At 40.8% G+C, this 63,063-nt stretch overlaps 1 pseudogene; it reads right to left on the reverse strand.

Moving 5' to 3' along the window:
• Positions 1–356: 356 nt before the first annotated feature.
• LOC123927612 lies at positions 357–44,110 on the reverse strand (annotated as a pseudogene).
• Between the last annotated feature and the right edge of the window lie 18,953 nt (positions 44,111–63,063).

Here is a 63,063-nt window from a genome sequence, read left to right on the forward strand (position 1 = left end):
CTGCTCGGGGCGGCGAGGCCGCTCGTGGCGGGGCCGCGGCTTGGGGCAGCGCTGCTCCCGATGACCCCGACGCTATCACTCCTATGACTACCCTAACGGCTCCCAAAGGCTACTTTAACAGCTACTCTAATGGCTCCCAAAGGCTACTTTAACAGCTACTCTAATGGCTATTCTAACTGCTATTCTAACTTCTCCTACTTCTCCTCCCTCCCAGCCTCACAGACTAACCTTTACAGTGGTGGTTGAGCCCGGCCCACACACGGGTGGCCAATGAGATTTCAACTCACCACAGTTAATATATGCGCGCCCCACTGATTGGATCCGGCTATCTGGCCTGGCCCGCCCCTATATCCGGGGTTTACAAGTAAGTTCCTCTGGCTAACCAGGCCCCTACAATTCGGTGCATTTTACCCCACAGAGAGACATTGTCCCGAGGAACCACCACGTAACCTAAAAAGAGGAGATCGTTACAGGTTCCACCTTATAAAAGACCACAGGCCCATTTCAATTGTGTCCACCTGCCTGACTCTGAAATGTCTTTTACCATTTTCCAGGCTGCTTCTTCTGGTTAGGTGAAGGTTAGGCATTAGAGATTAGGCATTACAGTTACTGTTTAGGATTTAGGATTGGGGTTAGTTTAGGGATAAGGTGAGGGTCAGGTTCAGAGTCTGTATTCAGGGGGTTGATGAAAGTGAGGGATTGCTGGGATGGGTCCAGGTTTGCCTTCAGATTTCTCCTGCCCTGAAACCTTCCCAGTGTTCCAAATGGCAGCGTTTTCTTCTGTGTTGGAGCCTTAGTCCTCAGGTATTGCTCAGCTGTCCGCACTCCCTGGGGCATTAGAGGCAGACCCTTGGGGATGGACCTCTCAGAACACAACCTAGTGTAAGTGTTAGGGCCTAGGGCACGGCAGGACCAAACTGAAGGTGCATCAGGGAGCTTCTGGGAGCTGAGATGAGGGCGTGGGTCAGGATGAGTGTCAGGATCTGGATCTGTGTTTAGGCATGAACTAAATGTGAGCATGGCACCAGGTGGACATGCAGATTTCTCCTACTCTGAATCCTTATCAGATTTCCAATTGGCATGGGTTCCTTCTGTGTGACAGGCACAGTTCTCTGGTATTGTTCATGTCTCCCCAACATGTGGGGAGCATGTCCCCAGCACTCTGGGGACAGAACCCTGAAAACCCAGCCTACGGTTAAGGTTAGGGCCTAGGGGCATGTTAGGCATGAACTTTTCAGGCTGTTTCTCTCTCTTCTGGGAGATGAGCTGACACAGAATGTCAGGGTGTCAGACTCCAGCTTTGTGTCCAGAGGGCCGCTGAACATGGGGTGATGGCCTCAGATGGCCATGCAGATTTCTCCAGCACTGAATCTTTTCCAGAGTTCCAACAGCCAAAATTTCCTTCAAAGAGGCAAGCTGAGTCCTCTGCTATTTCCCAGGAGTCCTGAACTCCTGCCCTTTGGGGCACAGCCACTGGGGATGGACTACTCAGAACCCAACCAAGGGTTAGGGTTAGGGCTTAGAGGTATGGAAGGGCTGATCTAAATGTGCTTTGGGGAGTGTTCTGAGGGATGAGTTAAGGGCATGGGTCAGGGTGACTGCTGGCTCTGGGTTTGTATCCAGAGGTCCACTAAATATGGGCATGGCCTGAGGTAGGCATGCAGATTCCTCTTGCTCTGAATCCTTTCCGGCATTCCAATGGCAGTTCCTTCTGGGTGGCAGGAAGAGTCCTCTTGTATTGCTCAGGTGTATTGCAAACCTTCCAGGTGGCTGAATTAGGCATGGGTCAGGGGAGTGTCAGCCTCCCTGTTGTGTTCAGGGACCCCTGAATGTGGGATGGATTCAAGTGGGAATGCACTATTTGTCCTGTTCTGAATCCTTTCCAGAGATCCAAATGGCAGGGTTTCCTTCTGGGTGACAGAGTCCTATGGCATTTTTTTAGGTAGCCCCAATGTGTAGCGCTTGGCTGCCAGGCCTCTGGGGACAGAAGCCTCAAATCCAACCGAGGGTAGGGTGAGAGCCTAGGGACACGGCAGACCAAATCAGCCCGAGCTGAGGCAAACAACTTCCTGGGGGCTGAGTTGAGGGCTTGGGTCAGGGTGAGTGGCTGGCTTCTGGATCAAGTGCAGGGGGCCAATAAACTTGGGGGTGGCCTCATGTGGGCACACAGATTTCTCCTGCTCTGAATCTTTTCCGCAGTTCCAAATGCCAAGATTTCTTTCTGGGTGCCGGGCGAGTCCTCTGGCATTTTTCAGATATCCTCAATGTGTAGAGCTTGGCTATCAGGCCTCTGGGGACAGAATCCTCAAAGTCCAACCTAGGGCTGGGGTTAGGGCCTAGGGGCATGGCAGGCCTGATTTTCTGGTGCTGAGGTGAACTCCTTTCCATAGTAAGTTTCCTTCCTATAAACATCAATCGGTACATGGAATTAGAATTTGTCAAAGAAATGTGTCACTTATAAAATGTCTTATGGTTTTATAATAAACCTAGACCTTTATTTATTTTGAAGTATAAGCTCTAATAAGGCAGGGATGTCTGGGTGGCTCAGTCAGTTAAGCTTCTGCCTTCAGCTCTGGTCATGATCCTGGGGTCTTGGGATTGAGCCCCACATCAGGCTCCCTCTCCCTCTGTCCCTCCTCCCTGTTCGTGCTCTCTCAAATAAATAAAATCTTGGGAAAAAATGTCTTTTCAACAAGGCAATGTTAAATGTGTGCTACCACATATGTTTATTTACCTTTACCTCAGGGTAACAGTTATGCAAAATATTTTAATTTAAATTTAAATTTAATTTAAATTTAAAAATTTAAAAAGCTTTTTCAATTTTTTAACCAAGCTAATTTTATAGACTTTCTTTATTGTGGGGGGAGGATACAAACAGGGGGAGAGGCAGAGGGAAAGAGAATCTCAAGCCAACTTCCTGCTGAGCCCAGAGAATGAGTGAAGGCTTGTTCCCAGGACGCTGAGGTCACTATCCAAGCCAAAGATCACGACCTAAAACCTAGAGTCAGAAACCCAACTGCCTGCGCCACCCAGGCACCCTAAAAATGTATTTTTAAAGAAATCAAAATAAATATCTTACCTGTTGAATTCTTTATCCTTTCTGAATTCTGTCCATGTGTTGCTGGGTTATTAAACATATCAATCAAAGGACTAGTGTATTCTCTGGCTGAAGGAGCTGGGGGAACCTTTGGCGAATATTTAGGAGTGTCATAATCTTTCCCAATCTGTGAAAAATTCCTCATTAGTTTAATATTAGTGTAGCACAGTGAGGGAATTACAGAGATTCCCAGGGCTATTTTAACATGCTTTAAATTCCACTTTCTTCCCAAAGTTCTCTCGGTTGGATGGCAATGCCCCATTCTGAATTATTTCACGAATGTCACATTCTTTTTATTTTTGTCATTTTTTTAAAAGACATTTACTCCCTCATTTTCTACCACCTCCTGGCAACCACTAATTTACTTCTGTCTCTCTGGATTTTAGGGTCCCTCCTAGGTACTGCTTCGCTATAGGATTCTATATTTATTTATTTTTAAAGAAGATTTTATTTATTTGAGAGATTGAGAGAACGAGTGGGAGGAGGAGCAGAGGGAGAAGCAGACTCCCTGCAAAGCAGGACCCTGGACCCTGGGATCATGACCTGAGCTGATGGCCAATACTTAACCCACTGAGCCACCCAGGTGCCCTAGGATTCTACGTCTAAAATAAATTTCAAAGATTTTGCGTGCATTGCACCATTGGTTTCTAACGTCTTTTTTTGATAACAAGAAACCTGGCACCAGTGGAGTTCTCTTTTCTTTGTAAGTTACCTATTTCCCCCCTCTCTGTAGGTATTTAGAATTTTCTCTCTATCCCCTTCTCCAACTTGACCACGGTCTATCAAGGTTTTCTTTTTTTCCCCATTTGTCCAGGCTCACTGTTGCTGCTGTGTTAAAGACGAGGCAGAGTCAACTAGAGTAATCTCTCCAAGGAATACTGTCAGGGCACTGAAGTGGCTGGACTTGGATATGCTTTCAAGGTGGAAAGACAGGGCAGCCCAGGGGTTGGCTGGGACGGGCGGGGAGGAGGGAAGGAGTGGGGAGAGAGAGGGAGAGAAGCTCACACTTGTGCCCAAGCTACTGGAAGAATGGAGCTGCCATCTTCTGGATGGGGAAGACTAGAGAAGACCATTTAGAGTGAGAAAATCCGTCATCTGGTTTTAGACGAGTTGAGTCGGAGATCCCCATTAGATATCTGGTGATGATTTTTAGAAGGCAATTGGGTATCTCCAACCTAACACTGTTTACATCCTCTCTCCATTTTCCTTCTGTGTTTTGGGAGAGTTCTTTGGATGAATTTCCCAAGCAGTTCCATTATGTTAACGAGCCCATCCACTGGTGTGGGGGTTTTCTTGTTTATGTTCTTTGTGGAAGAGGGGAGGGGAAGGGAAAAATTTAAACAGCTCTTTTAGAAAAATTTCAAGCATATACAGGAGAAAAGCAGCACAGTAAATCTCCCTGTGTCCAGCGCCCAGCTTCAACAATTAAGAATTCATGTCAGTATTGTTTCATACATGCTACACCCATCTTGCCCTGTGCCTGGAATATGCTGAAGCAAATCTCAGACATTTCAATTGTGAATAATAATCCATTTTTAATTTCTAAAATCTTAATTGAGTTTCCCCTGGGGACGTAGTATATTTTCATTTCTTTCTAAAGATTTCTCCTCTGCCCTACGGCCGCTGTTGCCTCCAATATTGGTTACTCTTGTTTTTTTCTTTCAGTGTGTCTTTGCATGACACTGGTTTTTCTCACTTGTTCAGGAATTCCTGGTTTTCTGTCCATCTCTGTATTGTACAGCATTCCCTACTCTTCTGCCTATTTATCCTAGTCTGTATTTTGCCTTTCCTCGTTGCCACAGACTACCCACAGTGGGGTGGGGACAGGGAAGACACAGCCGGGAGGGTGTCTGGCCTCTTCTGTGGAAACACACATTTTCGGCCAGTGGACAAAAGCCCCTGTTGCCTACTGGTTAGCACAAGTGGGACACGGGTTAGGAACCAACCAGCTTAGAGGATGCAAATCGTCTAGAACTGACCACATACAGGAACACCACATGCCATTCTCCACCTCCTCTTATACCCTCTGGCTTTGAGCTCACTGCTCTTACCTCTGCTGCAGTCTTGCCCCACACACGCTCAAGGCCAAGATTTCCTTCTCTCTTGATTCTCCACACACAGATCTTGCCTTTCTCTCTCTCAGACTCCTTCAGTGGTTCTGGCCCGCTGACAGCACCTTCTCTTACTCCCCATGCAGTCTCGGATCTATTCTGTAGGTTGTTGACTGGCCTTTAGCATCTTTGCTTTCATTTCAGAGGTTAGGGTGGACCCATGTGTATAAACTATCCACAGAATCCAAATTTCCATGTTTGTGAAAAGTAATAAAGCTGAGGCTCAAGGAGTGGCAAACTGCAATGCCTGATTTCATTACCTCAAATACTTCAGTGACTATTTTTTTCTGAAATGCCTTATGTTGTGATGAATGCCACCAGAGTTTTGCTAATTATTCCCTAAGGCACCTATGCCTCCTTCACTGGGAATAAACTTACAAGTTGAATATTTACAATTAAAAACAGCAACAATAACACTTCTGAAGCAAAGATAATAGACTGAATGAATACAGCACTACACAGTGCTGAGCACTGCACAGCTAATGTCAAATCTGAAGGTAAGGGGGTCAGAGTGAGACAAGGGAGGACCTTGAAGAGGGGAGGACCTGTAACAGCCACCACCAAAGGCCTTCATCCTTCATGCAAATTTGGCCCAAGTCCTATCAGTAAATACACAACTGAAATCTCACAGAGAACCCATCCCTACCATGCTGCTTCTCTCAATCATCAGTGAGGGCTGGGGCGTCCTGGACATGAGGTTAGAACTTGGGGTCCTTATTTCCTCAATCATATTTATGATCTTCTTGGGCACTTTGGTAGCATCACCACATGTTTCCTGCCACCAGGGCAGCTTGGAATTGAGTAATTCTGCAGACTGTGAATCAGAGAGAAACACAACAAAATACAAACGTGTACTGTTCAAAGAGCTGAGAAAAGTCACGTCAAATATTAGTGATGATGTTTTACTGGCTTACCACCAGAAATGTGAGAGCTCTGTGTCAAATTCAATGAGCACTTAGCCATCTATGAGCTGTGTTGTTTGTGTTGTGTTGAGCTGTTTATTTGCTGCAAGCGCTGTGGGCCCCTGTTCTACATGAGCTTGCCCTCTCCCTCAGTGTGAAGGCAGAGTTGAAGACTCAGAACAAGTTCAAACATGAAAAGGGAAGGGTTGAGCAATCTTATTAAGACCTGTTTTCCCAAGTGGTCCCAGAAATGCCGATCAGTGCTTTCTTCCTCCCACTCCTAACAGAGGGCAAAACCCTCGCCCAAAACAACCTATGGCCTCAGACTATAGCCCTGACATGCCGACTGCTTGGGCCTACTTTGTCCAAGAAGCCACTGAAAGGACTGGGATGCTGGAGTCAGAAAAAGGGAAGGCACAGAAGCGGTTTTCAGAGAGGTGAAGAGACTTCCAGTGGAGAAAAGAAGTGGACTTTCTTCATGCTGAAAAGCATAACTGGGATCCAAGGTTAAGCGTAAGAGTCTGCCGCCAACTAGAGCTCTCTGCAGATAGGCCAGATTGCCTTGTGACATAGTGAGTACCCCATCACTGGCAGGGCTAGGCCACAGGAAGAGCTTCAGGGTCACCTGACTTATGACCCTGCCCCAGCAGGACACCCTCACCATGGAAACAGACACTGCTGAACTAAGTACAAAGTGATCATCTAATACTGCAATTCTTCCCTTTCCTCTAACAATGTTAGATCTTAGGGCTTTAGATTTAGTAGATGAATGGTCCTTCAAGTTGCAAAAACTTTAGGAATGTGTAACATATGACCTATGCATGCATACAAGGCCAAGTTGTTCCCCTGAAAAAGAGGAAGTTGCCTTATTTTCAAGCTCTTACAAAGTTTCTACCATGGAGCACTCTCTAAATTATTATAAATAACAATGAATATTTGACTTCACTCAATGCTCCTTTTAGATGCTTATACATGCCCAATAAAATTTATGATTTTTTAAAAAAGGAAAGGAAAGTAACATATATTTTGTAATGATTCCTAGAGGTAAAACCTCACAACTATGTGTGCTGGAAGGAGGGCAGTAAAGCCAGCTCCATAGGTGATGAGAGCACGAGGAAACACCTTGAAGAATGAAAAAGGAACCACAACTGCCCTGATACTATGAATGAGTCTGTGGCTGGGACAGAACTTCCAGGGACACCTCTCTGCATGGACTCCCAAGGCAAACACTCAAACTAGCTAGGTGGGGTGGGCCTGGGACCCACTGGGACTCATCCCAGGGCTCTGGTGAAGGCACTGAGCTGAGGATGCATCAGAAAGAGGCTGAGAAAAGCGGACTCAGAGGTGAGAAAAGAAAAAAAGTACTAATTCTTGATCATTAAACATTATTTAATGAAAGATTTTAAATTTGGATATACTACTAAATTAATTTTATAAGCAATATTTAACCATTTCATCCACATTACTGAAAGTTTACTTAACCAAGTGGGCCATGAGGTATTTCTCTGGCATCTCTTCTCATCTGCAAACTAGGCCCACCGCTTTACATTGAGGCACGTGTGGAAGGTGAGGCATTCCAAGGGCATTTGAATATGAAATTGAATTATTAATAAAAACAAAACACTATCACAAACCCACCTGTAAATGATGATAATGTAAGTGATTTGCAAAGCTACAGTGTTTGTCGACCAGAAAGCAGAAGTGCCTTTTCTCTTCAAGTAGAGCTTCTTTGCAACCATCTGCAATAAATTTCTGGATTTCGCTCTGGCGAGATGTAATGGTTTCTGCATACTAGGAAAATAAATAATAATTATACAAGTATGTCATGAGGAATGAAGGCTGAAGAGCCAAACATTTATCTTGTGCCGTCTTTACACTGAACAAAGTTGTAAACTGACCTGAGCAGGTATCATCATTCTCATTAAGATCCCTGACTCACGTGTGGAAGGATGTTGCCAAAGGGCCTTACATTCTGCGCAGGGCAACCTGCACAAAATATTACTTCATACTTCAGGGATAAGATTGTGTTCTACTGGAAAATCAAGGGCTTTGAAACCAGAAAGTTCAAATTTAAACCCTAGTTCTAATGAACAACTACGTGACTTGGCCTAAGCCCCATTTTCTTCATCTGTAACATGGGGAGAGTAATGCTAATCACGGAACATCTCTTACAACACCCCCCGCCGCCCCTGAATCAGGAGAAAATGCCAGTGTTTTTAGGAGGCTACTAATTATTTTTAGCTCTGGAAAACTCTGTAGCCTTCTGCTCACACCAAGTCAAACATGCTCCTTTTTAACCTCAACAGCAGCACAGCAGTGAGTGGATGTATAGTATAGTGTAGTGTAGGCTGACTGAGCTAAGTAAGCAGCCCTGTAAATTGTACAAATTGTCAGAACACAATAAAATAGTGATGAAAAGTTCACCTCAATTTCTCTGTGTTTGTATCCGAGTGCCTTTCATCCTCCTTGACTTTTCCTTCTGATCTTCTTCAACTCAGCTTGAGATTTACGTTTGGCATCTTTTGAGAGTTGCCTGTAAGTTAAACGTTGTGCTGATGTGAGTGCAGCACCATCCCAGCTGTTGGGCAGTTACACTGGCTAACATTTCCACTGGGCGTCGCCCTGCACACCCTCACCTCACACTGCTCCCTCCCTTCAACACGTAGCTTTGTCTGACCTAAACTCCCCTGTTCATGCAAGGGGCTACTGACCCCAAGGGCAGCTCTTAGAAGACAAGAATGTCTTTTCTTTTATTCCTTATTTTCTCAAAATTTTTAGGACACTGAGTGTTAAGCACTTTGGTGAATAAATAAACAATATTAACTCACATGTTCCTGTTTTATGACTTGTAATTTTTTAAAAAAGAATGAACAAGTACAAGCACTTCAGATTATTTTGGGTGCTGTGTAGCAGTGTTTTGGGAGCTTCACAGTCCTGAGTTAGAATTCTGGTGAAATCCTTCACTTCCTGTGTGATCTCAGCAACTACTTAATTTCTCTAAAATTCATGTTTTCCCTTTAATCTGTACAGTGAGGATAAGAGTAGCTACATTATGGAGTTTCTGTAGGGATAAAGATCTCATAATATATGGAAAATGCTTGCCATTACATCCTCCTCAGCTAGTGTCCATGGTCCTGCCGCCTTCCTCCAGAGTACAGAGCACACGCACACAGAAGCAGTGGGGTGATTTCAGGGTAACTACACTGCTTACTACCATGTGGGGTCTTGGAGAGAAGGGGACTTTGAATGCCAAGGAAAATAGCTATTCCACAGCATATAAGGGAGATGGCAAGAGCCATGTGAACAGGGCTGGAGGAGAAAACTGCTGGAGTCATCAATACCAGGTGACAGGCAAGGGACACCATACAGGAGCAGTCTCTGATGAATAGACCTGCGGGCCCCAGGGAGCCCTAGGTGATGTTCTCCCACCCATGGCTCACATCCTGAAGTGCTGGTGTGTGAAACCAACGGCTGCACTCATACAGATGCAGATATTGTCCCCATTCACATGTTCTCTGAAAACAATGCTTTGGAGAAGCAGGAGGATTCCTTGCAATATTTTCCTCTCTGCTTTTCAATAAAGATCTCAGGTGTTAAAGCAAACAGGGCACCCAGCTCCAAGAGACCTTGTCAGTTTCATGCACTTGTGTATATACTCAACACTAAGCTCTGTCCCTGTTCTCTGCTGCTGCATAAACAGTGAGAGAAAGTTCTCCGCTGGCTCAGAGATCAGGCAAGTGCAGCCTCCCGGAACACCAGGGCCCTGTGCCCATACCCACCTCCAACCATGGAGGAAGAGAGAATAGTGTACTCACATTCATGTATTTTCCATCAAGTTCCATCTTCTTCTCCAGCTCATGTATAATCTCTTTATGGAATTTTTTAAACTGTTAACAAAAGGGATTAAAAAGTCATACCAGATTTGAGACATTAAGCAACATAAAGTTTAGAAATAAAATACATTTTATTTTTACAAGTACATGAATAGTTTACATACATTTTCATCAAGACTCTCATTGAGTTTCTTGTGGGTACTTAAAATCTCTATGAGAACATGGCCTGTGAATAAAACCAGATGTTAAGGGGAAAAGTCACTGTGTGGATTTTGTAAAGCTATTAAATAAAGTAAAATAATGGAATGAAGCACAATCTACCACTGCCCTCTGGTGCCTGGAAGCATCAGGCCCTGTGGCATGTTGGAAACACGGACTGTGTGCCCGTGGCAGGGTTGGTGCCAGAAGGTACAGGCCCTAGTAAAGTTACTCTGCAACACTGTTCATCCAAAGAATGCCAACCTTGTCTTCAAATTCACATCATGCTTTCTATATTTTCTCATTCCCTAAGCTGAATCTTATTTGTCTGATTTAATTTTTAAATTATGCAAGATTATCATGGTCATATAGTAACTATATGAACAAACAGTTACTATTTGTAGTTACTATCATGGTCATATAGTAACTATATGAACAAATAGAACAAATAGTTCTTATAGTAACTATAAGAACAAATGACTTATTTTTATCTAATCCCCAGAATAATCTGATTATCTGTCAGGTATAAAAGGTAAAGGTTACTTTTTCTCATATTAGTTCTTGTATCATTTAGGAAAATATTAATACCATGGGAAAAAGCAAGGACATTGCTCTGCCTCATATCTCCAGGGACTACATCCATTCTTTGAAACAAGTACAGTCACATGGAAAATGTTCCAGAACTGAGCTTTACTCCAAAAGCAGTGAGACAACCATTTGATTTGCAAAGTACCCCTCTTGCAGTTTAAGGCAGTGTGATGCATCTCTGCTACTAAATTCTAATAAAATGAACAAAAGCCTCTTCCTGTTCACTTACTGGTAGGAACAAAACAGGTCTGATATCTAAGAACTGGAAAAAAACAGAATCATTTTGAACAACCATCAGACCATAATAAACAATAACAAAATATGTTGGGTAGATCTTCCCACAGTTGGTAGGAATTCCTTGAGAAAACTGAAAGGCTGCAGATGAAGGAGAACTGAAATTAAGACTGTGGTTGATACAGAGAAAGAGAAAGAATACCAACTAGACTATGACTTCAGCTATCACCTTTACACAAATGATACTACGGTGCCCTGTTTTAAAAAGAATTAGGACGTGATTCTCGGGGCGCCCGGGTGGCTCAGTTGTTAAGCGTCTGCCTTCGGTTCAGGTCATGATCCCAGGGTCCTAGGATCGAACCCTGTATCGGTCTCCCTGCTCGTCGGGAAACCTACTTCTTCTCCCTCTCCCACTCCCCCTGCTTGCATTCCTCCTCTCTCTCACTGTCAAATAAATATAAATCTAAAAAAAAAAAGAGTCATGTGACTCTTAAATGGCCAGTCTAGTCCCCCTCCTCCATCTTCAGACTGAAAAATTCAGTCCCTTCCTCAACATGTCCAACTGGATGTCTCATTAGGTAACTCACATTCAACATGTCTAAAAGTGAATAAACCCCATGGTCTCCAATCCCAGCTCTTGGCTGCTAGCTCACAGCCAGTCACATGGGGTTGACACTTCACCCATGTGTCACACTCAATGACAAAGACTCATTCCCTTGTGCATATGTGTCATCACTTAGGCCAGCCTATAGGGTGAAATCAACCCCTTACTCACCTTGGTTCCTTGGGCAACAAATGTGCCAGCCCTTCCTTCCCTGGGAGAGAATGTATGTGGGGAATGACTTGTGACGTCTCTGTGGACCCAATCATCTGTTCCATGAGGGGTGGGGGAAGAGAATCCCTAGTCTGCCCCCACCAATACATTCAAACCTACCACTTGGACCTCTTAGGTCTTGCCCCTCAAGCTCTTATCATTTCTCTTGACCCCCAGCTTGTACTCTTCCAAACCCCCTTCCTCAGGGGTGCTGGGATCCCTGAAAATTAACTGTACCAGATCATTCTCCCAGCCTCCACAGTGTCCGAGAGAAACCTAACTCCTCAGCATAAATCCCACTGTGAACAATGCTGCTTAAAATAACCACGGCATGGTGGGGACAGAGACTATCCTCATAAGGTTATAGGTACATAATTATAGGTACAGTATTGGAGATAAAGAGTTGGGAATTCAAGTCCCACCAAGTAAGCAAGGCTTGGTAAATACCACAGGGATTCCCACTGACATCCAGTAGGGAGATGCATTGGGAATAAGACTAAATCATAGGACTAAGGGCAATACCGAAATAGAAACACCAGAAAAAATCTACAATTAAGCCTCTACAAATCAGAGTTATCCACTAGTAATTTAACTGCCTACCAGAATAAAACTTCACAATTTTAAGAGGAAGATAACAAGTCTCTACACATTTTATTACAATATTCAGCATAGGAAAAAAAATCAAGAGAGAGGGTGAATGGCAAACCTACAAACTCTGAACTTTTAGTGGGGCTCTTTTCTTCCAAAATATATTATTTTATAATTCTAATAATAGAAATAAAATTTAATAAATAAAAATTTATTTAATATAATTTGTAATATAGTATAAATTGTGTAGTATAAATTGATACAATTTTTTTCCTTTTGTAACTGGTTCACTTAGTACCACGTCCTCAAGTTTCATCCATTTTACAGTATGTGTCAGAATTTCCTTTCTTTTTAAAGATTTTATTTATTTAACACAGAGAGAGATCACAGGTAGGCAGAGAAGCAGGCAGAGAGAGAAGGGGAAGCAGACTTCTCGCTGAGCAGAGAGCCCGATGCTGGGCTCGATCCCAGGACCCCGAGACCATGACCTGAAGCGAAGGCAGAGGCTTAAACCACTGAGCCACCCAGGCGCCCCTCCTTTCTTTTTAAAACTGAATAATATTCCCATGTACGGATATTCCACATTTTATTTATCCATTCATCACTTGGGGAAAAAATGTTGATGGACACCTGAGTTCTTTCCACCTCTTGGCTATTGTGAGTAATGCTGCTGTAAAAATATGGGTGTGCAGATATCACTTCAGGACTTTCTTTTTATTTTTTATTTATTTATTTATTTATTGTTAGAGATTTTATTTACTTATTTGACACAGAGGGAGAGATAGAGAGAGCAAGAGCACAAGCAGGGAGTAGGGGCAGAGGGAGAGGGAGAAGCAGACTCCTTACTGAGCAGGGAGCCCCATGACGGACTAAATCCCAGGACCCTGGGATCACGACCTGAGCTAAAGGCAGATGCTTAAACCACTGAGCCACCGAGGCACCCAAGACTTTCTTTTTATTTTTTTGAATTCAAGTATAATTACTATACAATGTTATATTAAAATTGATAAAAATTTTAAATAATTCCAGAACTATTTTAGATCATAGATTGAGAAAATATATAAATATGTTAAGGTTATTGGGAGCCAATGTTCACACACATATCCAAAATATGTAAGTGCATATGCTTATTTTTATATGTCCAAGTGTATATATGCATATATATGTATATACATAGGTCTGTTTTTGTGTATATTTATGTTTATAATATACACTATATATATGTATATATTTCCTAGCTCTGTTTGCTGAAAAGACCAAGATGATACCTCGATAGCAATGAGCACACCTAATATTAAAATTTTACCTTCTAATATCATTTCCCACTATAAAAGAAGTATCACTCCTCAGAAAAAAATGGCCATTGATTCCACAACTGAGAAGAGACAAGATGATCCTGGAACATACCATTATGCAAGAAAGTGAGGAAGTATACAAGAATAAATGAATGAATGAATGAATGAACAAATGGATGAGAGTCAGCCTGAAGGAGCTCCTACTGGCCAAATACAGGAAAGTTTGAGCACCAAAGTAATTAAGACAGTAATAAGTTATAAAACATTGAAAAAATCTTGGAATCCCACAGGTCCACAACAATAAATAGATAAAAAAGGCAAGAAAGCAGGGTTCCCACTAAAAGTAAAATGCCAATTACCAACTGGTAAACATGGAGGGAGTGTTAAGAGTTAGAAAATCATCGCTCAGCAACAAGGAAACACTGGCCCCAGGCAAAATTCATTAATAGATACTAAATCTAAGGAACAAATATTGAGGAATAAGATATTTGCATAGTCTGAAAGTGTTCCCCCCTAGATAGCTTATTAGTAGCAGTAGTAGGAAAAAAAATATTAACTTTACAGTGGAGAAATCAGACAAACCCCTCACTGGGCAATCCAAAGTAGTGTCACAAATGAGAGGCAGATGAACACTTTATGCCCAGATTTGATACTACAGGACACAAAATGACTTAGCAGTCTAGCCAAGAATGTACCACCTAGATCTAATCACAAAGACTTGGCATTTCAGAGGTAAGATCTTGTGTTCTTGATCATTTATCCCCTTTTAGGGTTTCTGATACAGGTTCTTTTCCTACCAGTTCTTCAGCCAGTATTAAATTTATTTATTTATTTATTTTTGAAGAAGAAAATGATTTCATCTTCCTCTGGTGGTCAATCCCATGCTGGTTGATGAAGAAGTATGTTGAGTTCTCTGAGCCAAACGGAAGTTGTAGCTACAAACCTAAACATTTCTTCCCTCTTGGAGAGAAGTGGAGTCCCTTTAGATACAGAACAAATGAACTTTTGTATATTGGTCTAGAGTAGGTTGCGCAAAGGACATTGTTCTTTTGTAATAAAAGGCCAGGAGCTACCGCTGATCTCTCAGCAACAAACACAAGATGTTTAGGAAGAAGAACTCATGAAGATGAAAGGCTGGTCAAGGAGGCTGGAAAAGAATGGGGTGCTGTGAAAGCAAAAAGATTGGAAGCATTTTCAGATAGTGGGGTGCTCTGGACTGTAATCACCCACAGACAACTCAAGGGGCACAAAGATTTGGGCAAAAGTCAGAGCATCTGCAGAAGATGCAATGGTGCCAGACAAGCCTCTGGTAAGCTCCTTCACCTCATCCAGGTGACCTCAAGGAGCATCTGTACTCTCAGCCGTATGGTGATAACTAGAATATCTACTTCACAGGGTTGGTGAGTATAGTGCCTTCCTGTGCTCTGAAGAGAAATACTGGCTGGTAAGGTGTGTGAATCCAGACATGAGTAGCAAATCTGTTCAATAAAGCATGATACCCAACAACAGACCCATATGGCTTTCTTTTTCGGTGAGTACTTGTTTTCTGGAAAGTCCACATACAAGGCATCAACCTAGAACTAGTTACCACATTTGTTTCTATGTGTGTGTGTATGTATATATATACACACACACACACACACACACACACACACCCCTATGTATTCTTTCAAATACTTTAATATGCTTAAAATGTTTCAGACTTAAACATCTCAAACTTAACTCAAAACTTACAAAAAAAGACAAATGGACACCTACCTCTCCTAAACTGAGCTCAGTGCTCCTCTTATGTTTCTTCCCCATTCCTAGGGTCCCCAAAAGAGAAACTGTCCATCTGCTATTATCAAAAAAGAACACACACAGTATACTCTACTTTCCTCCACCTCATAGCCTTGGCACCTCAGTTTTAAGTACTGACAGTCTATAGCTAAACTGTAACAGGAATGACCCATTAGAGAATAGACACATCTGACCGACCACTGTTGGTTAGAAATGAACCGCTGAGGGTACTTCTGGTTTCTGCTCCGAATATGTAAAAAGTTTGGAAATCATCAGTCTCTTACACACATTAAGAAACAAGCTAAACAAATCGAAAACAACAGTGCTTCTTAGATTCATTAGAGAATTAAGTTCACAGGTAAAGATCTGCCCCGAAAACCAGAAATAGGCAAATATGGAGAATCATAGTTTACTGGCAGCAGAAACCAATGCAGGGCCAGTACCGCTGGAAGCTTTTCAGCGGTAACTAATGGTTGCTGGAGGCCTGGAGAAGCTTGAGTTAAAAACTCCAGGGTGCTCAGTCTTACAGGGGAGTCTCACACTTTTATGATTATTACTGCTAGAAGCCCCCATGAGTTCTTACTATGAAGGCTGGAGAAAATCCCCCTGGGGCTTCTGGCAGGGGAGGGGGAAATAACCAATTTGAAATCTGCCCAGTGTTGCTCTGTTCTTGTTTTGTCCTGTACAGGGATGGCTAGCCCTGAAGAGAAACTGTTTTACTAAAGCCTTACCTGACCTGAGGAAGGACAATTAGCTAAATCCAGCCCTCTAGCCTTCCTGTCTCAAGTAAGTAAGGGGGTGGGGGAGGGAATGAAGGCTAAGAAACTCTTCTGAAGGTCACATCCCAGGCACTGTGACTCACTAAAAACTAAGAACACCCCACAGAACAAAAAATTGAGATTTAAATATATCCCCCTCCTCAATTACTTTACTATTTATATCACCCATCAACAGGGTTTACATCTAACTTCATTTGGAAGGATTTTTAAAAGAAACCTAAAGACAAAAGGTGGTGGAGGGAAATAAAAACAAGGACATCAGAGGAAAACTGAAGTCTGAGTTTCCTCCAGAGAAAATCATATCGTCCAGAAACTTGGATCACCATATAGAAATGAAAAAGAACAAAAGAAGCCTCATTTCAAAGGGAGTCAGTAAGCCCTGAAGGGGGAGTTCTGCACTCCAGCACCTGTACCACCTAAAGATCTCAGCAGGAAAAAAGCAGTATATTTGCATTTCCCAACAGGAAGCAGCTTACCACCCCAGGAGGAGGGAAAATGTCCTCCAGCCCAGCAAGAGCTCAGCCATGAGAAGTTCCCACAACCCTGAACTCTCCCCCTCCTCCAGTAGGCTTTCATTCCACACAGCCCCTAACTTCCTCCTTTCCTCTATAAAAGCAAGCTCCCCTCCTTTGTTTTCTGCACTTCCCTATAGTTTGTTACAGTCTGTACACCCCAAATTGCAATTCTCAAATGAGCTAATTTTGCTGGTCCACTAGCTGGCTATTTTACTTTTAAGGTTGACAAAAATGAAGAGCATTAAAGAATAAATGAAGATAATTCAATCTTGTATTTCTTATTCTTAATTAATATAACAGATAACTCTTTATTCAAAGTAATAATAACATCAACGTATGGAGTGGGTCAAGCTTGTGGATTAAGTCCAATGAATGACAACAGTGCTACAGAGGGCAGGAGGGAGAAACAGTAATGCTCTGCCCCAAGGAACCTGTGCCCCCTCTCCTCCATGAAGTGTATGGTGGAATCTGAAAGTGGACCTAGAATGGTTGTAAATATATGCTACCAAACCTGAGGGCAACCACTAGAAAAACTATTTTTTTTTAAGTATAATCAATATGCTAAGAGAGGAAAGACAATGGAACATAAAATGCTCAATTAAAACAAGAAAGGGCAGAAAATGGAGACGATTTTTTAAAAAGAAAATGAACAAGTGCAAAGAATACAAAACAATTACAAGTATGGTGATATTAATCCAATCAGGTCACTAATCATTTTAAATATAAATGGCTTAAATGTACCAATTAAAAGACCAGCAAGGGGCACCTGGGTGGCTCAGTGGGTTAAAGCCTCTGCCTTCGGCTCAGGTCATGATCCCAGGGTCCTGGGATTGAGCCCCGCATCAGGCTCTCTGCTCAGCAGGGAGCCTGTTTCCTCCTCTCTCTCTGCCTGCTTCTCTGCCTACTTGTGATCTCCATCTGTCAAATAAATAAAATCTTAAAAAAAAAAAAAAAAAGACCAGCAAAAGAGACAACAAGACCCAAATATATTCTGTTTACAAAAAAGCCACTTTTAAATATAAAGAAACATATAATATCAACATAAAGGGATGGAGAAGATATGCCAAGCTAACACTAACCCCAAAAGAAAGCTAAAATAGCTACAGTAATTTCATTAAGAGCAGACTTCAAGACAAAAAATTATCCAGGATAAAGAGGGGCATGACACTGGAATAAAGGAATCAATTCTCCCAGAAGCCATAGCAATCGTTCATGTGAACGTGCCCCTGAGAGAGAGCGGAAATGCCTGAGGAAACAGATGAGCCAACCATACTGGCTAGAGACTTCAGTACTCTCTCTCAGCAACTGACAGATCCAGCCAGCAGAAAAACAGCAGGATAACAGAACTGAACAGCACCATCAATCAACTGATTCTAAACGACAGAATATTTCATCTAACAGCAGAATGTACATTTTTTTTTAAATGGCCAGTCAGCCAACATATAGTACATCCTTTTTTTTTTTTTTAAGATTTTATTTATTTATTTGACAGGCAGAGATCACAAATAGGCAGAGAGGCAGGCAGAGAGAGGAGGAAGCAGGCTCCCTGCTGAGCAGAGAGCCTGATGCGGGGCTCGATCCCAGGACCCTGGGATCATGACCTGAGCCGAAGGCAGAGGCTTTAATCCACTGAGCCACCTAGGCGCCCCACATCCTTAGTTTCTGATGTAGTGTTCATTAGTTCATTGTTGCGTATCACACCCAGTGCTCATCACACGTGCATTCTCTTTAAGTGCGCATAAAACATTCGCTAGGACATACCATATTCTGGGTCATAAAACATACCTGAGCAAATTTAAAAGAATGGAAATCATACAAAGAATGCCCCCAGACCACAATGAGATTAAACTAGAAATCAGTAATACAAAGCTGGTTGGAAAAAATCCCAAAATATTTGGAGATGAAACAACAACTTCTAAATAACACTGGGGTCAAAGAAGAAATTAAGAGAAATGTAAAACTATTTGAATGAAAATACAACACACCAAAATTTGTGCAATGCAGCAAAAGCAGTACTTAGAGGGAAATTTATAGCATTCAATATGTATATTAGAAGAGAAACATGTAAAGTCAATAATCTGAGCTTCCAATTTAGGAAACCAGAGAAAGAACAATTTAAACTAAAGCAAGCAGAAGAAAACTAATAAAAGTTAAAGCATAAACAAATGAAAACAGGAAAACAATAAAGAAAAGTCAATGAAATCAAAAGCTAGTTCTTTAAAATACTCCTGGTAAACCTCCACCTGGGATAACCTAGAGAAAAAGAGAGAAGACACAAATCATAGGAATAACTTGTTTTGTTATGCTCCGCCTTATTACACTTCCCAGATATTGCATTTTTTATAAACTAGAAGGTCTGTGACAACCCCATGTGAAGTAAGTCTATCAGTGCCATTTTCCAACATCTGCTCACTTTGTGACTCACATTTGTGACTCTCAAAATTACTCGAACTTTCTCATTAGTATTATATTTGTTATGGTAATCTGTGACCAATGATCCTTGGTTACTATTATAATTGTTCTGGGGCACCATGAACCTCACCCATATAAGACTGCAAACTTAATAAATGTTGTGCTCTCACAAGTCCACAAACCAACAGCTTCCCTGCCTCACTTCCTCTGCTCAGGCTTCTCTATACCCCGAGATACACAATATTGAAGTTAGGCTAATCAATAACCCTATAATCGGGGCGCCTGGGTGGCTCAGTGGGTTAAAGCCTCTGCCTTCGGCTCAGGTCATGATCCCAGAGTCCTGGGATCGAGCCCCGCATCGGGCTCTCTGCTCATCAGGGAGCCTGCTTCCTCCTCTCTCTCTGCCTGCCTCTCTGCCTACTTGTGATCTCTAGTCTGTCAGATAAATAAATAAAATCTTAAAAAAAAAAAATAACCCTATAATGGCCTTAAAGTGTTCAAGTGAAAAGAAAATAAATAAATAAATAATCTCTCACTCTAAATAAAAAAACTAGATGTGATTAAGTTTAGTGAGGAAGGCATGTCAAAAAGCCATGATAGGCTTAAAGTGAGGCCCTCTTGCACCAAAACAGTTATCTGAGTGGTGAATGCAAAGGAAAGGTTCTTGAAGGAAATTAAAAGTGCCACTGAAAAAATAAAATTAAAAAAATAAAATAAAATAAAAGTGCCACTCCAGTGAACAAATGATAAGAAAGCAAAACAATCTGACTGATGATATGGAGACAGTTTTAGAGGTCTAGACAGAAGAGCAAACTAGTCACAACATTTCCCTAAGCAAAAGCCCAATCCAGAGCAAGGCCCTAACTCTCCCCAAGCCCATGAAGTCTGAGAGATGAGGAAGCTGCAGAAGAAAAGTCTGAAGCTAGCATGGGCTGGTTCATGAAGTTTAAGCAAAGAAACTCTTTCCATAATATAAAAGTACATAGCAATATCGAAATACAAGTGCTGATACAGAAGCTGAGCAACTTATCCAGAAGATCAGGCAGATCATTCATGAAGGTGACTATGCTAAACAACAGATTTTCAGTGTAGATGAAACAGCCTAATATTAGAAGATGCCATTTAGGACTTTCAGGATCTTCATAGCTAAAGAGATGTCAATCCCTGGCTTCAAAACTTCAAAGTGACAGGCTGATTCTCTTGTCAGGGGATAATGCAGCTGGTAACTACATTGAAGCCAATGCTCATTTACCATTCCCCAAATCTTAAGGCCCTTAAGAATTATGCTAAGTAAACTCTGTTTGTGTTCTGTAAATGCAACAACAAAGCCTGGATGACACCACATCTATTTACACTATGGTTTACTAAATATTTTAAGCCTACTGTTGAGATCTACTGCTCAGAGAAAAAGGTTCCTTTCAAAATATTACTTTTCATTGACAAGGCATCTTGTTTCCCAGCTCTGATAGAGAGGTACCATGACATTAATGCTGTTTTCCTGCTTGCTAGCCCAACATCCATTCTGCAGCCCATGGATCAAGGAGTCATTTCAACTTTTAAGTCTTATCATTTAAAAAATATATTTCATAAGGTTATTGCTGCCATAAACAGTGATTCCTTTAATGAATCTGGGCAAAGTAAATCGAAGCCTTCTGGAAAGGATTCCCCTCTTAGATACCATCAAGAACATTTGTGATTCATGGGAAAAGGTCAAAATATCATTAACAGGAGCTTGGAAGAAGTCACTGAAGATGTGGTGAAGACAGCAGGAGACGTAGAATCAAGAGTGGAACAGGAAGGTGGGAGTGAATTGCTATAATCTTGTGATAAAATTTGAATGGGTGAGGATCTACTTCTTGTGAATGAGCAAAGAGTAGTTTCTTGAGATGGAATTTACTCTTGGGGAAGATGCTGTGAAGACTGTTGAAATGACAACAAAGGATTTAGAATATCACATAAACTAAGCTAACAAAGGAGAAGCAGGGATTGAAGGACTGACTTCAATTTTGAAAGAAGTTCTACTGTGGGCAAAATGCTATCAAACAGCACTACATGCCACAGAGAAATCATTTGTGAAAGAGTTAATTGATGTGGTAAGCTTCACTGTTGCCTTATTTTAAGAACCCACCACAACCACCCTAACCTTCAGTAGTCCCCTGATCAGTCAGCGGCCATCAACATTGAGGCAAAACCCTCCTCCAGCAAAAAGATTACAACTCACTGAAAATTCACATGATGGTTAGCATTTTTTAAAACAATACTTTTAAATTAGGTATGCATTATGTTTTTCTAGACATTATGCTATTATACACTTAACAGACCAAAGTATAGTGTAAACATAATTTTTATATGCACTGGGAAACCAAAAAATTTATTTGACTGGCTTCATTGTGGTGGTGTAGAACCAAACCGACAATATCTAGAACCAAACCTGTACTAATATCAGAAATGAAAGAGCAGCCATCACTTCTGATCTCCTAGACATTAGTGGGTTAAGCCGCTGCCTTTGGCTCGGGTCATGATCTCAGGGTCCTGGGATCGAGTCCCGCGTCGGGCTCTCTGCTCAGCAGGGAGCCTGCTTCCTCCTCTCTCTGCCTGCCTCTCTGCCTGCTTGTGATCTTTCTCTGCCAAATAAATAAATAAAATCTTAAAAAAAAAAAAAAAAGAATATAAATGCTATGCCACAAATTTGGTAACTTAGATAAAACAGACCAAGTTCTTGAAAGACACAATCTATCAAAACATGCACAAGAAATAGATAATCTGAATAGGCCTAGGTCTAATAAAGGAATCAAATCAACAATTAACAATCATCCATGGGACGCCTCGGTGGCTCAGTCGGTTAAGCAGCTGCCTTTGGCTCAGCTCATGATTCCAGGGTCCTGGGATCAAGTCCCATATTGGGGGGGGGGGTCCCAGCTCAGCGGGGAGCCTGCTTCTCCCTCTGCCTGCTGCTCTGCCTGCTTGTGCTCACTCGCTCTTTCTGACAAATAAATAAAATCTTTTTATTATTATTATTATTTTTTAAAAGATTTTATTTATTTATTTATTTGACAGAGAGAGAGCTCACAAGTAGGCAGAGAGGCAGGCAGAGAGAGAGGGAAGCAGGGTCCCCCCTGAGCAGAGAGCCCGATGCAGGGCTCGATCCCAGGACCCTGAGATCATGACCTGAGCCGAAGGCAGAGGCTTAACCCCACTGAGCAACCCAGGCGCCCAAATAAAATCTTTTTAAAAAAATAATTAAAACAAACAAACAAACAAACAAACACAATCATCCAAACACAGAAAGTAATAGGCCCAGATGGTTTCACTGGTGCATTCTACCAAATATTTATATATTTGGAGAAATGATACCAGTTCTCTACAATCTGTTTCAGGAAATAGAAGCAAAGAGAACACTTTCTAATTTATTCTATGAGGCCACCATTAACCTAATACCAAAACCAGATAAGGGTATAGCAAGGAAGGGGTGCCTGGGTAGCTCAGTTGATTAAGCATCTGACTTCAGTTCAAGTCACCATCTCGGGGTCCTGGGATCGAGCCCCATGCAGAGCTTCACACTCAGTGGGGAGTCTGCTTGTCTCTCTCCCTCCCTGTCCCCCAGCTCATGCTCCCTCTCTCTCAAATGAATAAATAAAATCTTTTAAAAAAAGATACAGTACGAAAGAAAAACTATGAACCAGTATCTCTCATAAAGAGAGATGCAAAAATCCTCAACAAGGTATTAGCAAACCATTTCCAGTAATGTATGAAAAGAATTATACACTGTGACCAATAGAACTTATTCTTTGTATGCAACACTGGTTCAACATTCAAAAGTCAATCTAGGCAATTCATCACATCAACAGGCTAAAGTAGAGAAGAAAAATCATGTGATCCTATCACTGACCTTCCACCTTCACAAAGATTACATTCAAAATCTATCATAGACTTAAATGCAAAATGAAAAACTATAAACATCAGAGAAAATTTATATGACCTTGGCTTAGCAGTAAGTTTTTAGAGACAACATCAAAAGCATGATTCATGAAAGAAAAAACACTGGTAAGTTGGACTTCATTAAAATTAAAAACCACGGGGCGCCTGGGTGGCTCAGTGGGTTAAAGCCTCTGCCTTCGGCTCAGGTCGTGATCCCAGGATCTTGGGATCAAGCCCCGAATCGTGCTCTCTGCTCGGCGAGGAGCCTGCTTCCTCCTCTCTCTCTGCTTGCCTCTCTGCCTACTTGTGATCTCTGTCTGTCAAATAAATAAATAAAATCTAAAAAAAAAAAAAGTTAAAAAAAATTAAAAACCAGTCTGTGGGGCACCTGGGTGGCTCAGTTAGTTAAGGATCTAACTCTTGATTCCAGCTCAGGACATAATCTCAGGGTTGTGAGATTGAGCCCCATGTGGGACTTGCGCTGGGCCTGGAGCCTGCTTAAAATTCTATCTTCCTCTGTCCCTCCTCCCCCTTCTCTAAAATTAAAAACTTGTCTGTTATGGACACTTAAAATAATGCAAAGACAAGCCAGACTGGGAGAAAACATTTACAACACACGTATCTAATAAAGAACTTGTATTCAAAATATACATAACTATTAAAACAAAAAGAAAACAAACTCAATTAAAATATGAACAAAGATCTAAACAGACCTTATCAAAAAAGATATACAATGGTAAATAAGCATGTGAAAAGGCACTTCACATCATATACCATTGCAAATTACAATGAGAAACCACCACACACCTATCAGAATGGCTAAAATCCAGCAAACTGACAACACCAAATGCTGAGAATGTGGAGTAACAGGAACTCTCATTCATTATGGTAGGAAGCAGAATGGCACAGCCACTTTGCAAGACAGTGTGACCATTAAATCCAGTAATTATGCTTTTAGGTATTTACCCAAATGATTTGAAATCTTTTGTCCACAGAAGAAAAACAGTATACGAATGTTAATAGCAGCTTTTTCATAGTGCCAAAACTTGGAAGCAACCAAGATGAATGGATAAACTGTAGTGCACGTGTTCAACTGAGTATTATAGGTGATAAAAAAGAAACAAGCTATTAAGCCACAAAAAGACATGGAGCAAGCTTAAATGCATACTGCTTAGTGAAAGAAGCCAGTTTGAAAAGATTTTGTACTATTAAATCCCAACTAAATGACATTCTGGAAAAGGAAAAACTACACAGACAGTAAGACAATCAGTGGTTGCCAAAGAGGGTGTGTGTGGGGTGGATACCGTAATGGTAGACATATGCCATTAAACATTTGTCAAAACTCATGTAAACACAAACAGTAAACGTTCTATGGACTTAAGCTGATAACAATGTATTGATACTGGTTCATCACTGAGTGGGGGAGAGAGGAGTCTGTAGGAAGTCCAGGTAAGATATGCTCAATTTTCTATAAACTTAAAACTCTAAAAAAAGAAATCTATCAAAAACAAAATAACACAAAACAATAGAACAGCCATCTGGAACTAGCAGTAATTGGGAACTAGTACCCTGTTCGGAGAAAAACACAGGCAGTGTCTGAATATTTCTGGAAGTTACTCGTGGACAAGAACTTCATCCTCTGATCCTAGTCACCTTTGTGATGCCCGTGCCTGCCTGGCACATAATAGTCCTTAAAAATCTGATCAATAAACAAATACACTGAACAAATGAATGAACGGTAATTGCAGTGAAAGAGAATATAAAGAAGTACAGTGGGGGCAGGGAAAGAAACTCTGGCAAGTTTGACCCATCATGAGGTGGTATCTGTAGCATTTGAATTTATTGCTGTACACAAAGGTGTTACAGAAATTCCCACAGGAAGAATGATTTTTGTTGAAACTTTATGCCTGGTCCCCAACTTGCCCTCTCCTTCCCCTCTGTCTCTCCCCACCCCCACTCAACAACTGGTTTTAGATGAAGAGGCTTCTGTTGTGGCAGTAAAGACCCCGGCTGTATCTGGAGTGTGAGCACCCAGCATTCATCTCCATGACCCTAAGCCCTGGAAGAACAAGCTCTCTCGGGCAGGGCTGGCACCCACACAGACGGGTTTCCATCCTTAGAGTCTCCAGGAGCAAATTTCTGGCAGCTTCTGTTTTCTATCACCAAGGTTTAGTAACACCAAGATCTGGTCTCAGAGAATCCTGAGTCATAAATAACCCATTAAGGAAACCCCCGAAAAAACCCAAAACACAAGGGACATTTTTATTTATAAAATTTTCATCTGCCAAACAAGAAACTACAATACCAGACTATGTGGGTTCAGTGCTGGATACCTGGCAACCCAGGCTGTGAGGATTAAGTGTCCTAACCAGGGAAAAGTGCCAAGAGCAAGACGCAGGCTATAACCACTCAGTGTCAGCTTCCTTCCAGCTTCCTGATCTCTAGTAAAAAGTGAGAAAGGAAAGATAATGCAGAAAAGGAGGAAGTTGGTACAAACCACTTACTTTGGAAGTTTAGAATAAAAGAAAAGTGTACTATGAAGGTAGTTAGAGACAGCCACACTAAATAATTTTTTTCTTTTTTAAGAAAGGGGATAACTAATAATAAGGCTTGAAAAATAAATGGAAACTAATAAACCCTGTATGACATATGAATTCTTAATTCATATACAAAAATGCTTTTAAAAGAAAATATTACTGTTATCCTTGCACAAGGACTAAAAATCTCAATGGAATTATCATTAGAAAACATTCTAGAAGGGTCCCTGGGTGGCTCAGTTGGTTAAGCGTCTGCCTTCAGCTCAGATCATGATGCCAGGGTCCTGGGATTGAGCCTGCATCAGGCTCCCTGCTCAGTGGGGAGTCTGCTTCCCCCTCTTTCTGTACCCCTTCCCCATCTCGTGCTCTCTTTGTCCCTCTCAAGTAAATAAAAATCTTTAAAATAAAAAAATTTTCAAAAAGAAAACATTCTAGATATTTTAAACTCAAGTCTTTTCAGTGAGGCAGAGAACAAATGCACGCCTAGTATCACAATCCAGTCTGTCAACACCTAAAGTAGGGCCTAGCAGAGATGTCCTCTCTGAAAATTATAACCAAATATTATGTAAAGGTATGGGAAGATTCAGAGCTTAGGTGCTAATTCTGTCATTAGGATTGATAAACTGATTCAGGGAGCAAATTAAATGTTTACCCACTTCATTTTTGATTAGCAGTTAAACTAATTTAGCCCACCTGCTGTACACAAGCACCATCAAGGTAAGGCACAGGATTTGCAATGAAGGAAAAATATTTCCCAAGGTGGATTTTTAAAAATTAATTATTTTTTAAATTAACATATAATGTATTATTTGCCCTAGGGGTACAAGTCTGTGCATTATCAAGCTTACACACTTCACAGCACTCACCATAGCACATACCCTTCCCAATGTCCATAACCCAACCACCCTCTCCATACCCCTCTCCCCACTGCAACCCTCAGTTTGTTTTGTGAGATTAAGAGTCTCTTACGGTTTGTCTCCCTCTCGATCCCATCTTGTTTCATTTTTTTCCTTCCCTTCCCCCTAAACCCCCCACTTTGCCTCTCAAAATCCTCATATCAGGGAGATCATATGATAGTTGTCTTTCTCTGATTGACTTATTTTGCTCAGCATAATACCCTCTAGTTCCATCCACGTCATTGCAAATGCAAGATTTCATTTCCTTTGATGGCTGCATAGTATTCCATTGTGTATATATACACCACATCTTCTTTATCCATTCATCTGTTGATGGACATCTAGATTCTTTCCATAGTTTGGCTATTGTGGACATTGCTGCTATAAACATTTGGGTGCACGTGCCCCTTTGGATCACTATGTTTGTATCTTTAGGGTAAATACGCAGTAGAACAATTGCTGGGTCGTAGGGCAACTCTATTTTCATCTTTTTGAGGAACCTCCATGCTGTTTTCCAGAGTGGCTGCACCAGCTTGCATGCCCACCACAGTGTAGGAGGGTTCCCCTTTCTCTGCATCCTCGGCAGCCTCTGTGTCGTTTCCTGACTTGTTAATTTTAGTCATTCTGATAGGTGTGAGGTGATATCTCATTGTGGTTTTGATTTGTATTTCCCTGATGCCGAGTGATGCGGAGCACTTTTTCATGTGTCCAAGGTGGGTTTTAATGTACCAGTCTTATTTTAGCTGAAAGGTTGGCATTAATTTATTCAAGCTTATCAATTATATAACACAAAGAAATAATTTATCAATTTTGCGTCCATATACAGATTACAAGCAATTGTTTTCTTTACATGTGAATGTAAAAAACAGCATCGGCATCAGAAGAAGAAAAGTTTTCTATAAGCTATTATACTGAGATGAGTTAACATTAACTATTCATCTTCCTTTTTCATCGATTAGTAGATTAAGGCTAAAATATAACCATTTTGATGTTAACAAAAATGAAGTGTATTATCAATAATGAATAAAGCTGACAACTAGTTATTCCATATAGGATCACTAATTAACTATCGACATTTTCATGCAAGCCTAAAATATGCCACATCTGAAATTTTTTAAAGTTCTTAAAAATACTGAAACAGGTGGACATGTGAAGTGTCCAACTTGATTTCAGCTTAGGTCATGATCTCAGGGTTTTGAGATCAAACCCCTGCTTAAGATTCTCTCTTTCCAGCTGAGATGCCCTTCAACAGACGAATAGATAAAGAAGATATGGTCCATATATGCAATGGAATATTATGCCTCCATCAGAAATGATGAATACCCAACTTTTGTATCAACATGGACGGGACTGGAGGAGATTATGCTGAGTGAAATAAGTCAAGCAGAGAGAGTCAATTATGGTATGGTTTCCCTTACTTGTGGAGTTTAAGGAATAACATGGAGCATATTTGAGCATTAGGAGAAGGAAAGGAAAAGTGAATTGGGGGAAATCGGAAGGGGAGATGAAGCATGAGAGACTGTGCACTCTGAGAAATGAACTGAGGGTTTTGGAGGGGAAAGGGGTGGAGGGATGGGTGAACCTGGTGGTGGGTATTGAGGAGGGCACAAATTGCATGGAGCACTGGGTGTGGTGCATAAACAATGAATCTTGGAACATGGAAAAAATAAAATTAAAAAATAATAATTTAAAAAATAAAAATGGGGAAAAAATAAAGGTTATGGGACAATCCTAATTTTCTCCATTGATATTAAGAAGGCTTCCAGTGGTTTTAACTTGCATGGTCATTTTTATGGTCCTGCACTGTGGTCTAAAAGAAGGTCTGTGGGGTGCCTGGGTAGCTCAGTCAGTTAAGTGTCTGCCTTGAGCTCAAGTCATGACCTCAGAGTCCCTGGATTGAGCCCAGGATCAGACTTTCTGCTCAGTGGCGAGTCAGCTTCTCCCTCCCTGATCTGCCTCAAATAAATAAAATCTTAAAAGAAAAAAATAAAAATAAAAAAATGAGGTCTGTATGTAAAATTAATGAATTAAATGTATCATTTCAGAATTCAGGAAAATAACAACAGAGTAAACCCAAGATAGTAGAAAGAAGAAATTAAAGGTAAGAGGACAGATTCATGAAATTGAAAACAAAGATACAATGGAGAGAACTGAAAAACTGGTTCATGACTAATCAGGAATAATCAAGGAAAACGTATGTGCTTACACACTTCCATCACCCACTCTACAGAGGAGAATAATGTCAATGAAAAAAGTGTACTGTTTTTGAGTTCTCAAATATTTGAGCATAATAAGTGGCAACAGAGAGGCATCTTTCTGGTCTTCAAAACTTTAGAGTCCACAAGACACGTTACCTCCCTGCATCGTCAAACAGTTCAGAAGGTGTTGTCATCATCCTCTTTAGCATGCCACTGGCTCACAGACATGAAATGTTGCCCAAAGTCAAACAAGTTGACAGCAGCACACTGAGGTGCTGGGCAGCCTGCTATCTGCCAGGGTCTCAAGGGAAAATAAAATTTAGCCTGACCTCCTTGTCCTAGGTCATAGGATCTTTCCTGTGCTTCAGCTGGGGAGGGAGGAAGCTCTAGGATCCATGCTGACATTGACGCCACCTACCATACTCTCTAGGGGTCACCAACTCTTATAACCCTTGTTCTCTCTCACTTGCCTACAGAGCACATAGTCAAGGACCCAATGTGGTTGTCTACCAAGTGGAAGAAGGTGATCACCAAGTTACCCTTAGGGCTTATTAGCCACATCAAGGAAACCCTGGGTTATTGCCCACCCTGCAAATCATGAAGGGAAAATTCATCCATGAGGCTCCTCAGGATGAGATGAGGCAATGTATGAAGTACATGACACACAGCAGGCAGGCACTTAAAGACATTTGAGTTTCTGTATGAAGCACAGCAATACAAGTGCAAAAGTCAAGCAGTACCTGTAAGAGCCATATATGCTATATTATCTAACACACACTTTACATACATATAAAACTTCTCTGTAATTTCCATCCTTCCTGACCCTGTAACATAACACCTGGCATTTATGGTCAGCACCCTAGTGAAATCACCACCCTTTCCCAGGGGACCAGTGAGCTCTCATCACCACAGCTGCCAGCCTTTCTTTGGCCTCTTTGGCCACTGACACTCTGACACTCTGCTTCCTGATCATCTCCCTCTCGAAAAGGTCCCCATCATGGGGTTCCCATGTTCTTCCTCTTTAATGGCCCCTTCTAGGCTGGCTGGCTCTTTTTCCCTTTGCTTCAGTGAAGTATGGTAGAGTACAAAGAGAGAACTCAGTCCTAAAGTTGAACCACCTATTATCAACTCTGTGATCTAAGGCACACCCTTCCCTTCCAGGTCTCATCTATGAAGTCAGAGATAGTGAAAGTGCCTACGCCCAACTCAGGGCGGTTGGGCGGATGAGGTGAAATGACACACATTGGGTGCTGCGCCCTATGCCTGGCAGAGTCAGCACCCGACATCTGCTGTGAGACATGCTGTATATGAGCATCCTCAAGGGAAGAAAAGACCAGAAAAGAATATAGTGGTGACAAAGTACTTGTGTTAAAGTGGTAAAATTACAGGTGACTTTTTTCCTCTGGTCCCCTAGGTTTTTTTGTTTGTTTTTGTTTTTTTTGTTTTTTAAAGATTTTATTTATTATTTTGACAGAGAGAGAGACATCACAAGTAGGCAGAGAGGCAGGCAGAGAGAGAGGAGGAAACAGGCTCCCTGCAGAGCAGAGAGCCCCGACGCGGGGCTCAATCCCAGGACCCTGAGATCATGACCTGAGCCGTGGTGTTGTGCCGAGTTTTCGCATCCGAGAGACCACCAAGGAGCCAAGCACTGATGCAATCACACGAGGGTTTATTTGACAAGCTTAAGCTTGGGCCCAAGTATACCCGACACAGCGGAGTAGGGACTTGGACCCCGAACCGGATTACAGTCAGAGTTTTTAAAGGCAGAGTGGGGGTGGACTTGGCAGTAGATAATTGGGCCATGACTGCTGGCTCAGCAGTAAGTGAGGACAAAGGGGATGTTCAGAAGGGCTATCAGGATAGAAAAGACTGTCAGGATATTGGAGGCCCGTTTATTATCAAATCAAGGCCGTTTCTCCCTCTGATGAGGCACTAACGACAACTGGGAGTCTCCTGGTGGAATGTCACATTCCTGCTATCAAGTGTTCTTGTTAGTGAGATTTAGGTTTAGAAGAAATGTAACTTTATTTAGGGCTTGAGGAACTGAGTTATGTGTGCCTCTGGAAATTGGGCTATTGATAAGGTAACTTCTTTGTTGTAAATCTCAAGGACATTTGTAAACCAAGGGAGACTCCTGCCTTGCTGGACTGTGATCTCTGCAAGTTAACTATTTGTTTTTCTTTTAGGGCAGTCAGGGATGCCTGAGGAATGTCACACATACTGCCAAGGGGAGGGGAGCGGGTGGAGAGGGGGTGCAAGGTGCCAGCTTTTGCTTTGCCAAGATGGCTGTACTTATGCTAAACCAAACCTGAGGTGGGATGGCCTTAATTTTCTCAGCTTCCACAGTAGGCAGAGGCTTTAACCCACTGAGCCACCCAGGCACCCCCGGTCCCCCAGTTTTTAAAAATGAAACGAGGCTGTGAGGTCACACAGACACATGGACAGAGAGTAAGAAGAGAGGAGGAAAGAAAGTAAAGTAGCAGAGGCAGAGAAAATGCACCTAAGAGTTCATGATTACAAGTCAACCAAAGGCTGAAAAGAAAAACAAAAGGGCAGAAAAACAGAAACTACCCCCCAGATCCCTAACTCTTCCTCTGCTTGGAGTCCCACTTCCCAAATAGGAACAGACTGCAAAAGATGGCTATGGTTTTCAGGAGAAAAACCAAGTGTCCAGGAAAAGCAACAATCATAATGTCTGAAGTATATACATGCTAGTGAAACCACACTCCATGTGGGAGAAAAACATAATCCCACTCAGAGACACAGAATGCCGGAAGCACTATGCAGTCTGAGGCACAGCTGAAGTGAGGACATTTGTTTAAGTCCTTTCCTTTCACTGAAAATTGCTGAAACAAGACCTTTGATATCTTTCTACAAGCTATGTCCTCTCCCCCTCAGATGTATTCCTTGGCTAACAATGCTGAAGAAAGCTCTCTGGCTGCAGGGTCATGAGACATGAGAGGATATATATGCTGGGGCTGCCAGAGAAAGGTTTCCTCCTGGGGCGCCTGGGTGGCTCAGTGGATTAAGCCTCTGCCTTCGGCTCAGGTCATGATCTCAGGGTCCTGGGATCGAGCCCCGCATCGGGCTCTCTGCTCCATGGGGAGCCTGCTTCCTCCTCTCTCTCTGCCTGCTTCTCTGCCTACTTGTGATCTCTCTCTGTCAAATAAATAAATAAAATCTTAAAAAAAAAAAAAAAAAAAAAAAAAAGAAAGGTTTCCTCCTTTGTAAAGGGCACAACTGAGAAGAAATTCCCCTTCCTGCTTTTGGATACAATGGGAAGAGAGAGGATGTGATGCTTAAGACTAGCAATGGCAGCCATCTTGGCCCCATGAGTTAGACTTGAGCATGAGAAGGAAGAGAGAAGGGACCTAAGCTCTTAGTAATCATTACCTAACTAGGAATTTGTTACCCCTGGCCTTCTCATGTGGGTTAATGAACATCCTTTATGCCTAAGCCACGACTAATTGGGTACTTGTTACTTTTAGGCAAAAGCATCTTAAAATTATTCACAAAGGTGAGCTGTTGTGTTAAGAGGGATATCTAAACGAAAACACCCATAGCCAGGAATCAGAAATGGCATGGCTACAGCTCTGTCTTAACAGATGCCAATCCAAATGACAAGTATAAAATAAGCAAAGGTGAATAACCTTTTTCCTCCAGCTTTACCTCCCCCCTCCCCCACAAAGTGGAAGAGACTAAAATGCTCAGTTCCTAATTATACTCATAATACACTTGGTCAGGTTTTCCAAGTAGAATCCTCACACCAAATTTCTATGAATTAGGTCAATATTTTACCTAGAGGATATTTTCTTCCACCTCCCAAAGTACAGAACTATCAGAATATAACAGAAATTTCATGTGGGGGCACCTGGGTGGCTCAGTGGGTTAAGCCTCTGCCTTTGGCTCAGGTGATCTCAGGGTCCTGGGATCGAGCCCCACATTAGACTCTCTGCTCAGCGGGGAGCCAGCTTCTCCCTCTCTCTCTGCCTGCTGCTCTACCTGCTTGTGATCTCTGTCAAATAAATAAATAAAATCTTAAAAAAAAAAGTTCATGTAAAAAACTATATAAAATCAGAAAGGCTGTCTTACAGCAACATTAAAAAATATTTGAATTCAATATTAAAATGAAAACTATTCCTATAATCTCAGTTTTAGAAAGGATAAGAATTCTTCAGCATCCCTTTCAGATCCTTCCTAAGCAAAATTTTTAACTGAAAGTTTTAAAACTAGGATTTGTTGGAGAGGGTGGGGGCAGACACAAAGGTTTTTCAGAGACAATACGCTTCAGGAATGAAAATTCTGAATTGATCTGTGATCTTCACATATGAAATGCCCCTTCAGTCTTATCAGATGGGATTTACAATGTTTCATAATAAAGTTATGAATATCAACACCAAAAGCCAGTAATTAGACAATAAAACCTTCTTGAAAAATGAGAGAAACAGAATCTACCTTAGGTCTCTTTCATCTATGAAATCTGATTAGTCTTTCATACACGGAATTTAAAGAGATATACGGTAGTATTTTAGCCTACAGTTTAAACAAAATAAAAAACGAGGCACGGGAAAACAAATTAAACACTGGGCCTCCAGAAGCAAAGCTTGCTAGGGCGGCACTTTATTGTAAAATTGCTGCAGGTGAGCAGAAAATTACTAACTAGACTACATGGTGACTATAAGCAAAAAGACAACTTGAAACAAAAATAAAACACGGAAGTTATTTCCACTCCCTCCAAATAGAATGCATATCCACATGAAAGAAATTTTGTCACTGCAACATAGTTTCCTCGTTGAAACTGAAGTTTTCAGCCTGTGTTTGCAACAACATGGTTGCTGTGGAAATAGCTGATTCAACATTTTGAATTCACAGCTGAAAAAAGGTGTGGAACAGAAATCTTAAACAGTGGCAAGAACCATAAAGCATTAAAAAGGCACACTGAGGGGCACCTGGGTGGCTCAGTGGGTTAAAGCCTCTGCCTTCAGCTCAGGTCATGATCCCAGGGTCCTGGGATCGAGCCCCACATCGGGCTCTCTGCTCCGCGGGGAGCCTGCTTCCTCCTCTCTCTCTGCCTGCCTCTCTGCCTGCCTCTCTGCCTAGTTGTGATTTCTCTGTCAAATAAATAAAATATAAAAAAAAAAAAGGCACACTGAATGACGGTGAATCAGAGCACCACATGGTTTAATGTAGGGGTCATACATCTTCCCGTGGCACCTGACACAAATAGGTTGTTTCTTTTCAATTTAATCCTATTTTTGGAAACCTCTAATCACCTCCATCATCCCAGTAAGTTCTACTACCTACTTCTGTCTACACAAAGCAGCATGTATTTTACTAACTGACTCCGCTGAGGACAGAGTCTCTGCAGTCCATACCTTGCCAGAACATGCACGAGTGATGGCACCAAAGAACAGGAGTCAGGGCTTTGAAAAATTTCTGCAGGCAACTATTCTAGTCTATTTAATGGAGAAGTGCGGACTTATTCATCGCGTGACATCACTTCAGACTTAGGTTTCAAGACTCTTTACAAACTCTTCAAGAACCGAAGTTGTCAGAGAATGTTCCTGAGCCCCAGTTGCACTTCACATCCTGCAGCCCAGCCCCCACCCCCAACCCTGTTATCACACCTTCAATCTGTTCCTCCACTTTTAATGGGCCAGGTAAGAGCTCTCCAAGCAATCTTGAAAACGCTTAAGGCACTTTATATAGAAGTGATGTGAATTATCTGAATCCTAAATGTATGTTCCCTACAACCCCCACCCCCACCCCCAGCTTCCCTTTCTGCTTTTTAATTGGAGAAACACTTTTCTCTACATACACACGCTTTACCAGTATTTTCCTCGGCTATTCTGAACATTTCAAAATTATGGCACACATTTTGAAGCCAGAAATCTTACCTCTTGTAAAATAAAACATATTCATTTAAAATAAAACATATTCATTCTTTAAGATTTAAAAATGATGGTTAGGGGCGCCTGGGTGGCTCAGTGGGTTAAAGCCTCTGCCTTCAGCTCAGGTCATGATCCCAGGGTTCTGGGATCGAGCCCCGCATCGGGCTCTCTGCTTAGCGGGGAGCCTGCTTCCTCCTCTCTCTGCCTGCCTCTCTGCCTAGTTGTGATTTCTGTCAAATAAATAAATAAAAAAAAAAATGATGGTTAGGTGTGGGGCTATTAGAAAAGGAAAAACAGCGACTCTTCCACCTTTAGGAGAGGGCACAGTGAACGGACTCTGTAAACAGAAACCGAGATTCCTTTGGTGGCTGGAGGTGGTAAGGGTGTGGCAGGCCACCGAGTGTGCATGGGAGATCAATTCATACCAGCAAAACCGGCAAAATCACAACTGAGAGCAACTGTGGAAGCAGTGAGAGCCAAGAGCAGGACGTAAAGCAGTCTGACTTTGTCCGAGGTGAGTCACAGGAAACACTCCTGCCACAGTCAGGAGGCCTACCGTGCCCATCTCCTTAAGAATGTAGGTCAAAGCTCCCTGGGCTTCATGCTCTAGGGATCCGAGGGGAAGGGCTAGGGCCCTAAGTTTAGAGGCAGATGCCCAATTCCTAGAGAACAGGGAGGCCAGCCACTGGCCTTGGCCTGCCCTCTAACTAAGCCTCCACTTTCAACAGACCACAGCACACTCAATCATCCTAGAAGGGAACACATTGGAGTACTGGGCTAGCTCTTCTTACTGTTTTGGATTTGGGCCACTTCGTATGTTCTTACAAGGGCTCACAGGAGGAAAGGCCCTGGAACAGCTTAACTTGGGTTTGTACATAATGGATGGTCAGCTCATCCAGCTCTGTCGACAAGGGGGACCCGGTGGCAATCTCACCAATCTTGGCCACTCCATGATAGCAGGCTTTTCCTGCAAGGATCATAGCTAGACAAGGAAGGTAACACAAAAAAATCATCACTTAGACAAAGGAAAGAGGAAGTGCCATGGAGGTTTTCTTCCAAATACCTCTCAGTTCCTTCAGGCTGCAGGAAGGCTTGGACTGTGCCAAGGATGGCTTTCAGAAGGCAGGGCTGGTGCTTAATAGCTGTGCCAGGGGCAGAGGTCCCTCCACTGCACTTTCAGGGGCCTCCACTCAGTGGAAAACCCTATAGGATCCTCACCTTAGACCAGACCTGGGGAACCTTAACAGCAGGCTCTGGAAGCCCAGAAAAGATCCTGCCTTCATCATGATGCCAGTTCCAGAGTGAATGTGTTTTCAACATCAAATTAGGGCTGCAAACACATCCACTCCAGCAAGAAATCTTTCCTCAGCTAGTTATTCTACAGCTCTGCAGGTCTGCAACATTATTAGTTAGAAGAACATTTATATGGGATGCCCCAGGAACCTGGTCTTTCAATGGCTTTTACCTGGGTGGCTCGGTCGTTAAGCCTCTGCCTTCAGCTCACGTCATGATCCCAGGGTCCTGGGATTGAGCCCCATATCAGGCTCCTTGCTCACTGGGGAGCCTGCTTCTCCCCTGCCTGCCGTTCCCCCTACTTGTGCTTGCTCTCTGTCTCTGTGTCTCTCTCCCTCTCTCTTGCTTGTTCTGTGTCAAATAAATAACTGGGGCAAGAGAGACTTGGGTTTGAATTCTACCTTACTTATAAAGGTAGCTATCCTTTCTGAAACAAAGGACGGTCATCAGTAAATAATAGCATGAGCACTGAACAAACAAGTGAAAGTTATTAATACGGATTCCTTCTTTCACTTTACAACAACCAGGCTTTTCAATAAGACCTAGCCTATTTGGAGTGATTTTAAAGAGAATTTACTTCAAAGACTAACTTTGAATAATACAGAATTTTGGAGCTAAAAGAGTCCTTAGGAATCTATAAGATTCCTTTCCTTTTACTGTGAAGAAAACCAGAGGCCATTCCAATGGCTTTGCCCCAATTTTATAACAGGTATTGTTTTAAAATGTTTTAAAATGGTGAATTACCATTTAAAATGGTAAATTAAAATGGTGAATTAAAAAGGCATTTCAAGTCTAAAAGGGGGAGTTACAGAACAAATTATGTACAAATCCAGCTGAAGATATTACTAGCCAAAAAAGTAATATTTTCATGATAAATTCATCCATTTTAGCATTTCTTGTTGAGTTAAAAAGTTACAAAAGTTATATTTTTTACTATATGTGTACAAGTTTAACAACTGTAATGCTCTAGTATACAGTTATTTCATAAGTTTGAGAATAACCTTAAAATATAATTGCAAAAAAAGAATAACAAGTAGCATTTATGTGGACTTTCTACACCATTACCTAAGTTCATCTACCCAAGAATATCAAGATGTTGGTCAGAGGTATTATCGCCCTGTTTCATGAAGGAGAGTGGAGTGGAAATATATTGGGACATGCCCAAGATCAGTGGCAAATCAGAGGGAGTGCATTAAACTCCAGCTAAGGTCACCTTCTCAGTTCTAAATTAGAGTGCTTTCTGACTCTCTGGTCTCAGCTAGAATGGAAAAAGAGAGGACTCCACCTAAAAACAAGGTTGGTAGCCAATAAACTGTCAAGCTAATATTTTATATATAATATATATAATATTTTATCTTTATATTATATTTTATATAATATATATAATATTTTATATTTTAAGATACAGATAAAGCTGAAAAGCAGTGGAAGAATGGCATGAAGGTTTACACAACATATAAACAAAATTTTTGGTTTGCATTCACACATTATGTTGAAATTTTTCATTAACTGATGACTTATGTTTAAAACTAACTTCAGAATGGCAGGGGGCGCCTGGGTGGCTCGGTGGGTTAAAGCCTCTGCCTTTGGCTGGGGTCATGATCCCAGGGTCGAGCCCTGCATTGGCCTCTCTGCTCAGCAGGGAGCCTGCTTCCTCCTCTCTCTCTGCCTGCCTCTCTGCTTACTTATGATCTCTGTCTGTCAAATAAATAAATAAAATCTTTTAAAAAAATATCTTATTTATTTATTTGACAGTGATCACAAATAGGCAGAAAGGCAGGCAAAGAGAGGGGGAGAAGCAGGCGTCCTACTGAGCAGAGAGCCCAATGCGGGGCTCAATCCCAGGACCCCTTGAGGCTTTAACCCACTGAGCCAACAGGTGCCACTAAATAAATAAAATCTTAAAAAAAAAAACAAACCCTAACTTCAGAATGGCAAAATATCCTTGCTTTTACAATAAAGTAGAGCTAACTTTTAAAACTATATAATTTATCCAGAACTTAATAAAGAATCAAACAATATTCTCATAATTTTGCCATCTCCGCTTTGTGAATAATAGAGTTTAAGAGAGTTTCTATCACTTATTGTTTTAAGGAAACAAAGCACATTTGTTCTATTTTAGTGGTTGACCAACTAATTTACCAATCTAATCTATATACTTCTACCAGATAGATAATTTTCCCTTAAGATATGATTTAATTAGGCTACAATTCTGCTCAAAACCTTGTAATGGCCTCCACTGCCCAAAGTGTAAGCCCATATGTCATAGAGTTCATGGTAGATTTGTACAGTAATGGCCTTCAATAAATCACACCTCCCAGAATTCCTAACCTTTGTAGTTGCCTATACATGGATGGCTGGCTTGGTCATCTGACTTGCCTTGGCCAATGGGATGCCAGCAAGCATAACTCCCACAGAGGTCTGCACTCTTGCAACAGCCTGCTCTGTCCCCAGGAGGGAGGGAGGGAAGGAGCTCAGTGCCCTGGCTGACTGCAGTTGCAGGACTGAGCCCCTAGGGGGTAGAGAACTGCACTGTCTTTACAGGACCTTGAGAAATAATAAACTATTGTTTTAGGCCACCACATTTAGGGACCCTTGATAAGGTGACAATAGGTAACTGACGCTGCATTCAAATGCATTAATAACCTGACCCTACTCCACCTTGTATTTTACTATCCCCCAACAGCTTCCCACCCATGCTAGTGTGGGTCTCAGATCTTGGCTTGGGTGCTGTCTTTTCTGCCTGAAACCTAACATCAGCTCCTACAGCTCCTACAGCACAGCTCCTACAAGGCCCACTGCTTGCTCCGTTCCCCACTAACCTTCACTGCTCAAATTCCTGTGATGCTGCTCATTGCATGCTCTTTGTTAGCTTCGCATGTTGTCCTGATTTGTGACCCAAGTGTTAAATGCACATCTGGCATCCTAAACTATGCTACAAATTCTTACCAAGGACTTTACAAATTCTTCTTGATTTCTCAATGGCTTCAGTAAAAAACAGATGGCCTGCAAAAAAAACCTGGAAATACTTTAAAAGTACAGAATAGTCCCTTTAGGGAGAAGCCTTGTTAGCAAAAGACTAAGCTGCTGGCAGGTCATTGAATCATCTTATAAAACTCTGCCTCAGAGAGGTAGCAAGTGCTAGAAAAAAACAATCAAACAAACAAACCACTGGGGGTCATCGTGATTTCCTTCACATGGGCATCTAAGGCAATGGCTTTGTGGCCTTGTGACTAAGCAGTCATCAAGGGAGAGTCAGCTGTGCAAGAATTCTAAAACAAGTCTCCTTCCTGCTCTTTGAAGGGGTGAGGGGTTACCTACAGAAGTCACTGATACTGCTTGGGGGATGAGGGAGGATTTCCAAGCGCCGCAAATGTCTGGCAAACAGCACAGAGATGCAGAAGACAGTAAATAAGCACTTGACTTTTCCATGACGATGACAACTGGACACCTGTCATCCAAAGTCTAGCTACCATACCCCCCTTTTCCTGGGGCATGCTTATGCTGAGGTCGTGTAAGTTCACGGGTTTATTCTCAAAATCTCAAAAGGGAGCAGCCAAAGGTAGGCCATGGTGAAAGGGAGAAACAAGCTATACTAAAAGACACATAACCTGATCTGAAGTTTTCAAATCTAAAACTGTTAAAAACTAAATTTTCTACTTATATTACTTCGTTGTCTTAGTGTGGTATAGGGTGAAATGGGGTCTGAACATTTTGGGGGTGACACTTATTACATAAGGAGAATTGTTTTGACCATGTTAGAATTTGGTGATTTGGCATCTCAAGTTTTTAAGGTGATCGATGATAACATTCACCTTCTAGTAGGGAAATGCATGCATAGATGCAGGTCAGCTTTCTCAAAAAAAAAAAAAAAAAAGTCCTGAAACTAGTGAACAAGTCTGGTTCACACAGAGAGACAAAAGCAAATGCCTGAATTCATTTTACAGAAAACACTCATCTTGAAATGAGATCTAAGTTCAACCTTTAATTTAGATGTTTTTCCATTCAGACTAAAAATTTGCTCATATTACTATCAAAAGTTATAGACCCAAAGGGAAGAAATTCTTCTTTATAAAGAGAACAATTCCTCTCCTACAAGATACTAACAAATATTTTAAATACACATTTCATATTTATTAATTCACAAAGAATTTGTTTTGCACAGTGGAAAACATATTGACAGCAATGATATAAAATACTGAGTCACATCAATAACCATGATTTGATCATTAAATGTATCACTTATAACAGTCTATGATTCTGTTTATTCACTTCAAATACACTAATATCCTATCATCGCAAACTTCCGTAGAATTAAATAATTCCAACCAACTTAAAGATCTTTTAAAAATTCACTATTAAGCCCATCAAAATAATTAAGTAAAATATTTACTGAATGGTTTTTATATGTGCACTATATTTATAAATTTAGAAAAGAGACTTACCATTAACAGCTTTTTTCATAATTTTTTCCCTAGGTTTATTAAATTTCGTAGTCCAGGATTGAAATGTCCCATAACATTCTGACAAATAAACAAAAAAAAAAACACAAAAAACCCACAAACTAATAAAGTAAGCAAACAGTAGATCAAATAATCTTTAGATTTTGTCACTACATAACCTGGGATACCTATGTATGCTTGCCAGTATAGTCTACAAAGTCATGAACATTTATTTCAAATAATAAAGAGCACATACTTCCTTACGGATGGAACAGGGTCCTTGCACCAGCAAGGCATGTATAACCCTACTAGTTTTCCATTGCCCAAGGGCTGCCTAGAACCTACTGTAAGTGGAGCAAGTGGGAGATATGCACACCTACAAAGCATACCCCACAGGGACTATGCAGCCAGAAGCTGATTCTCCCTTTGGGGTTTTAAGTAGGTTAATGGTTGTCAGGCTAGGGTTAAAAACAGGTGCACATGATTGGAACTTAATTATATGAGCGAAGTCTTGGTTATCAATTGAACAGAAATTTCTAAGAGATCTTGTTTATTCATTAAGTACTTATGTAGTAACCATCAAGTGGTAGGTCCTATACACACAGTAGATGGGAAGGCATGGTTTCCCTATCATGGATTTCATGATGCCATAGCATGCAAATGTTATGGTTTTCATTTTTAAAAGTGTCATTCCTGTAGCAAAAGAAAGTCATAAACATAGAAACAAATGCTATGATAACTATTGAGACAGGCAACTATTTAGACTGTTGACCTAAATTTAAAATATCCTAAATCGAAGTAGAGACAATAGATCATTCCTACGGGACTCTGACTTCTTGACTCAGAACACATGGTGACTGAATGTATCTACAAACACATTCCACCTACGAATAATGAGTTTCACAATATTAATCATTCCAGACAGACCATTCAAGTCTCCTTACTCTCCCCCTCAAAATGTGAACCCTGTTTGTAGAGGACCAAGCAATAAAAAGAATGAAAAATACCCAACATTCAAAGAGGCAGATTTGATATACATGCTCTGCTGGATAAAAAGGTTCTCCTTTTTAAATCAGTACAGAGAGAATAACTTTATTTTATCAAACAGTGATAAAGGCTTATATGAAAAACAATCCCTCAAACCTGAACTCACTCCCCAGAGCACTTTCAACTAAGCTGTTATTCTTGTATTTATTTCCATAGTTTGGGATAATATTCTTGATTTTTCAATTTTGGAAAATAGCCACTGGCTTTCTACTACAGTACATGAGGGCTCTGCTCTCCATACCACTCCACTTTCCCTACTTCAATCCTTCCTATAATTAAATGGCAATTTCCTAGTAAGTCGAGAGTGTTTATTAGGACTTTGTAAATATCCGTCATCCAATGCAAGGAATATACTAAGGATTATGTTTCCTTTCTTGATACGGTCTTTCTTTCTCCTGGGATTAACAATCATCTCATCCCCCTCCTCCCAGCTTAGTTTTCTATGAATCTGCCTTAAATTTTTCCACATGCTCTATCACATCTAACAGAAGTCTATCAGTATTTTTCAAATGCACAAAGTTGTCAGCTAATCTTCCACTCCATTTTCTCCCAGAACTTCCTCCAAGGACTCTCCATCCTCTTGCTCAGTCTGGCCTGACTATCCCTGCCATGCTGTTACCCTTGCATGTCCCTTTCTGATCCCATGTTAGAGCTTTCATTAACTGGACTCCACACCTTCCTCTTTCTTCATTTATTCCTATTTGCTAGAGATCATTTTCCAAGAGCAACCTAAGAAATGATGCCCAAGAGGTAAGTTTGAGTCCCCATGTGTCTGAAATTATCTTTACCTTGACATTTGATTGATATTTTGCTGGGTAGAGTATTACAGAGCTCAAGTGGATTCTCCCTTAGAATTTTAAAGATATTGCTCCACTATTTTTAACATCCGGTTTTGCTATTGATAAGTCAGCTGTCATTTCTTCTTCCTTTGGTAGGGGGATGCTTATTTCTGGAAGCTCTGTATACTACGTAATGGTCTACCTCAGTGTGGGACTTTTTTCATTTATTTTACTGGGCACTTGATTCACCCCTTCCATCTAAAAAATTACATCAAAAAAAATAAAATAAAAAATTACATTGTTCCTATTTTGTCTCTTATCTCTCCCAACTTTCTGAAATTCTGATGAGTATTTTACATATCTTGATTTCTTCTCTAATCATTTTACCTTTTTTCCTGTGATTTTCCACTTTCTGTTTCCCCATTTCTGACAGATAACAACTTCACATTCCAAACTCTTTTATTGTGTTATTTTATTTTTTAAGATTTATTTATTTTGGGGGTGCCTGGGTGGCTCAGTGGGTTAAGGCCTCTGCCTTCGGCTCAGGTCATGATCCCAGGGTCCTGGGATCGAGCCCCACATGGGGCTCTCTGCTCAGCAGGGAGACTGCTTTCCCCCCCTCTCTCTCTGCCTGCCTCTGCCTACTTGTGATCTCTATCTGTCAAATAAGTAAATAAAATCTTTAAAAAAAAAAAAGATTTATTTATTTTGGAGAGAGGGAGGGAGGCAGTGCACCCAAGAGCTGGGAGGGGCAGAGGGAGGAGAGAGAGAATCTTGAGCTGAGTAGTCCCCACTAGGGCTCTTTCAGAGACTTTAGTTATCCTCCTGCACCCCTCATCCCGTTTCTCTTCAGGATTTATCTGAGAGATAGAGCACACAAGTGAGTGAGCATGAGACAGGGGAAGGGGCAGAAGTAAAGAAACTTCAAGCAGACTCCCCCACTGAGTGCGGAGCCCAGTGCAGGGCTCAATCCCATGACCCATGAGATCATGACCTGAGCTGAAACCCAGAGTTGGATGCTTCACCAAGTCAACCAGAGTTGGACACTTAACCAAGTCAACCAGGCACCCTGGTTATTCCTTTTTAAAAGCATCCTATTCTCATTTTGTGAATGTAATATTGTCTCTAATTTGAATCAACCTAAAGTAATATTGTTATTTTCTTTCAGTTCCCCATGTTACCTCCTGATTATTTCTTTTGATTGTTTGGTATCCATCTGTCTTTTATGTTGGAGACTTTCATCAAACATCTGGTGAAATGTGATTACCAGTTCGTATTTAAGAGTAAAGCCCTAGAGGGGCACCTGGGTGGCTCAGTGGGTTAAACCCTCTGTCTTTGGCTCAGGTCATGATCCCAGGGTCCTGGGATGGAGCCCCCGCATTGGGCTTTCTGCTCAGCAGGGAGCCTGCTTCCTCCTCTCTCTTTGCCTGCCTCTCTGCCTATTTGTGATCTATCTGTCAATAAATAAATAAAATCTTTAAAAAAAAAAGAGTAAAGCCCTAGAATGGTGGTTTGAAGCTTGTGGGTGTGGGTGTATACACAGGGTGGTTGTTGACTAGCAAGCTTCATTTGGAGTGACTGGACAAGTCAGCTATAGAGAAACGGGCCCTGTGACAGTAACCAGGGTTCACTGAGTTTCTTCAGAGAAATTTCTCATTTTCTATTAAGGGTAGGGGAAGAGGCAATCACCAGGTGGTCAGCTTTCCCCATCACAAAGGGGAGTGGGTTGGGAATTCCATAGTTTAGTGGCCTGATTTTTACCGAACTCCCCTGCTCTCTGCTCCAGGGTTTTTTCCCTCCTGCTGGTGTTTTCACATGGAGAACTCCTCTGATTCAATATATTCTAAGATTAAATCTCCACTCTGCCAGGCAGAGAGAACTACTGGTGACTGGGGTAGGAAAGGGAAACTAGCAGTTTAACCAACCTGTGTAACTCCTACGCCAGCCCTGGGTGTCTCCTGCATCCCCACCTTCTGTGGGGCTGCTCCTCAGCCTCTGGGTGAATGGCTCCACCCTCGTCAGTTCTCCCACTGCAGATTCTTTGGGTTTACTCAAGGCACGTACCACTCCTCTGTCCATTTTCTATCACCCCAAATTTTCTTGGGCCTTTTTTCAACTGCTAAGTGATTTTTCAAGCCTTTACAGCATGGGTTTATGGTCCCCTCCCTTCCTTTTAAAGTTCTGCTGCTTTCAATTAATGTATTCTTAGAAGAAAAAGAAAAAAAAAACCCTCATGGTCAATCTGCTGTGTTCAACTGGAAGTCCATTCATCCTGTGTTATAGAGCCCCGTGTCTGAGCCCCATTCACAACCAATAGCCATAAAACCCCAAAGCCAAGGATAACTCCCCTACCAGTCTCTCTGTAAGATGGCAAGCCTCAACACCTGATCACAGAGACCCATGGCCACAGCTGCTATTTCTATCATCTTTCTCAATTCCCCTGTTTTGTTTTTAAGCCTATTTTGAAATCATTTAACATTCACAAGAAGTTGTAAAAACTGCATGGAATTCTCAGGTAGGCTTCCCCTAATGGTAACTTATATAACCACAGTACAGTATCAAAACCAGGAAACTGACAATGGTACAACACTTATTAGCTAAACTACAGACTTTATTTGTATTTACCGGTTTTTATATCACTCATTTGGGGGAGGGGGTGCATTATTCCTATGCAATTTTACCACATATACAGATTTGCTTAACCATCACCACAGTTATGATATAGAAATATTCCATTAGCACAATGATCGCCCTCATGCAACCCCTCTACAGCCACACCCTCCTCAACAGTCTCAGCAACCAGTGATCTCAATCACTGTAATTTCATCATTGTGAGAATGTTATATAAATGGAATCATACAGTACGTGACCTTTGAGACTGGCTTTTTCAGTCAGCACAATGCACATAAGAGCCATCCAAGTTGCTGGGTGTTATCAATAGTTTATTCCCTTTCTTGGCTGGTAGTATTCCACAGCATGAATGTATCACAATTTATACAGTTGCCCACTGAATATATGGGTTGTTTATAGTCTTTTGCAATTGCAAATACACCTGACATGGACAATCACATAGGGGTTTCCTCGTGAACGTAAGTATTCATATCTCTAGGATAAATATCTAGGAGTTCAACTGCTGCGTCATATGGTAGTTGTATGTTCAACTCTCTAAGAAACTGCCAAACTATTTTCCTGAGTGCTTGTGCCATTTTACATTCCCATCAGTAATGTATGAGAGTTTCAGTAATTTTTTTTAAGGTTTTATTTATTTATTTGACAGAGAGAGAGATCACAAGTAGACAGAGAGAGCAGGAAGCAGGCTCCCCGCTGAGCAGAGAGCCCGATGCGGGGCTCAATCCCAGGACCCTGAGATCACGATCCGAACTGAAGGCAGAGGCTTAACCCACTAAGCCACCCAGGCACCCCAGTAATTTTTAAAATCTACTAACTTCATTAGAAAATAATTACTTTTGGGGCGCCTGGGTGGCTCAGCGGGTTAAAGCCTCTGCCTTCAGCTCGGGTCATGATCTCAGGATCCTGGGATCGAGCCCCGCGTCGGGCTCTCTGCTTGGCTGGGAGCCAGCTTCCTCCTCTCTCTCTCTCTCTCTGCCTGCCTCTCTGCCTACTTGTGGTCTCTATCTGTCAAATAAATAAATCTTTAAAAAAAAAAAAAGAAAAAAAAAAAAAAAGAAAATAATTACTTTTTAATAAAAAGATAAAACCACTCTCCAAATATCTCTTTTAAAATTCTTATAATAATTTTATGAGACCAAGTCTGGATGTTGAGAGTGTAAGTTTTAATTAAAAGATAAAACTTCAAAAAAAATCATTTAAAATTCTTACACTAATCTTTTAATGCTGAGTCTCAGTGGGTAAAAATATAAGGAAAGAGATGCAGAGCTAACCCCCCTACTAGCATATAAGCAGTCATAAAAAGAAGCCCAGACCTGTGTTCTTTCTTAAGATTATTCCTAGTTCAGCTTACCCAAATAGGGGGAAAATATAATTTGGTCTCTTGATACAATTCTTGAAATGCTTACATGTAAGTCCTATCTTAAAATATGAAAAACAATTAATGAGAACTTCCAAAGTTAGCACCAAGCATAAACCACTATCCAAATGATGTTATTGGGGAAAAACAAGTTAACTACTAAGACCTGGGACTACAATAAGCTTCAGAGAAAAATATAAGGTTTTTTTGTTTTTTTTAAGATTTTATTTATTTGACAGAGAGAGAGATCACAAGTAGGCAGGGAGGCAGGCGGCGGGGACAGGGGGGAGCAGGCTCCCTGCTGAGGAGAGAACCCGATGCTGAGCTCTATCTCAGGACCCTGGGATCACAACCTCAGCTGAAGGCAGAGGCTTAACCCACTGAGCCACCCAGGCACCCCCCAAATACCAGTTTTTAAGCTTGTAAGTTCAACAAATACAAAATTCCTTATTATTTAGCTTTAGCTATGGAAATTTTTTCCCCCAGGAACTCTGGCCCCTTTGAACAGTGGAAAATCCGCTTCTACCCTGGCTCTTGACCATTAATCTAGTAATTTTAGCTGAAGTACATGTATTTTTGAACCCAGGAACAAAAAAGCAGCGCTGCCTTTGTATTCCACAATCTGCAAAGTTTTATAAGTAGCAGTGGCTATCTTTGTCAATTGAATGGGTCCCTCTTTTTTTTTTTTTTTTTGGAGAGGGCAGCTACTGGGTCAAAGGTCATATGCTTTGTTAAGGCTTGTTGAGACCCAAATTTTTTATATAACCTAGGATTTTGAGAAAATCACCAGTAGTCATGAACAAATCCATTTTAATGTAGGCTTAGCACTAAAAATAAAAGGTTCAAGATACAAAATACAAAAACAAAATAAATTATAAAAGGTATTAATGGTCCAAGAAACACTATTTTGTTATAATCAGTAACAAAGCTTAGTATGTATTTTACTTGTTAATGCCTGGCAAGGAGGATAATTTGCCAAATCAGTTTCAACCAGAGTGAATTTCATTCCCATTCAGAGAGCAATACGGGTAGAGTCTAAACTAAAATAACTGGAGATATCACTGTACCACTTGTGCTGAGTCTCCTATGAAGAAGAGTTGGTTCTGGGATAAAAGCTCAGTGGGGGGGAGGGGGGCTCAATCAGTGAGATTAGAAAATTAACGATTAGCTATTCTAAATAAAATGTTGAGGAACAGACCATTCAGAACCTAGAAGGCACTTTCCACTAGATTTCTAGCTGGTCCATTTATCTCATGCTTTTTCCTTTGCTTCCTGCAGACCAATACATTATAATTTTAAACATAATCATACAATCTCAGGATGGCTTTAATTTCCTCACCATTTATATTTTTTCTTTCATTTTTGAAAAATTATTACCTTTACCAGTATGGAACTATAGACCATAAGCATAAATTAATACAATTATGACTAGCCAGATAATTAAACTGAGCTGAATTTAAATTTCTAAGAATTGGTTTCTTTACATTCCTTTTTTCAATTCTGTACAAGACCAAGGACAAATTATTTGATACTTCTCATTTGAGAAATGCAGGTAATATTTACACTGGAATAAGCTTTTAAAAGTGATTTAAGAATCTCTAGTAGAGTTTCATATTTTTCATACCCATCTTAAATGGCGAGCACAAGCCAGGTAAAGGAAAATAAAACAACAGAGACATTTTGTTTGAAGTATTAAGTTACAGAAGAAATATTCAAGCATCAAATTTATAAAACACAAAAATGTTTATCAGTCAAATGTGAATAGTGTTTTGGTTCTCCTTCAATCTGTATTACCTATCTACGCTACTAGCTATCGACTTGCAGTATTTATCAATTTGTGTTATCCACCATCCCAGTAGTAATGGGCCAGGGGAACATGGGATGAAAAAAACTGGGCAGGGGGGAACCCTGGGCAAATCACATAAACACCTCACTAAGCTTTAATCTCCTCCTCTATAAAATGTAAATAATGATCATTTGGATCTCATGAGGAGTATAAAGATTCAATGAGATAAGTATTTATGAACACTGATGTGCTCTTCCAAGCACTTGACAGTACACACTGAATCAACTGTAATAATTGATATTCCAAGACAAAAGTCTAAAATATTAGTCAACTCTTCAGACAGATGAACATTCCCATTTCCATAGAAGTCTCCAGATACCTTACTTCCTGTCTGTACCATGAAAGTAAATGATACTGGCTATTCTACCTTGAAGTGTCACATCAGGATGAGAGAAACCATGAATACAAAAACCTCTAGAAAAGTGTGGGATACAAAGAAAATATAAAGTGTTATTTCTTTTACTCAGTGAGAACATTTTATTCCTTTTCTCCCTATGGGATACATTTGATGTTTATGGTGTACCACTATTTTTCTATGCCTAGCGTTTTACATGGGCTGTCTCATTAGATCCTAACAACATGGTTATTATTATCTTCAGTTTATGGATAAGACACCAAAGCTTTGAGATGCTAACTTTAAAAATCTTGCTGAATCAGGTCCCACAGGTCATGCCCAGGCAGCCTCCCTGCTAACCTTTGCACTCACCCCTCAGGACTCAATACAATTCCTCGAACTAGACTGTTGGATCAAGTGAACTGAAAATGCTTGTATAACAGAGCACCATTCTATTCTAGTGTGAGAAATTATGGGAGTCTCTATAATACTTTCTTTTGAGACGATTTCTTGTAATAGTACTCCTGACTTTTTATGAATAACATCTTCTAATGGAAGCACAATATTGACCAATTCTACCCAAGCAAACGAATATTTGACATTCTTCTTTTATTTCTCTTAAAAAAAAAAAGTGAAGAAGATTCCTCAACTACCTGTGGCCTCATAGGAATAATGGTCAATACTACCATATTGATTTCCTTCAGCATCAAGGAATTACAACACTTCAGAATGACATTACCAAACCACAGGATGCTCTAACCACCCCAGTCAATTTTCCCTAGGGAGCCATCAATTAAGAATGCTATTCATTTTCTAACTCCTATTTTATACTTTTATATGTACATGTATTTAGTCATGCATGATACATGATGTTCCTTTGTACATTTTAATAAATGGTATCATAATACATTTCAGACACATTTTTTTTTATTCAGTGTTACGTTCCTGAGACCTGTCTACCTTGTTATATATTGACTAGTCTATTCTTATTTAACCTCTGTATGGTACCCCATCGTGACAGCTAGTTTTAGGAGTCTGCATGACAGGGGTATGGTACCCAGTCAGTCAATTGGATACTAACGTAGGTGTTGCTGTGAAGGAATGCTACAGATGTGGTTAACATCTATAACCAGTTTACTTTAAGCATTATCCTCAATAATCTGGGTAGGCTTCATTTAATCAGCCAAAAAGTCTTTAGAATAAAACTAAGGTTTCCCTGAGGAAGATGACATTCTGCCTGTGGACCGCAGTATAAGCTTCTAGCCTGCCAGCCTGCCTACAGATTTCAGACTTTCCAGCCTTCACAATCAAGTAAGCCAATTTCTTCATTTCCTCTGAGTGGCATTTAGATGGTTTACAAGTTCTGGCTAATATCAAGTATGGAGCAAGGGATTGTACAGGTCTTCTTGTACACACAGGTATGAAATTACCTAAACAAAGAATTGCTGAAGCACAGGGTTTGTGACAGATTTTTCAATTTTGTTAGATACCACCAGACAGGTATACCTGAGTGGCTCAGTAGGTTAAGCATCTGCCTTCAGCTCAAGTCATGATCCTTGGGTCCCAGGATTGAGCCCCACATGGGACTCCCTGCTCCGTGGGAAGTCTGCTTCTCCCTCTCCCTCTGCTCCCCTTCCCCTGCACACTTGTGCTCTCGCTCTCCATCACTTGCTCACTCTCTCTCAAATAAACAAAACTTAAAAAAAAAAAAAAAAAGACACCGCCAAATACTTTGGAGAAAGCAGCTGCAACATGTGCTCCTACAACACCGTATGAAAGTACTATCCTTCCACACTCAAACCAACACTTGTCATAAGTGGAAAACGGTACCTGTTGTAAAATAACCTTCACTGTCTCCCCTGTCAGCATTAAAAAAGTACACATGACTGGAAATATCTAAGTAGGAGAGGAGAAATGATGAAAGGTAGTTTACCCATATATTACAATGGTTTTAGGCTCAACGATCTGTCATAGATTAAGGTTGTCAGAGAGCATTATCCTTAACAGTAGGATAGGGCACCAAAAGCCTGGATATTTCCCATAATGAAGCAGGTTTGGACTCTGGCCACTCTGTCCCCTGCCCCCAATCATTGTGCTCCAAGGCACAATGGCCTCTGGGCTGTTCTCAGAACAGATCAAACCCATTCTCACCAGAGGGATTTTGTACTTGCTCTCCTTCTGCCTGAAGACTCTTCCTGGATACCCACCCACCAGTCTCAGCAGCGAACCTGAGACACTTTGTTCAGCTTTTGCCTCCTAATGTCTGGTAGCACTTCCAGCCTTCCCTCCTCTCTAGCTCTGTGCTTCTCTTACTTCAAAAGGCTATTCACTACCTCACAGGACACAACACATCAGTTTACTGCTGCCTTAGCAGGAACTGCATATAAAAGGCCAAGGACAACCTGTAGCATCAAGGACAGTGCCTTGATCATTTAATGTACTCAGCAGCAGGAGCAGCAGCAGTTTTTGATTACTGTTGTTGTTCTCTAAGACACATATGTGCTCATGGCTGCATGATGTGCCCCCAGCTCATCAGAACCTACTCAACAGACACAGTGACCCAGGAGGCCAGTTAGCTATGAAAATCAGGCATGAGGTGATCCACCGCTTGCAACTTCATTACCTCAAAGTAACAGCTCCAACAGAGGGTGAAAAAAGCTGTAAGGCTCTGCCCTATAACTACAAGTCATGATTAACTTACAAAATCTGAAAATGTCAGTGTTTTCCTTTTAGGAAATAGGAATAGGAAAAGGAAGGAATTTGCCTTCCTAATCCTATGTTTCTTCAAGTTGATTTTTAAATTACTTTTTAAGTATCAGACAGTAATGTGGCCCTTAAAAAAGTACCTTATTGGGCACGTGGGTGGTTCAGTTGGTTAAGCAACTGCCTTTGGCTCAGGTCATGATCCCAGAGTCCTGGGATCGAGTCCCACATCAGGCTCCCTGCTCAGCGGGTAGCCTGTTTCTCCCTCTCCTCCCTGCTCCTGTCCTCTCTCATTATCTCTGTCTCTCTCTCTCCAGTAAATAAAAAGTCTTAAAAAAAAAAAAAAAGTACCTTGTTAGGGGCGCTTGGGTGGCTTAGTCAGCTAAGCAACTGGCTCTTGGTTTTGGTTTAGGTCATAATCTCAGGGTCCTGAGATTGGCCCCCACGTCAGGCTTGGTGCTCAGTGCAAAGTCTGCTTGTCCCTCTCCCTCTGCTCCTCCCCACCCCCCAAAATAAAAGAATAAAATCTTAAAAAAAAAAAAAAGTACCTTGTTAGAAATACCTCAAATGTCCACCAACTGGTGAACATGGTACATCCATAAATGATTATTCAGCCATTAAAAAGGAATAAAGTATCAATACACACAACATAGATGAACATCATGCTAAGTGAAAGAAGTCACAAAAGACCACATATTATATGATTCAATTTATGTGGAATACCTAGTAAGACAAACTATAGAGAGCAGAAATATATTAGAGGTTGCCTGGGGCTTAGAATGAGAATGAGGAATGACAGCAACGGTCACAAAGGACTTTTTGGCATGACGAAAATGTTATAAAACTGGATTGTGGTGATGGTTACACAATTCTGTAAATTTACTGAAACAACAGAACTGTACACTTAAAAGTAGTGAATTTTTTTACTGAATTATACCTCAATTAAGTTGTGTGTTTGGTTTTTTTTTAAAGGAAAAAAACAGCTATAACAAAAGCCCTTGACTCTTCTTAATGTTCCAGGCTGCTAAAGGCTCAGGCTTTAAACCCTTAATGCTATGGAATGCCGCAAAGTTATGTGTCTTTGTTCATTCCTTGGTTGTTTCCAACTAGCCTGCCCAGGGAGAGCCCAGTGTATTGAGATGCAGGTCATGCACTGTGCTTTGTGAACACTGGCCCAGCACCATCCAGAAAAGTCCTACTGGTCTGCACGCATTTTCCCATGCAGCTGTTAGCAGCAACTTCCCCTCCTAGAGTGATAATCAATTAGATCCATTAGTAGAAATAAATAACCCATCTATTTTGAGAACAATCTCCTGCTGGAGTAGCAGTTGCCTTTCCAGCTATGACTGGGGAAAAAGTTTGGCAAATGTTTCTCCAGGAAAAAAAAATCGTTTCTATGTCCTTTTATAAGGATAGTTTCATAGGAAATCTTTAGCCCACAGAGAAAATTCACCATGAACGTTTCTGACTTAAAAGTTGTTTTGCCGGACGCCTGGGTGGCTCAGTTGGTTAAGCAACTGCCTTCAGCTCAGGTCATGATACTGGAGTCCCAGGATCGAGTCCGCACAGGGCTCCCTGCTCAGCAGGGAGTCTGCTTCTCCCTCTGACCCTCCCCCTTCTCATGCTCTCGCTCTCTCTCTCTCATTCTCTCTCTCTCAAATTAAAAAAAAAAATCTTTAAAAAAAAAGTTGTTTTGCCTGCATTCTTCCTTTTCTTTCTTCTCTTCCTCCGTATCCAAGCTTTGGTTTATAAGTAATTATTTCTGCAAAAGTGGTCCTTCAGAGTGCAAAGGGCATGCCAGAAATGAAGCCATGACACCCTAAGAGTTACACGGCTCCATTCCTTGGGACATCCTGAGCACTGGGATAGTGACCAGCAAAGCAGGGGCTAGTTCTTTGGGCTTAGCTTCTCCTGAAAGAATATTCTCTGAATGTTCTAAAAGCACCTATTAAATCATGAGTTCCTTAAGAACCAACCAAAAGATGAGACTCAGTATGATCATCCAGAAAACTATGTATTTCTACCTCTTAAGATACACTACTAGAAGCAATAATATCTCCATAACCTTTTATTTCAGATTTCCTTGACAAACTCCACTTTCTCCAGTCTCTACTCATTTAGGCAGCAGGAATTGTTCTGAAACAAAAGCAAAGTTAAGCAAAACAAAAAGATCCCACACTGGCCAGATAAAGTAAGAAGTGTGCTCTTATAACTTTCAAGGCTTTTGCATGAAATTATCAACCCTGGCAAGAAAATTAAGTCCCAGCGCTATCCCACCCAGTAAATTAGTGTAAGAATCTAGGTACTCAATTGTTGTGTTTTGTTTTAATTATTAACAGTAGAACCATGTTACAGGCAATCTGAGTCCATGACCATCCTTGATAAAGTAACTTGAAGAAAAAGTAATGACCTGAATCCTGCTCAATGCTACAAAGTTTCATTCTATTTTAAATACTAGACAAAAGTTTTACATTTGTCTGTAGAATTATTTGAAACCACTTTCCTTCTAGTTTAAGTGCAGACAATTATACTGGGTCCAAGGTCCAACAGGTGAGATAGATAGATAGATAGATATGACTCCATAGAGATACATATTTCTTGGCAGTGCAAAGAAAGCTTTTGGGGCTAAAAGCAGGTATTCCTAGCCTTGGCAATTAGCAAGTTATCAGACACTTTAACAATATCTGGCCCACACTGGCCTCAACTTGACAAGGGATTTGGGGACCCTGCCCCAGATTTGAAGCAACTTTTGGACCTTGCACTTCAGAGGGAGTAGTACCTAGGAGAATGAAGTAAAAACCACTTCTTGAAAATCCATATCCATTTTTGCTTGGTTCCCAGAGATGTACATTCCTACTTGGAAGAATAGAAACACAATCCTCCCTACAGCTACAGTACCAAGAGGACTATTACATAACTCTCAATGGGAATCTGAAAATGGGCCTCTTTTGGTATTTTCCTATGGGTGGGGGGGCAGGAAGGGTATTGTGGCAAATACAAGATAATGTGTACTTAGGTTTCGTTCCACTGACTCTGTAAAGTCCTTCTCATGTTTGGGCCTTTGAAACAAGTATGTATGTGTTTAATCTTTATTACATACCTACAGTGAACAGTGAACCCAGTCTTATGCTTGACATACAGAACACAAAGATGAATGAGGAAAGCATTCTAGCCCTTGAAAATGCATGGTCTAATAGGGAGACAGGTATAAAAAAAGTACCAAGGCAATCCAGACTGACATGGTGAGAATAAGAAATGCAAACATCTTTAATATTATTTGAATATCATGGAATCAGGAGGGAGACAAACCATAAGAGACTCTTAATGTCACAAAACAAACTGAAGGTGGCCGGGGAGTGGGGTAGGGAGAGGGTGGTGGGGTTATGGACATTGGGGAGGGTATGTGCTATGGTGAGTGCTGTGAAGTGTGTAAACCTAGTGATTCACAGACCTGTACCCCTGGGGCTAATAATATATGCTTATAAAAAAATTAAAAATTGAAAAAATATATATTACTTGAATATCACTTAGAAATACCTTTGGGGCACCTGGGTGGCTCAGTTTTTAAGTGTCTGCCTTCAGCTTAGGTCAGGATCCCGGCTGGGGTCCTGGGATTGAGGGCCCCATCGGACTCCCTGCTCAGCGGGAAGCCTGCTTCTCCCTCTCCCACTCCCCCTGCTTGTGTTCCCTCTCTCGCCGCCTCTCTGTCAAACAAACAAATAAAATCTTCTTAAAAAAAAAGAAATATGTAACTTTATCACAGATAAATGGTTATCTATTAAGGGAACAGCAATTAAGTTACTGGGTCTCAATCAACTGTCAACAGATAAATACTTAGAAGGCTATTAGAGCACACTGGACTATTTGGTTGAGTGTTCCTACCTGCCTACTTACTGTTTTTAAAAGGTGGTCATGGAATAAAAAGCAAGCAATGAATTTACAGGAGAGAATATCTCATGTGCTGGGTCGTATTTGTTTAGAAAGCCCTTAAAGTACTTAACAGGGAACAGGAACTTTACTAGATCAAGGTAAACCGCTGAGTTCATATACAAGTGACATTATTTCTGTAATTCACTAGTTGTTTCCAAATGCTATTCTTACATCATATCTCAAATAATTCTAGTTGAACTTCCCTCACCCAGACCCTGTGAGATGGGTCATTTTGTTTTCCATTAAAACTGCAACCCTGGGGCACCTGGGTGGCTCAGTCAGTTAAGCATCCAGCATCCAACTCTTGATTTGGCTCAGGTCATGATCTCAGGGTTGTGGGATGGAGCCCTGCACCAGGCTCCAATGCTCAGTGTGAAGCCTACCTGGGATTCCTTCCCTCTGCCCCTCCCCCCACTCGTACTCTAAATAAATCTTAAAAAAAAAAACAAAACCAAACTGTAGCCCTTGCAACTGAGAACTATTGTTCAGAAACCTAAAATAATTTAAAAATACTTCAAGTTCAATACATATAGTTCTCAGATACCAGTAAGGGAAATCAAATCTTCTAATTCTTTTTTTGTTTTGTTTCTCATGTGATTCTCTCTTACCCAACTTTCCAAAGACTTCTTACAACTCGCCATAAAACCTCTTGAACTTAACTTGCACATACATTTATTTTTTTCTTTCTTCCAATAGTGAGACAAAACAAAGTCCAAAGAACTCAACTGGTAAAGGCAGGACCCCTCTGAGAAAGAGGGTGGGGAGAGGAACAAGGAAACACAACTGATATAGGCAAGCCAAGGGAAAGCAGAAAGGTTGGACAGACTAAAACCTCGGCATTGTTGTCCTGTCATAAGCTAGAAACTCCAGAAAAGCACAGACTGTTTTTTTTTTTTTCTCCAGTGTGGTTCCTAGTGGTGACCACCGTGCTTGGTGCAACTGAGGTGCATAAAAAAATAGTTGGGAGAATGAATGTGGATAGTAAGCTTGACACATCCATAACAGATGCTCAAAACATCACAGCCATTATTACCAGTGCTAGCTCAGTCCCCCTGGCGACCGAGTTGAGTATTTTAGCTACAACTGTGTGATAAGCATAGATCTTCAGTATTTATTCAAGAAATTGTTCTGACTTCTCCTGTGCTCCAGCACAGTGAGGGATTAAGAAGGGGGGAAAAAAAACCCTCAAGAAGTGTACAGCTCATTGACAGAAAAATTTGCGCCAATGATTTCAACGCTATTCTTTTATCAAATATTTACTCAGCTCTGCCTCTATGTCAGTTACTCTATTAGATACCGGGGATACGCAGTAAACAAAATAGAGGAAAATCAATGCTCTCATAGTGGCTATACTCCAGTAAATACACCTACTACTGCTAACACTCTCTTCTAAGAGCTTTCATGTATTACAACGTTCAATCTTCACAATAACCAGAGGTAGGTACTACTATCGCCCTTATTTTATAGATGAGAAATTGAAGCGCAAGGGCATATGGAGGAATATGACATTAAGTACGTACAGAAATCTGGGATAAGAAAGAATACACTGATTAGCTGAATAAGCAATCTTCTCAAAGAGTGCAACAATTGGACTAAGTGTCCTATAAGGACAATGTTTTGCATGTTTAAAGTGTGTTTACACACTTAGAAATATACGCTACTGTCAGACATAGTTGACGTCCTGCACCTCAAGCAGCTCCGAGTATAAGATGAAGCCTATGATAAAATAAACCACTTAGTCAATACCTTTAGAGTTTTATTTTAAAAAAATACACACATAGGGGTACCTGGCTGGCTCAGTCGGTAAAGCATGCGACTCCTGATTTCAGAGTTGTGAGTTTGAGCTCACGTTGGGCATGCAACTTAATTTAAAATAATATATGTGTGTGTGTGCGTGTGTGCATGCATATATACATATATATATACACACACATAATATATAAATATATACATATATAATTACAGCACTTAAGTTAAAGGAATTATCATTGTCATTTTCCTGATTTTCTTTTACCACCTGAGTTTCTGTAGCCAGATAAGCTTGGTCTGTTAGCCTGGGTCTCAGACATCTATACCTGATAAGAATATGAAGGTGGCCAGGGTTTTCTTCTGCACAGCTTTCGCCTCCCCATACAGGCAGAGGCTTTCCTCCTCCTGACTCAGGAAGGGGCTGCCTCAGCCTGAAGGCTGAAGAGAAGCACTTAGGGTGGCTGGTAGACAGTTCACCTAAGATCTGTTCTGACTCCCAACTCCAAACTTCTCCATTATCTATTATTCTACACAATGTGTTCTCATCATCTGAACTTTTAGCCTTATTTCTGACAGGTTATTATTACAACTTCTAAACCTCTTTTTGTCCTTGTTATTACTACTCTTATACCTTTCAAGAATACAGCGGTACCAAAGGGATCAGCTTCTTGCAACATCAGTAACAAGACTCTTAAGTGACAGATGTAAAAACTGGAAATTGGGGGCTTCTCAGTTTTGTTGCATTCTTTTTTGTTGTATTCATAGTCTCTTGGTAAATGTAAAAAATGCATTCCCATAAGTAGTAATTAAGAGAAAAACAGCGAGATTTTAAATTAGGCTAATCTTTGAAAGATTAGTTTGCAAAACAGAGGTAAAAAATGGCACATTTTAGCTTAGTTTTCAAAACTTTTTAGCCAGCAAAGTGGTATATCAATTTCTGCTTTTTTAAACCTTAAAATTATAAAAGTAATCCACACAAAGAACCTGTAAACACTCTAGAAGATAGAATAAAAGTGATTAAGTAAAAGTCTCCCTCCCCTGCCCTATAGTTTAACCATTGCTATACTTCCATACTTTTAGGGACTTTTCAACCTCAAAGCACCAAATAGAAAGCTTAACCAACTAACCTGAGGCCATCTTTACCCCCAGGCTGCTCTCCTTAAAGCACATGTAGCTCCAGAAGGCTGTGAGCCATCAGTTATCTGAGGGGTGCTCATTTGTTTTGCTCCCTGGACTGGGAATACCTTCTGGTAATATTTTTCATTTATTTTTGAAAAAAATAGGAACCAGCAACTTTTTATCTCATTTACACAAGTCTCACCTGTATCCATAAGGGCTTGAGGCAGCTGTTAAAACCAGAACACAGTCTCTAAAATAATCATCAACCAAAAAAAACAGACTTAAGGTCTAGAAAACAGAAATGGGCATTCAAAATCAAGGCTGAGAGGAAAGTATAAACAAAAGTACACAAGCCTAAAGAGCCACAGGGCCGTAATTATTCTGTACACATCTCTAAGTACAAAGTTTATGGGGGAAGTTATACCCAATAGCAGAAGACATTATAGCTCTACATGTTTTACTTAAAAAAAAAAAAAAGAAAGAAAGAAAAAGAAAAAAAAAACCTGTATAGCTTATACAAAAAGAAGTGACTTTAAAAGACCTACTTAATTAGTTAGGGTTCAGGAAAGATGTATTCCCACAAAATCAGATTAAGCATAACTTGAGGCATGTTTTCCGGAGGGCATTTTTCAACGTGTAGCAAATATGCTTTAAATTGTACCTACTCTTTGACCCACAACTCCGTTCTGGGCACTGAGCTTAAGGAAAACATCCCAGATTTGTGCAAAGCTTTACCTATAATGATGTTTACTATGGTGTTTTAAGGGGACTGGATCAATAAATTGTTGATAAAGAGCAGAGTACTGTGGAGTCAGCAAGCCGATGATGCACAGGATACTGATGACACAGAGACGGACTAAAAACTGTCGGGAAGTGTGACAGTAAGAGGTAATAGTGTTCTCTCTGGGGTGCCTGGGTGACTCAGTGGGTTAAAGCCTCTGCCTTCGGCTCAGGTCATGATCCCAGGGTCCTGGGATCGAGTCACGCATCGGGCTCTCTGCTCAGTGGGGAGCCTGCTTCCTCCTCTCTCTCTCTGCCTGCCTCTCTGCCTACTTGTGATCTCTGTCTGTCAAATAAATAAATAAAATATTTTAAAAAATATAGTGTTCTCTCTGGGTTGTGAGATCCAGATGACTTTTAACTTACACTGTGAATAGTCACAGAAATTTTGGAAATTCTCTTGTATCAGAAAAATACAGTTTTAAAAATCCTCTGAGATTAAAATCAACACACACAAAGAATAAAATATGAAAGTGGTAAATGCTAAGAAGTAGGATTTGGGGGATTTGTTCTCAAGCATGTACATTCTAAGTGGGGCAAAAGACCCAAATGAAAACTATCGTTTCCTTCACAAAGTAGAAGTCTTGAAACCTCTTGATTTAACTGTAACTCACTGAAATTCTTTTTTAAAAACTAGTCTATTCAAAGGGATAAAGAAGATATGGCCCATATTACAATGGAATGGAACAGGCCTCAATTAGAAAGGATGAATACGCAATTTTTGTAAGAACATAGACGGGACTGGAGGAGATAATGCTGAGTGAAATAAGTCAAGCAGAGAGAGTCAATTATCATATGGTTTCACTTACTTGTGGAGCATAAGGAATAACATGGAAGACATTAGAAAAAGGAAAAGTGAATTGGAGGAAATCAGAGGGGAAGATGAAACATGAGAGGCTGTGGACTCTGAAAAACAAGCTGAGGGTGCTGAAGGAGAGGGCGGGTGTGGGGATAGGTGAGCCTGGTGGTGGGTATTAAGGAGGGCACATACTGCATGGAGCACTGGGTGTGGTGCATAAGCAGTGAATCCTGGAACACTGAAAAACTAAAATTAAATAAAAAAAATAAAAAACTAGTCTATTGTGCCTATAACATAAAGCAGGTACATTTTCAAGAAAAGTCAAGCAAAAAGAAAGGGAAAGGTACTTTAATACTTAAATGAACAAGAAAATTCAATTAGCCATAACTCTGCACCCCCTCCCCCAGCATTCTAGTTTGTTAAAACCTGGCTCATCTATGCCCTCAAAACCCCTTGTGCAATAAAACCTTTTGATGTGTTCAACTATGACAGTTTTTTAGTCTATTAAACTTAAATTTATGTTTTATTCTACTGAGTACAACAGCTGTATGGCCTCTCTCAGACCCATGTTCCCTAGTTCTAGGTTCTACTTTCTGGCAGGAAATATCCCCTAAGGATTTGGGCTCCCTGCTGTGGTTGCAGACATCCAACCTGCAAACCTGGGGAAAACAGTTTTGTTTTGAATTTTAAAATTTTATTTGCATACACCCACCAGGGTGGCCAAAATTAAAAGGAAAAAAAAATATCAACTGTTGCCAAGGATGAGCTACTGAACTCTGGTACAACCACTTTGGAAAACTGCTTGGCAGTTTTTGCCAAAGCTAAATACTCAAATACTTTATAACCCAGCAACTCCACTCCTGTGTATATACTCAAGAGAAATGAGGGTCTATACCTACCAGACATGGACTAGAGTGTTCACAGATGCACTATTCACGGTATCCTGGAGTAGTCTGGAAACAATGAAGAGAATAGATAAATCATGATGTACTTGCAGAGTGCAATACTGCACAGTAGTAAAAAGGAGTTACAATTACTCTGACAGGGGCATGTCTTACAAACACACTAGATGAAAGATGGCACATGAAATGGGCCCAACTAATCAGTGCTTAGAAGTTAAGGAGAGTAGCTATCTTGGAGGTAACACAGTGACTGGAAGGGGGCACAAAAGGGACTTCAGGGAGGCTGGTCATGGCCTGCATCTTGATCTGTGTGCAGTTATACACACATGTTCAGTTTGTTGATGATTTTGTGAGCTACATGCTCAAAGCACACCTTTTAATATGTTTATTATAGTCCAATAAAAAGTTTAAGAAATATATTTGCAAATGTCAACAAGTAAGTTCAATTAATATTTGTGTAGTTTTTATAATAATTTTTACTTTTGAACTGCAGAACAAATAACTGTGGAATGCTGATAAAAACAAAAGTCCAATTTGTTGAAATTCCATGCACATCCCCTGCAGGTCTGCCTTTGGCTCAATACAACAGAAGTGCCAGGCAAGAATTAATGCCCAATACTGGAATAATGTCACCAGTGTAAACTCAAAAGCAATCTGGTGTCACCCGGCCAAGTGGTCCCAGCTTCCCAAGCTTCATAATAAAGGACACCGCTCTGAATACATACCAGTAATGGTATCACAGTTCTAAAACCTCTTTCCAATCAGGAAAAAATGTTATGACAAAAAGACAACCATTGTTTGTCTTTGTATTTTCATTCTACCAGACAAAAAGCTACAATACTGGGCTGTTCAGTTTAATAATTGATACTTGGCAACTCTTTCTGTTGCTACGCGGCACTTGATTCTTACTGTTCTTTTTTATAGTCGTCATGGAACCAAGAGCAAGTTGTCTGGGCTTCTGCAAATCGCATTTTGTCTTCAGCATACCTGAAGAAAGTAGTATTATGGGAACAGATGAAGATATCAAATAGTGTATATAGTTACTGCAATAAACACACAAGGCAAATGGAACCTTTGCAAGCTAGACCTTTATACCACAGTCCACACTGGAAGCCATCTAGGCAGGGACATTTATTTCCAAGTCCAGAAAATTAAAAAATAAATTAAAAAATAAATAAACAAAACATAGTACACATGCCAAGATGCTTGTCTGACTTGATAAAAGAACAAAAGTAACTCATTTTTTAATTAAACAAATTTTTGTTCAAAACAAAGATGATGAATGCAAAAATTCTGGTGATATTTTAGATCACCAAACTATGAAAAGGCCTTTCATTTGTGCATTTGTTGACCACTAGAAACTAAACTACTGTACAAAAAGATGAATGGAGGCTGGCAGGGTAAATGGCATGTGGACACTGCTCCCTCCTAGACTTTTCGGTGTCAGTTTCTCAACAGTAAACAAAATCCACATCCACCTTGAGGGCTGGTGTATACTTAGAATGAAACTAATGCTCTATGGAAAGTGTCAGGGAGGGAGGGGAGCCTAGCACAGGTATTCGCTAAATAAATACATGTTCATATAATCAACAAACTCACACACCTACAACCTGCCAGTAGCCATTAAGAATATAACAAAGCCAAGCTCCTCTCCTTTGGGAGCTCACATTCTAGTTAGAGAGGGATAAGAGATAAACGAGTCTGTTACACAGAGTATCATAAGATACTAAGCATTACGTGGGAAAGGTAAAGTAAGTGGGATTGGGAGATGGATGGCAATTTTAAAAAATTTTAAAGAGTTGTTTGAGCAGGTGACATTTAAACAAGGACTTACTTACCCCTTCCCCCCTTTTTAAGTGACTTTCTCCCCCTTCACTGCTGCTTATTTAGCAAGGGTAATGTAGGTACAGGATGGATGACATCATACCCATACCTCCTCAACTTCTTAAGACTTCGGCAGTTCTAACTTCTAGGAAGGTATGATTACTCTTAATTAAGGGTTTTTTTTTTTAAACTTTTACTTCTTCCTTGTACTGCTAAAGCATGTACTCATCAGAAAACCATGTGAAATCACAAGCAAGCACTAAGGGCAAATTATGGGCATACCACATAGAGATGTAGAGACCGGGAGTGATCTTTGGCTGAACTCTAATTAGCAACAGTAACATTACTTGACATTTTGGGGGTTATTATCATACTATTTGTTTGTGAAGCCATAAAACACACAACCTCCTGGGATTCAGCATGGATCTCCAGTAATCATTTGTCTAAGGACACATTCTAGAGAACTCACCAAATGTGTAAATAAATACTGAAAGATATTTGATACTGCATTACAGAGAATTACACTAGCTTATAATTCCTCAATTTTTCCAGAGAATTTATTCTTTTACTTCAAAGTTGGATAAATTTGAGTATTCAAAAAAAAAAAAAAAACCTAAAATCCATACTAGCAGGTCATTAAATCTCATTTCCAGGTGCCACTGTCAACAAACCTGATTAGGTTATGTTTCTATTAGTAAAACACTGTAGGTTATTAGGTAACATAAAGAAAATCTCTTTAAAAAAAAAACAAACAAAAAACTAGATTCAGTCAGTTAAGCATCCAACTCTTGATTTAAGGTTCGGTCATGATCTCAGGGTCATGAGATTGAGCCCCTCATCCAGGCTCCATGCTGGGCATGTAGCCTGCTTAAGATTTTCTCTCTCCCTCACCCCCTCTACCCTCCTGCCTCCCTCTCTCAAAATAAAATAAACAAATTAAATA

This window comes from Meles meles, chromosome 17 (assembly GCF_922984935.1).
Source record: "Meles meles chromosome 17, mMelMel3.1 paternal haplotype, whole genome shotgun sequence".
NCBI lineage: Eukaryota > Metazoa > Chordata > Mammalia > Carnivora > Mustelidae > Meles > Meles meles.